This window comes from Rhinolophus ferrumequinum, chromosome 17, assembly GCF_004115265.2.
Source record: "Rhinolophus ferrumequinum isolate MPI-CBG mRhiFer1 chromosome 17, mRhiFer1_v1.p, whole genome shotgun sequence".
NCBI lineage: Eukaryota > Metazoa > Chordata > Mammalia > Chiroptera > Rhinolophidae > Rhinolophus > Rhinolophus ferrumequinum.
The window spans coordinates 65,320,419-65,392,507 of record NC_046300.1 but is presented as its reverse complement, the minus strand read 5'-3'; the positions used below and the strand labels follow the sequence as shown (position 1 = coordinate 65,392,507).

The following is a 72,089-nucleotide window of genomic DNA, read 5'->3' as shown; positions in this document are numbered from 1 at the left end:
GTTTCTCCCTACTTTACTAAAGGTAGTAGTGAGAGTTGACGCAGCACTCAGGGGCACTCAGCCTGGGTTACAGCTCATTTAAAAATTAATAAGAACTCAAATTCAAACATTAATAAAGTGATGTTGACTTGGTATTCTTTCAAACACATAACCACTTTTCTCTCTTGAAAGTCAAGGCCAGGTGTTTTATTCCCTAGGCATTCGTTTAGAAATGAGTGGCTCATTAATTATCTCCTGACTGCAGAATAGATGATATTTCGTTTCATTTTCACATTGGATGAGACAACTAAAAGGTGTCTCATTGCTAAAAAAAAACATTGATCACAACTTCTTCTTTGTTTCTCCTCTGTTAAAAATAGCTCACTCACAACCCCCGAAGAAGCGTGCTAATTCTCCAAATTACACTGAACTTCTTTGTTAAGTCTCATAAGTTTGGTACAGTGAGATGTTTGGATGTAATTTCAGCAGAAATATCATCTACATCCTTTGTCATAATACCATGCCAGGGTTATACATTGGACACCCATCAAATAACATGATTTATGAAAAGTATTGACTTTTTTTGTTTTTCACAGAGATATTTACAGTTGAAACAACTTTCCAAATAAAAAGGATATGAACAGTGCCCTTATTCTTAGGTATTAGAAGAAAGCAGTTTGTAAATATTCTCTGGACGAACAAAGTTGCAGGCCCAGTTACTTGATGTGCAAATTACACAGACCTGAAGTTTGTTCTCTTTTTATGTAGTGCTCAGGCTCTTAAAAGCTGATTCCTAGGGTTATTTTTTAAAGTATACTTAATCAAAAGGATGGCCTCTACAAATACTGCAAAATACAGGGAAAAGCCCAGTATCTGTTCCAGAGTCTGTTTTCTTTCTTAAGATGAACCTCAGTTTTCCTGATTTCCTGCACCTTCTTTTAAATGAAGAAATGACGCATTCTCTATGTTGGAAGTATGATTGTTTACCATGTATTTCATCTCACCCTAAAATGATTTTGTCCTCTTTTGTATAATCACTATGGGTTTTTAAAGGTCTTTTCTAAACAGGATTGGTGTACTTTTTCTTCTCACTTTAACAAAAGCTGTATCTTCAGCTTCCTTTTGCTTTTTCTTCCTTTCAATGGAGCCAGTTAAACATTAGCAGTGAAAAGAAAGTAATTTATTTGAATGAATTACCCCCAAATTCCACACCATTATAAAACAGAAGCACTTAAATGAGTTCAATGTAATAAAATAGAGTGAACCAATCAAAAAAGAATATCCAAACAATGAGACTAGATTAACTGTTTAAAGTATAGATGAGAAAAACCATTTCTAAATGGCTTTTGAATATGTAATTAGACAGGATCAAATGGTGGGTCCAAAGAAGCATTCCATTACAGCAGTGGGTAGCTTTTTAATCGATGATATATTTGAAAATATTTTGCACTTGTGGGGAAGTACCTTTTACATAAACGAACACAAAATTCCCCAAATGATGAGCAAAGAATTCTGGAGAAAACAAAATCTGATTGGGTGAGACACTGAAGCACTCAATAAATGAGAACTGACAGGATGAACAAAGAATGGGATTGGAAGTAGGAGGACATGCCAAGTCCCAACTGTTCTTCCCCTGACTGCTCTCAGAGGTCTCTACGTTCATGTCATGGCCATCTGCAAATGTGGGGCAGCATTTGTCTTCATGCAGATCCTTCTGCGGGCCTCCGAGAAGAAAGAAAGAGGCAGGATTAGGCAAAAGGAAGTTTGTTAATGCACAAATACGAGAAATCCTCTTTGGCAATCAGCTGAAGATGGTAGGAACGTGACAAATAGTGGGATAGAGTAAATGAGATCAATTAAAGTTAATTAGCTTTGCTCTATTGTAATAGTTACATAAAGATTTTATGTTTTCAAAAGTTAAAAAAATTGATCAGTATGAATTTTTCTCAACCCTGAAAAGTACACCAAGCAACCAACTGGGCTCAGTTTTTGTCAGTTTTATGATAAAGGACCCTCATCCAACCTTTGCCAAATGTTTGCATTGATACAGAGAAAAGTTTTTACTACTCTGGAAGTTACGTTTCATGTTGTTCTCAGTCACTGGGTTTTGCTTTCGGACTAGTTTTTGGTTCCCCAACAGCTGCGAGTATGATAATGCCATCACCTAAAAGTGTCCCCTCCAGCAAGAGCATCCAGATTTAGCACATATAAATACAAGATGCCCAGTTAAATTCGAATTGCAGATCAATAATAATTTTTTTTTAGCATAAGTACATACCAAATGCTTTATGGGACATACTTATACTTAAAAAAAAATTATTTGTTATTGATCTAAAATTCCAATTTAACTGGGTAAGCTGGATTTAATTTGGCACTCCCGCCTTAGGAGTTGGGCCTGGCCTGGAGGGCACTTCTGCATTCTCGGGAAGATGCTCTGAGTTTTAGTCCAAGTAAGAAACTGAGGGGAAAAGGAGATGCTCCAGATATTCTTGGAATGGGAACAGAACTTGGCTGCTCAAAACAAGGGATGGGAGTTGGTCATGTGGGACTCTGAATCCTGCCCCTTCTGCAAGGTGCCACCCAAGTGGGAATATTTACTCATCTAAGAATTTACCCTGATTTACTACAAGTCACAGATCTGGCTAGAAGTCAACTGCCTATGTGTTAATGTTTTATACACTTATATGTTTAAAACTGATAAGCAGCAAATAGTAGTCAAACACAGGCTCTTCTTCACTGTGATCAACGTGTGACGATTTGAAAAGTTTTCTTTCAGGTATGTAACTTGAAGCTACTTTATTTTATTCCAAATTTCTTTGCAATCAAGTAAAGTTGATGCTTGAATGGGGTAAGTATGTTCTGTTTTTCTTTTATATTTGTCTTGCTCTTTCTGTCTGCACTAGTCTCTATATTACTTTTAGCATAAGAAGTGATAAGCACCGTGTCGCTCATGCGTGTGCTGCTCTGTTCACTTTCAGGTAAGTCCTATCAAAATTCTTGTTGTCAGAATACAAGTAAGTGATTTTGTCATGATTTGCATCTGATACATTTTGATTTGGCGTCCATAAAATTTGAACATTTAGTTGTAAATTCAGGCTGTAATGTTATAAACAATGTCATTTCAAAGATGAATTATTAAATGTTATGTGGAAAAATGTTTTGAACAAATTGTCAGTTTATTCCATTTGCCAAATATCGATTTAAGATCATTAACCTGACTATGCAGAGGAAAGAATTCTAAGAACTTATCTTAGTGATTCTGATTATCTGACAGATAACAAAGCTACCACTACAGCACATTTGTAAAGAAAATTATGAATATTATTAGTTATTAAACAGAAATAATTTTATTTTTTATAAAATTTGAGTATAACAAAATGATGTCATTTTGTTGTCAGAGATGCTATGTAAAGTTCTCATACAACATTATACTAAAGTAATTGACTGGCTCTGTGATTGATCGCATTTCAAAGCTATCTCAACTGCTATTTAGATGTTTAAAGTAAAAATTAATATTTAATATTATAAATATGTTAAGGAAAAACATATAGTATGGTAAAATTTCAAAGTCACTTTACATATATTCAATCAAATTTTCCTGGCAACCTTGTAAGATATGTGTTACTGTTTCATTTTAGACACGATAAAATTGAAGCTCAGACATGAATGAATTGCCCAAAGGGCCTGGAGCTAATAAACTGAAGAACTAAGATTTGAACAATGCGCTGCCTGGCACTAAACCCATGTCCTTTCCCTGTATCACTGTTGTTTGTGGAAGGATCGTTGGACCAAGATGATTTGATTTACGAACTTCCTCTTTTCAAAAAAGGAATAGAGTCAATGTAACAATATAAAAACAAGACAATTAAACATGAAAACAGAACAAAAGATAGTTTAAGATCGTTGATGTTACAATGGAGTGAGAAATTACTTTAGGTGAATCCTGAATTTAGCTCTGAGTGTCCTCACAGCCAAGCAGAAAGGAGCAGTTTGACTCGGGGGGGTTGGCTCCAACTTAAATTTACATAACATAGGCTAAGGTTGCAATAACATGTTTAACTGCACCTTCCCCCACCCCAACGGACAAAGCCCAGCACAATAGAAGATTCCACTACAGGTCGAAGCAAATTACATCCTGGTTAGAGAATATAAAACCCCAGCTAAACAGAGGCCCACTGCACTTCTACTCTAGCACCGTCTAGAAGCACCGTCCACTTCTACTCTAGCACCGTCTAGAAGCACCGTCCCAGGTGCTTCTCTTCTTAAATAAACATTCTGATTTCTATTCCTTTGTGCCTGGTGAATTCTTTCACAACCTGCGAGTGAGCAACCACAATATTTTGGTGGCCCGTATGGGGTCAGGGACGCTCTTTTCTGTCCCCACTTTGGTTTTTCCCTCTGAGACCTACTCTCCAAAATGTGGCACAGTTGGCAGTGGCAGCTCGTCCAGGGTGAATCCACACATGCTAGTAGGTCTCCTTTCTGTCTCGTTTCCATGAGTTTCTCACGGATCCCTCGAGGGTTAGGCAAAAATTGATGTTTCCTGGCTGGGGCTACTCTCCAGCAGAATGGAAAGCCCACCAAATGGTGTGAGTCTCCCATTTTACTCCCTCACTCCCTAACTCGTCTACTTTCATTTTTTGCTTGCGGGTAGTGAAAGCATTCACCAGGCACAAAGGAATAGAAGTCAGAATGTTTATTTAAGAAGAGAAGCACCTGGGATGGAGTATAGAGTAGAGCTGCAGTGGGGCCTCTGTTTAGCTGGGGTTTTATATTCTCTAACCAGGATGTAATTTGCTTCGGCCTGTAGTGGAATCTTCTATTGTGTTGGGCTTTGTCCATTGGGGTGGGGGAAAGTGCGGTTAAACGTGTTATGGCAACCTTCGCATATGTTATATAAATTTAAGTTGGAGACATGCCCTGGAATCATATGGCTTGTTTTGTTTACCAGTACTTGTCTTATCATGAATGAGATCATTTGCAAAGACGATGTTTTTCCTTCCATGACTTGATGGAGGAATTTTTTACCTAAGTTCTTTATTAAGAGATGCTAGGTTACCTAATGGATATTGCGTTACTGAATCTTTGCTTTTGTAGAAACCCAAGTAGTTTCACAGAAACCTTGAGGCTGAACTGCATTTGAGATTGTAAGTTATCATCATTTTAAAAGACATTTTTTTCCACTTACAGAAATTTGATAGACATGGATGTTTGCTTATACTATAGCTCATCTTTACATGATAAGGGATTAACATTAAATTACAATTCATTAAGGACATTTAAGCAAAACATGGACATAGGATGATTGAGATAGTGCTATCTGGTGATCTAATACAGGCGTCAGCAAACTACCTCCAAAGGGCCAGGTACTAAGTATTTTAAGCTTTGTGAGCCACACGGTCCCTATTGGACTGCTCAACTGCCACTGTAGCTCAAAAGCAGCCCTAGACAATACATACGTGAAAGGGCGTGCGTGTAAGCAGGGCCCGGTTGGCAACCCACAGAGGCTTCACCACTTCCCCGGCCTCACCTTTTCTTGACCCACCTATAGCTTAACAATAGATTGTCCCCCTGCGACTTGAGCTCGGAATGTCCCCTGTCCTGCCCCGTTCCCTATTTTAGAAAATTACCCTGAAACTTATGATTAATCCCCTTAGGCTTATTGATCACAATCTCAGTGGTCCACCAGGCTACTCCCATCCTTGTTCCTGGGTTGCTGATGCCATCAGAGAAACACTTTGCCAGAGGGAAGGCTCCATGCAGACTCCTGGAACCATCACATAGCCTCTGGAGGAACGCCCAGATTTTCCCTTAAATACCCCAAGCTGGTCTGAGAATGTTAAGGCCGTTTTTGAAGGTGTTAATATGTTACCTCCTCAGGTCACTGGTGCTCTAATAATAAACACTTATCCTATACCCCAACTCCTGTGTCAGTCTATTGGCAGAGTGGCACGGGCAGCATGAGCCCTGACTCGGCTGCCCTCTTGTTTCAGGTATATTCTAATAAACCTTTAATTACAAAAACTGATGGCAAACTATTTGACTTACAGGCCCTTGTTTGCTGATCCCCAGTCTAATATAATAAAAGATGAACCCTTAAGATTGTATCCCTTTAGCATTCGGTCTCAAATACTAGATGTCCAAATGAGCCTTGTATCACAAGTAATTCAAAGAGGGATTATGCAACATGTATGCATATTCTCTAATATTGCTTCATTAAAGTTTAATTCTGTGACTAGACAGCAAGAGGCAGAGTTTGTGTTGTGAAGATGTGGAGCTCTAGCACACAGCCGCCCAGGCTGTACCCTCCCAAACAGCTTCCAGCCACGAGAGCTAAGAGCGGCAGAAATCCAGCTAACACTATGCTGCATCCACCCAGAGGAAGGGGTGTCATTCTCTGTTTTTTTTTCCACCCAGAGGAGGAGTCTTTTTCTAATTTGTCAACTGGGAGGGATGTCTTTTTCTAATTCCCATAAAGACATGGTATGTGCTAACAGAGGCCCTGCAAAAACCTAAGAACCTGACTCATATCCTTCCCATTTTTGTGGGCAACTGCTCAAAAAGAAATCTTTGCATGGTTCTTTAATGAGAATTAATTCAAAACCGTTGGGTTTGGCACCATATTCCAGGAAGAAGACACTTTAGGCCCCAAAATATTAAGGGTAGCTGTTAACAACTGACTGCTGCAACAAGAACGTCATAAGATTGTGTTTACCTTCTTGATTTTGGTCTTAATTTTTACAATCCTAGCACTCTAGAGCATCTAGGGAAATTATATAATTTATACGAGGTCTGACAATTAAGTTCACGAACTTATTGCAATGATGTTGCTAACCTTTTTGACATCAGAGGGATTATTTATTATGAATTTGTACCAACTGGACAGACAGTTAACCAAGTTTATTATTTGGAAGCCCTGAAAAGGCTGTGTGAAAAAGTTAGATGACCTGAACTTTTCACCAACAATTCATGGCTTTTGCATCACGACAATGCACCAGCTCACACGGCACTGTCTGTGAGGGAGTTTTTAGCCAGTAAACAAATAATTGTATTGGAACACCCTCCCTACTCACCTGATCTGGGCCCCAATGACTTCTTTCTTTACTCAAAGATAAAGGAAATATTGAAAGGTAGATATTTTGATGACATTCAGGATATCAAGGGTAATATGACGAGAGCTCTTTTGGCGATTCCAGAAAAAGAGTTCCAAAATTGCTTTGAAGGGTGGCCTAGGCACTGGAGTCAGTGCATAGCTTCCCAAAGGTGACTGTAGTGAAAGTCAGCAATGAGGTATGTAGCACTTTTTCTAAGATGAGTTCACGAACTTAATTGTCGGGCCTCGTATAATGGGCCATTACTCTCGTGGGGATCAAATGCTGACTTTGGATCATAAATGGTGTCAGATTGTCTATACTTTTTTTCTGATAAGATTTACTGTTAAATTGTAACCAGTTGTAAAAAAAAAAAATTGTAACCAGTTGTTTAATAATTGTGTTTTAAACTTGCTTATTATTCATATGACATCAGTGAAAACTGAGTGGCAATTTGTTTAGAAGAATGCTGGCTTAGACTCATTTTGTTTACTTAGTTGGGTTACTTTTATTACTTTTACTATTTTAAAATCCTCATAGAAATTAAAATGATCCTGAAATATACAAAAGAAAAGCTGAGGTCCCTGGTATTTTTTGGCCTTTGTGCAATCATGAGGAAGAAATGTCCCATATCAGGGTTATGAAAAATACATCATTCTATATTTCCTTTTAGTAGCTTTTTGTTTTATTTTTGTATTTAAATTTTTAATCTGAGTGGAATATGTTTTGAGTTTATTGTGAAGTAGGAATTTGGTTTTTTTTTTTCATCTAAATGACTAACCAGTTTTTTAACCATTGATTACCTTCTCCATGATATTTTGGTATGCAGCAGACGTGCTTTGTATGAACTTCCATTGCGTCATACAGATAATGAAAAATTACTCATCTCAATGGTGGAGTTTTAATCAAATCAATAATTTTTACTGCTTCATGAAGGACATTCATAAATGAAACTGGCATTTTTTTAACAGAAAGTGCATGATGGGGGTAATTACAATGTCTATTCCCACTGTTTGGTACCCTGCCTCAATTTGTGTCAGGATACCAGCAGTTATACCCACCATTGTTTTTTTATCATTAGTGCCAGTGTCAACACAGTGAAAAGAGGGAAAGGCAAATGATGCTTTAGTATTATGAAAAAAATTTTGACATTTCAGACCTTCCAGAGAGGGTGTCAGGAACCACTGCAACAGACTATAAGTTCCATGAGAATGAGAATTGTGTCTACGTTGCGTGTCACTGAATCCCCAGTACCCAGCACATAGCAGCACCTCAATCAATATTTACTGAATGCGTACTTGTTACCACCTATATTAATCAGCTTTTGTTGCAGTAATTCTGTATGACAAATAACCACCCAATCTCAGTGGCATTATGACAGTGAACATTTTCTACTCACATATCTACAGGTGCCTGGGGTTCTGCTGCTCTAGGCTGGGTTCGTGTGGGCCACTCTGCTTCTCACTTCAGGGCTGCATGTCAGCTGGAGTGGCCACATGTCTCTCATTGCTCCATGGGCCTATTGCAAAGCATTTCTGTGGAAGGAACAGAAGAGAGAAACCAGAAACACACAAAACCTTGGAAGAGGCACACTATTACCTCCACCCATATATTTTGGGCAAAACAAGTCACATGATGAAGTCCAAAGTCATGGAACAGGAGGTACACCTTGCCCTCCTATCATGAGGTCATGATAAAAATGTGGATGCAAAGGGGTAGGAGTGAAGAACTGAGGCCAAACTACTCATAGGGGAACCAACTCATCCCAGTTGGCCTGGCATTTTCCTGGTTTTGGCACTGGAAGTCCCAGGTCCCAGGAACCTCCTCAGTCCCCAGTAAATGGGACAGATGGTCTTCCCAGCTACGCCCCAGTACACTTTGAGCCATAAGCAGGTTGGGGGTTGTATGGTGTGGGAGTTGGTCTCATTTCAAATTTTTTTCTCCTTCCTTAGGCACAGTAATTTAGAGGTAAATATTCAATAGAGAACTTCCTGTTATATTGGGGAGGGCGGCAAAAATAAATCTTTCATAATTATTTTAACACTCCACTAATGAAGACATACTCTGTATATAGAATCATCAGATCACACATTAATATAATGATGTTACTTAAACACATTTTAAAACTATATACTAAGAAAATTCAATTTTAAATATATACATTCTATATCATTTATATGTCATAAACTATGGTAGAAATCTCTTATATTTTGCAAATATCTTTTAACAGTTTCTTCAATTCAGTTCACTTTTATATCCTTAATCATAAAACTATAAAAACAAGATGATATTGTTACCAGCACCATGTAATTATGTAACGACTCATTGGGCAAGAAAGAGAACATTTAAAGGAGTGATGTAAGCAGAAGATATTTTAGGGGTATTAATGACCTTGGGTATTGAAGCTGAGAGACTGAAACAAATTTATGGGGTTACATTACATCTTTAGCAGTTAAAACTCAAGATGGAAATAATAAATCAACTGAATCATTGTAAGAAAATTGAGTAGTGAGATTAACAGAACTACATAAGAATTGAGAGACAAATATGCCTGTTGCTAAGAATGAAAATGAGAATATCAGAAGTGAATAATTCTGCATTGTCCTTGAAATATCATTACCTGTTGTTCAAAAAGATCATTTCCCATTTATATTTTTCTTTAACGTAATATATTTGTTTGCATCCTTGTTCAGATAAATTGTTTGAAATATGTCAAAAATGTTCTCTAATTCCAGTTGAAAATAACAATGTTCCAAGAGCTCTAAAGAGAGTTTTAAAAATCAGCTGGTGCTTAAAAATATGCCCTTATAAAAATGTGGTATCAGAAACCAATGAATCCACTCTTGCACTGAAATGGAGTATTTATTAAAAAGATCAACTACCACTACAAAAGTCATTGCCAGAAATGTACCAAAAATAAAATACAATTAAATGTATCTTACCTTTTGAGAATATTTTCATTCACTGTCATTCTTAGCACAAGCAATTAAATATTTAATGCAGAAGAATGAAGCCTTACAACTCCAACTCAACAAAGATCTTTGTATAATGAAGTGACATCAGCTGCCAATGTCCCATTTATTTGGAGCAACTTGAACACAGCAAAATCTGAGGTCAGCAAAAATATGTGGATGGTTATAGCATTTATCATCACCACAGCCCTAGAAAGCTGATAGACCCATCTTCATTTACAGATGAAAAAAACAGGCTCAGAGTCGTTAATGGTTAGCCACACAGTTTATAAGTGTCAGCATTAGTATTGACACCATAATTAAGATACATATCCAGTGTTCTTGCATCTGTATCTCAGTAGGCTCTAGATGGGGCCAAAAATACACCTTTCTGGCAGGCTTCTTCCAATGTCCCTCCATTGTGTGTATGTCTCTTGTTTTTGTCTGTTCAGTTTTCTTCTGATGAGAAACTCCTCCCCATTCTCCTGTCCCCCCTCATGCAGTCCTGTACTACCACTATGGTGAACCCCTCCGAGTACCTGTTATTGTTCCAATTGGCATCCTTCCCATGAATTTTCCAAACTGGGATAAAACCGCTTAATCTCCCTCAGTCTCAGTCTCTTAATGACTTTCTCCCACTCTCAACTGTAAGCAATTAGTCTTTGGAATATCAACTGTCATGTCTCTGCCATCCCCAACCCCAACCTCCCCCCACTGCCACTTAGAGAGAGCCTGTTGGCATAGAAAGAACCAGTCCAACACACCAAGAGAAGCGAAGATGAGAGGTGCATGGAGAGAGACGCCAGAGAGCTCCTGTGAGCCCCAGAGCCACACAGGCTGGACAGGCAGTTGACATGAGCCAATAAATAACCCCTGATTAAGCCAGTCTGAGTTGAGTCTTGACTGAAAGCCTCTTGACTACTACAGCTCTGCCTTCTGCGGTCCCATAGCCCTCAGAAATTGGCTTTATTGTATGATATGTGTTCATTTGCGCATCGTTTCTCCCTGCTAAACTGTCTTGCACTCCCAGACCCTAGTGTACGTAGTACCTGCACAAAGTGCTCACTCATGATAGAATCTGGTCAAACAAATCAACAGGAAACAGATGAGCACCCCAATGGAATACAGTCAATGACATGTTCACGTATATCATAGAAGAGGAGTCCTGAAAAACTGTTCAACTCCACCAGTATTAAAGAAATAAAACTGACATTCACAGATATGCCATTTTACAGCCATCAAGATGGGTAAAATGTTTAACTCTGACACTGATGCGTGTTGGTGAAGACGTGAGGAAGCACTCTCATCAGCTGTGTTGAGTGGAGTTTGGTGCGACCATTAGAGAACAGTTGGGCAAAACCTAGTAAAACTCAGAGTGCATATCATTTGATTCTGTAATTCCACTTCTAAGGAAACCCTTGTCCGTGTGCCCAAGGAGATGTATAGAAGAATCCTCCTCGCAGCCTTGTTGGAAAAATTGGAAAGCACCAAAACTTCCACCATCAGAAGAATAAGTAAGTTGTAGGCATTCCTATAATGGAATACTCCAGAACAGTTAAAGTGAATGAACTAGATCTCCACGTATCAACCTGGGTCCACGTCAGAAACATGATGATGCATGCAAAATCAACTAGCAATAGGACACGTGGGATATGATACCAGTGTTAAAAAAAAAAAAAAAAAAAAAAAAAAAAAAACCAAGAGTTCATATACCACTCCCTCTAATTTTGTGTATGTTTAAAATGTTATATAACAAATTTAAAGAAATACTTTGTATTGCTTACTATTACACAGAATGTAGTAAAAGATAAAAACACAGATGAGAAGAATATTGCTTCAATGCACCTCTGAGAAAGGAGGGAGAAGAGTAAAAATGAAGCTTCTACTGAATTTGTAATGTTTTATTTCTTTGGGGAAAAATCACCTAAAGCAAAATATTGAGTTATTACATTTGAGAAATAGGTAGATACTTTCTTGTATGTTAGAAAAAAAATTTTTAATACAATGAAAATTAGAAAAGCATTAAAGATAAAAAAAAACATTAAAAATTAGTAATGAATATTCAATTAATTAATTGTTTATTGAGTGACTGCTCACCCCAGAGCCCTTTTGCCACCAGGGCGGAAATGGTATTCTGTCTGCAAGCACAAAAACTATGGGAAAGAGAGAGGGAGATGTAAAGTCCTCTGATCATGTACAATACACAACAACCTACTGTTGTGCTGTAGCAATTTACTAGAACGAAAAAGGGCATCTGAAGCTTGTGAAGCCAAGAGAATTTAATTTTTGTTTTTTTGTTTGTTTGTTATTGTTTGTTTGTTTTAGCCTTCACCATTGCACCTACAAAACCCACTAGCACCAGGACTCCACACCACCCACCTGCCTTCTGGGAAACTCTGGTAATCTGCTGACCTGAATTGTCCCAGTATCTGAAGGTAGCAGGTTAGCAGGGTTTTACAAAGGCCTTTCTGAGAGCAGAATACACACAGGTTCCCATTTTCCATGGTTATCAGAGGTAGTTCTGTATTCATAGGTACCAATTTTTATGGTCAAATCACTTCCCATTTTGCAAGCAATTGATTTAATGGTAATTACTCCTGTAACCTGGTGGGCTGGCGCTGGGCCAGCCACCACCAATGCTCTGTGATGTGATGCATATGCTGCGGGAGGCTGAGATCCAGCCCTGCCAGCTGGGGTGGTAGAGGGGACAGTCCCCCGTGGCCGGAAGGTCAGAATGTCAGAGCCGGAACAGAAGCCATATTCCCGAGTTGAAGAAACGCCGGCAGCTGGCTGCTCTTGGAATACTTTGGGGCTGATCGTGCCCTCCGCAGGAAGCAGGGGAGTGAGGAGCCCTGTATTTGTGGTGATTTCTGTGCCCCCCAGCCACCCATCCACATAACAGGGCCAGATAAGACGAAACCTGCGACCCTCCTCAGCTACAAAAGTTGTGCAGAAGAGGATAGCTGGGTGGTTGGGGGTAGTTTTCCTTTCCCTTTCTGCCAAGGGAAGAGATAGACAAAGGGAATCTTGCCACCCCGGAGGGAGCAGCCGCGGGCATGCAGAATGGTGGGCGCGGACAATTGGCAGCAGAGACACAGCGTTGGCTCCTGGGCTGAGCACGACAATAGTGCCACAAGAGCAGCCTTCTGTTCCCTGGAGTTACAGGACCTCGCCCCGGAGAGTGAGCCAAGGGCAGTGGGTACCAGCCAAGGTGCACAGAAAGGGGTCCTCCGAATCCAGCTCCCACAGTGGAGGGTGAGCGCGGGACGTGATCTTGTCTAGACCGGTTAACCGCCACTTTTGGATAAGGCTGCTTGGGCTGTCACCGCAACGCCAGCCTCCTGTGTCCAGGTCATTATTAAGTTATCCAAAGGAAGGGAACAGAGGGCCGTGATTTGTAATCGACCGGCACATTTTTCTGTTTCACTACAGTGTATCGCTCAATATTCCCCTTAGCTACACCTACAACTGCGAGAAGACGGAAGCACCGCAGGTCTCCTCATTTCACCCTCTGATCAACACCCTCTTGTGGCATCTCATCTCGTTCAGAGCAGAATCCGAAGTCCCTGAAATGGCCTTCGAAGCTCTGCTCTCACCGTGCCCCCAACCGTGCACCTCTAACTGCACTTCCTGTACTCTCCCCTCCTACCCTCCACCCACTCACCCAAGCCTCCTTGTGTTTTGCAAGTGCAGCGGTCACTCACCTGCCCGGAATGTTCCTCCCCCGATACCTGGGTGCTCTGCCTCCACATTTCCTTCAAGTCTTAATTCCACTGCCGTGTCCCTTCCTTGACTACCCTCCATAAAGTGGCAGGGCTCAGCCCCAGCCCCCAACACACAGCCCGTCGCCCTGCTTCATTTTCCTCCAGGGTCTATGCCATCTCTTGACATTCAGTATGACTTAGTCATTTGTTGAACATCTGTCTTTCCTCCCTCATGTTTCTAGATTGTTCCTTTCACAAGGGCAGGAATTTTTGCCTGTCTTGGTCGTTGCTATGTTCCCAGGGAAAAGAACCTGGCACATAGAAAATGTTCAATAAATATTTATTAAATCCATGAAGTACCAGAAAGATTTTCAGTGAACCCAGAGGATCAAACAAAATATCATTTTGTCCATTAATCAACTTCTAACAGTCATCTGGAAGTCCCTCTTCTCTTCGGCTCCCTCTTTCTTCTCACTCTTGCCATGTGCCATTCTCCTCTGTACTCCCTGCCTTTCTCCCAGGTTCCCCATCCATCTGGGATGAACAGGATGCGGTCTTTCTGGCCCTAGCCATTCTTCAGTAAAGCCTCCTCCAAGCAACAAACTTTTATCTTGTTAACTCCATCAACATGTGGTTATTCTATTAACTTCTCATCTTTTACTTTGTCCTATCAAAGGCCACTTTCCAAGAAGGGATGATGAGGCAAAGAGGAGACGAGGTAGAGGGAAGAAAGCGCTGTCCCGTCACGTGTTCCTAACCCACAGATGCAGCTACACCAGACAGCAAAATAGATGACTTGTGTGAGTCCCTGAGCAAACTGTCACTAGAACAGGGACTTCCAAACATCTTTGCTAGCTAGCTACCCGCAGTAAGGAAAAAACATTTAACACAGAGACCCAGTCCACACACACACAATTATGTTTATGAAACAAAAACTCATTATTTAGAGTGTTGCACTCTGACATTTGCATTTCTATTCGATTTCATTTTTTAAATGCCAGTGTTGATTTCTAACTTCATTTCCTAACCCAATGGATCACAGACCACAGTTTAGAAACATCTGGTTTAGACCCAAGCCCTTCAACTAGATGGTCATGCACTCTTTGGCAGCCTGTCAGATGAACATGAAACACCCAGTCATTGGGCATCAACACTTTCTGCTTCATGAATACAGCTGTGGTTTGAGCAAAGAATACGATATAAATTTGGCTGTATTTTTTAAGACTTTTTATTTCCAGGAGAGATTTGCACTTCACATTATAAGATATTTTGGTAAAATAATTAAAAATGATTTTGGTGCCAGGTAAAACATTAAATAAATGGAATGTTTCTTCACCATGTGAGCAGTTTCCAAAGCCTGCTCTCTTGTGAACGTGTTACTGGGTAACTTTTACTTCATACTAAGTGAGTGTATTGAGCCTCTCTCTCTCTCTCTCTCTCTCACACACACACACACACACACACACACACACACTCACACTCACACACGCTCACATGCACACACTTTATCTACCCTAGATCTCGGAATCCACATTGCAGTAGTACTTGCTCTGGCATTTTGTAAACTAAATACCAATCACTGAAAAAGTGAATTATCTACTGAAAAACGTGGGTTATACCACCTTTGAAAAAAATGTTCAAAAGCTGGGAAGCATGTGACAAGTGTACAGATTTCATATTGGATGTGGAAACAGACAAAAGCGGGTGGCTTTGAAAGCTTCAGCTTGGTGTGAATGGGATTTTTTACCAAGCACCCTCCTAATTCTAGAACTACAACCTCATTTTCCCTGTTGGCTCAGACCGTCCTTATGTCATTGTGTGAAGGGAGTCAGACACGTGCTGTGATTCTCAGTATGCAATTGTGGAAACTGGCCTTCACAGGAGTTAGTCACATGGGGTGAAATGTCCCTGTGTGCCATCATCAGTTGCAGGAAGCAATCCTGCCGGTGCTGTATGTTCAGTGGCATGGACTGCCTCATGGTCTGCAGAGCCAATGTGTCAGGGAAGCAACATGGAGTCAGTCTGCAGGGGATGTGTGAACGGATATTGATGTCTATGCTAGGGAACATTACGCAGCTATTGTAAATCTAAACAATGGCTTAGGTTTAAAGTTACTCAGAAAAGCAAGTTGGAGGAAAATATGTATAGTATAATCCCATTTTTTTATTTTAAAAAATAGAAAGATGCTGTATTTGGGTGAAATCATTTGTAGGTGCTCATAGAGCTTGGTCAAAAATAGAGACAGATATATACTAAATGACTAATATCGTTGGAGGAGATATGTGCTGGGGGTGGTCAAAGAAGATGGAGGATGAACAATTGTCTATTTCATTGTATACTTTCATTTCTTTCAATACGCAATATTTCTATAATTGGAAAATCTGACAAAGAATATTTAACACAATAAAAGAAACATATTTTTTAAGTTCTATTTTAAGTAAAGTGAACTTCCCAAGATCAACTAAGTTGAAAGAGGCAGCGTTAGGACTGGATGCATAATTTTAACCCAATGCTTGCCCTTTTCTCATGCTACAGCTGCCTCTCGTGTATCAAGAGTGTGTAAAATTCCATACCCTTAAAACCAGTGTTGGGAAGACACATAAGAAAGAACAAAATAACACACATGTGAAAACAGGGCCTAAATTATCATTGTTACTACATGTCATTTAGTGCAAATTTAAGCATGCAAGTCAGGTATCACCATAGCAGTTGAAGAAATGTAATGCTGACAGTGTTTGGCAATAAAATAATAATCACTGTGTGTATCTCTGATGAAATGAGATTTAATCTATTTGAGCTCCTAATTGTCTGCCACACTACATTAAAGGTGGGTACTGCTATTGTCTCCCCTGCTCAGAAATATGAAATGCAAAGCAATATGCACGAGGTCTTGAAATAAGCTAGGTTAATGAACCAGCAAATGAGACCTTTCTATCTCTTTATTTAACATCCAGTTCCATGAATTTATCAGAGTTCATTACAAAGGTGCAAAATTTAAAGAAATGCTGCTAAATTCATTTATGATTAGAACGAATGACTTTGAAAAAGACTTCTCATATTTTTAGAGAGAGCCATTATTTATTATTGAAACGTATATGGCTTTAGGTAATAAGGCTTCAATCTTTTCTCACTTCTGTTATTTATAGTTTGGATTTTGTAATATAGCCACAAAACAACTCATGTAACGAAATCAACTTTTTCCCCAAACACAGCAATGACATTCAGAAAAGCAATGGCAAAGCTTTCTTCTTAACTTGTATCAGTGGTTTTCAGCAAGGTGGTGGGATTGAGGGGCTTTTCCCCTGGACTACATCTGGCAGTGTCTGGAGACGTTGGCTGTCACACCGGGGGAGGAGGTGCTAGTTGCATCTAGGAGGCAGAGACCATGCTGCTAAACACCCTAGAATGTGTAGCAAACCCCCAGACAAAGGAGTATCTAGCCCAAAATGTCAATAGGCCAAGAATGAGAATCCCTGACCCATGTGCAAGTGTCTCATTCAAAGAATGCCCCATTTAATTCAGGTTTTCTTAGATGAGATAACTTTCTATCTTGTCACATAGATTTAGACCAAAACCAACTAAAAGCATAAAAATGGCTCTAATGATACTTTTTTCTGAATAACTATAGTCATAACGATTTTAGCATCTGTAATAAAGACAAAACCTTACGTGTGGATTAAATGACTTTAATTTGTCCAAGCGTTGATATGATTTTCAAGGAGATAGCTTTCTCATTTTAAATCAAAAGCATGAGATTTTCTAATACGTTTCAAGATGTTAGCATTTTGGTTCAAAGTGTTTAAAAGAAATCTGCTAGGGATTCTGATTTAGATGAGAAGACTCTGTTTCCAGAGTTAAGAAAGATGGCAAACAGCAGGAAGACCAAAATGTCTGACACTGTCACTAAAGAGCATTGTTTATGGCCCAGAGATTTGATTTCAGTATTGCTGAATTTTCTTTTAGTATTCTAGACTTAGCTTTTGTTTTAGTTTGTCTCTCATATGCATGCATGGGCATCTTGGTTAATTTGATTTAATTTAACTTGGTGTTTTTACTACCCTTATGATAACAATGGTCAAAGTTTTTATGGGCCTGATTTATTTAAAGGAAAACCTAATCATTATAAAGTGGCCCAATGAAGAAAAATGAAACTGAAATTCTTCTCATCCAAAAGAAAATAATCAAGTAGCACAAAGTTAAAAGATTATTATTCTAATATGTTAAACTCATTGAAAACTAGGGTGCTCTGAAGGAAAGCTGGTAAATAGCTAACATGTTAGTATATTCTTCGATCTCATTAAGTAGAGTGAATATAATTGAAGCTTTCATAATTTAAGTATTGTGTAACACAGTATTTTTTATAGTGAGGAAAATGGCTTACTGGTTGTGTGCTTATTTTTTGGAAAATAAATGTTACTAGCACATCAAGTCAATGATTTCACTAATATTACAGCTCTCAGAAATAATGAAGTGGTTCTTGGTGTTAGACCCAATTCAGTTTAAAGAAAAATTTTAAGTAAATAATAGTACAGGTGACACTCAGATGTGGCAAAAATTGTGACTAGTACCCAAATGAATGAAATCCTGGGACAGTTCACCAAAGTCATGATCCTGAACATTTTCATTGTATAATATTTGGGTGAACAAAATAATAGGGGTAGAGATATAATGACCTCAGCATATGTCATTACATTCAGTTTTTTTCTTTTCTTATTATTCTATCCTTTATTCTGTATCGCAAACAGCATTTTTCATCCGAGTGTAAAATGCTACTTAACATCAGCACTTTTTTTTCTTTAAATTAGTTTCAGGTGTACAAAGCAATGTATAGTCCACATCCTGTGACTATATATACCTATATATTTAGGTATAGTTGACATTCAGTATTATTCTACTTCAGCTCTTCAGGTGTTCGGCACATTGGTCAGGCATCTGCACAGTCTATGACGTGATCCCCCTGATAAGTCCAGTGCCCATCTGGCACCTTACATGGTCTCTACAACATTGTTGATTATATTCCCCACACTGTATTAACTACCAAGTTGTATTTCTTAATGCCTTCACCTTTTTCACCCTGCCCCAACCCCATTCCCATCCATCACCCTGATAGATCTAGTACCTATCTGGCACCGTACCTAGTTATTACAATATTGTTGACTATATTCCTTATGCTATAACCTACATCCCCATGACTACTATATGACACTCAACTTATTCTTCTTAATCCCTACCCCCTTCACAAGTCCTTAAACCCCCTTCCGTCTTAAAGAAGTCCCTCTAAGAGTCCTTGTAATACTGGTTTGGTAGTGATGAATTCCTTTAGCTTTTCCTTGTCTGGGAAACTCCTTATCTGTCCTTCAATTCTAAATGACAGCCTTGCTGGGTAGAGCAATCTTGGTTGCATGTCATTGCTTTCCATCACTTGGAATATTTCCTGCCACTCCCTTCTTGCCTCTGTTGAGAAATCAGCTGACAGTCTTATGGGGGCTCCCTTGTAGGTAACTAACTGCTTTTCTCTTGCTGCTTTTAAGATTCTCTCTTTGTATTGAACCTTTGGCATTTTAAATATGATGTGTCTTGGTGTGGGTTTCTTTGGGTTCATCTTGTTTGGGACGGTCTGTTCTTCCTGGGCTTGTCTGTCCATTTCCTTTACCAAGTTAGGAAAGTTTTCTGTCATTATTTCTTCAAATAGGTTTTCAATTCCTTGCTCTCTCTCTTCTCCTTCTGCTACCCCTATAATGCGAATGTCGGTATGCTTGATGTAGTCCCAGAGGCCCCTTAAACTCTTCTCAAGTTTTTGGATCCTTTTTTCTTTTTGCTGTTCTGGTTGGGTGTTTTCTGCCACCTTATCTTCTGCATCACTGGTTGGATCCTCTGCTTCATCTAATCTACTGTTGATTCCCTGTAATATATCTTCGTTTCCATTATTGTATCCTTTATGTCTGACTGGTTCTTTTTCATGGTTTCCATCTCCATTTTTACGAGATCACTGAGCATTCTTATACCCAGTGTTTGGAACTCTGCATCTGACAGATTGCTTATCTCCATTTCACTTAGTTCTTTTTCTGGAGCTTTGTTCTGTTCTTTCATTTAGGACATGTTTCTTTGTCTCCCCATTTTGGCTGCCTCCCTGTGTTTGTTTCTATGTATTAGTTAGGGCTGCTATGTTTTTCGGTCTTAGTAGAGTGGTCTTATGTAGTAGGTGTGCTGTGGGTTTCAGTGGCGCAGTCTTTCTGGTCACCTAAGCCACGAGCTCCAGATGCGTCCCTTATATGTGTTGTGTGTGCCCTCCTTCTGTAGTTGAGCCTTGGTTGATAATTACACATCAATAGGAGGGACTGACCCTTGGGCTCACTGGTTGTGAGGACTGACCTTGACTACAGTGGAGGAGTTGTTGTGTAGGGGCTGATCCTACAGAGCAGGATCTGCCTCAGCAGGACTCTGGTGCCTGCCCAATCCACCCCTTGGGTATATTGCACGTGGAGATGGCTAGGTGATGCCCCAGCTCATTTTAAAGCTGGCCACTGGGGGCACCAGCCCCAGGACCACCTTGGAGGGGATCCACTGTAGGTCTTCTCCAGCCACAGCCCGTGCCCCACCCGGGGCCACCTAGCGGGAGCCAGAAAGAAATCCGCAGATGTCTGCTGCCCATGCTGTGTTTGGAAATGCCTTTGAGAGGCCAAGCCATGAACCATGGCTGGCTGCCACTAGTGCTGGCTTAGGGCTGCCCAGCCAAAGGTATAGGACACACTCAAGCCAGATGCTGCTTGTCTGGGTTCGGTGAACCTTTGAGAGACCCGAGGAAAGTGCAGCTTGAGCCAAGGCCCGCGGTCTGCATGAGAAAGCCACTGAAAGCAGCCTGGGTGTGCCCAAAAGTTGGGTGGGGCCAGGTCTCAAATTGCCAGGGCGGGGCGAACAAACATCGGAGACTCAGAAATGGTGGCCACCTGTGTTCGCATGCTGGGAAGGGGGAGGGCTCAACAAAGGAAAAATGGCCTCCACCAGCTCCCCTGTCCAGGAGAAAGCCACCTCTCCAGCTCCTGTCCCAAGCCAGACAACTCAATTCCTCACCATTTGGCCCTGCCGCCTTTCCAGCTGCTGCCCCTGCACTGGAGCTCAGCGCAAGGGATTCGACTGGTGAGTAAGTCCACACGTGTGGTCCCTTAAGAGGAGCGCCTGTGCGTGCAGCTGCACTGTCTCACTCAGTCACAATCTCCGGTGGTTTTCACAACCAAAAATTATTGAGACTTCTCTCCCCAGCTGGAATCCTGGGCTGGAGTGGGGCATTGTGGGGACAGAGCCAGGAGTGCAGTTTCCAGGCTCTTGGCCTCACGTGGAAAGGTGCTGGCTCAGGTAGTAAATGGCCATCAGCTGTGGTTAGTTGGCCGTCAGCTGTAACCCTTGAGCCATTGGCCACTGATATAACTGCTGTGACTGCACTGGGGAGTGGAGTCGAGGGGAGTCGGTTGGTCGGCAGAAAAACAGACAGCAGGTCACACGTCGTGTGAACCCAGCCGCCAGCGAGAATATAGTAGTATGACTCCCCTACCTATGGCCTCGTGGGTGTTCCTTTGGGCCTAGCCATATCCTGCGTTCTTATGTGGGGAGCGGGACCAGAGACCCTGCAGGCAGCCCCGCACAACAGGCATGTATCTCTCACTCCTTTAGGGGATGCAAGGACTGCCACAGCTGAAATAGCCTTCCCAATCTTTAATGGTCACACGCAGATGTGGGACCAGCCTGTTCCGTGTCTCTGACCTTCCTAGGGTGTTTCCCCGAAAATAAGACCTAGCTGGACCAACAGCTCTAATGCATCTTTTGGAGCAAAAATTAATATAAGACCCAGTCTTATTTTGATATAAGACCGGGTATAATATAATATAATACAAGGCCAGATATAATATAATATAATATAATATAATGTAATATAATACAATATAATACCAGGTCTTATATTAATTTTTGCTTCAAAAGACGCATTTGAGCTGATGGTCCAGCTAGGTCTTAGTTTTGGGGAAACATGTACCAGTTTGGAGGTGGCATCTTCTGTAAATCCTTAGTTGTAGGGCTTCAGTTCAGCTTTATTTTAGATGATTTTTAATAATGGTTGTTTTATAGATTAGTCGTAATTTTGTTGTGGTTGTGGGAAAAGGTAAACACAGCATTTACCTACTGCACCATCTTGGTTGTCTCTCTACATTTGTTTTTGAAATTAATAGCAATTAACATTTACTGGGCCCTTGTGATGATGTCCAGTCTCATTTACATAGTGCTTACTACATGCCCGGATGTTGTAAGGGTGTTACTGTTTTTTTTTTTAATTGTGCTTTTTTTTTTTTTTAGTTTCAGGTGCACAAAACAATGTAATAGTTAGACATTTATCATTTATATCCCTCACACAGTGACAACCCCCCTGCCCCCATCCACTATCCCTCTGACATTGCACACAGCCATTACATTTCCGCTGTCTCTATTCCTAATGCTGTACTCCGCTTCTTGTAACTATATGTATATATAAAATCGTAGTTGACATTCATTATTGTTCAGCTTCAGCTTCAGGTGTACACTGCAGTGATCAGGCATCTACATCAGACCTGAGGTGGTCTCCCTAACGAGACAGGTGACCATTGGATACCCTACGAAATCTTTACATTATTGATTACATTCCCCAAATTGACTTTTGTAACCCTGTGGCCATCTTGTGGTTACTGACTGTTTTCTAATCCCCTCACCTTCCCCCTTATCTTCACCTCCCCTCCCATCTAGCAATACTCAGTTTTTCCTCTATGTCTCCAAGACTGTTTCTGATTAGTTCATTCATTTATTCTTTTCTTTAGATTCCACATATAAGTGAGATCATATGGTATTTGTCTTTCTCTGTCTGACTCATTTCACTTAACATAATGTTCTCTAGGTCCATCCGTGTTGCAAACAGTAAGATTTCTTTCTTCTTTATGGCTGCGTAATACTCCATTGTATAAATGTACCACATTTTCTTAATCCAGTCGTCTACCGATGGGCATTTTGGTTGTTTCCATGTCTTGGCTATTGTGTATAGTGCTGCAATAAACATAGGAGTGCATAAATTTTTTTGAATTAGAGTTTTGGATTTCTCCAGATAGATACCTAGGAGTGGAATTGCTGGGTCATAAGGTAGTTCCATTTTCAGATTTTTGAGATACCTCCATACTGTTTTCCATAGTGGCTGCACCGATCTGCAATCCCACCAACAGTGCATAAGGGTTCCCTTTTCTCCACATCCTCGCCAGCACTTGTTGTTTGTTGATTTATTGATGTTAGCCATTTTGACTGGGGTGAGGTAGTATCTCATTGTTGTTTTTATTTACATCTCTCTGATGGTTAGTGAGGTTGAGCATTTCTTCATATGTCTGTTTGCCATCTGTATGTCCTTTTTAGAAAAATGTCTCTTCAAGTCCTCTGCCCCTTTTTTAATTGGGTTGTTTGTTTTTTAGGAGTTGAGTTGAGTGAGTTTTTTATAAATTTGGGATATTAACCCCTTATCAGATAAATCATTGGCAAATATCTTTTCCCATTCAGTAGGATCCATTTTGTTTTATTGATGGTTTCCTTTGCTGTGAAAAAATTTGTAGTTTGATGTAATCCCACATGTTTATTTTTTCTCTTACTTCTCCAGCTCGAGAGGATAAATCAGTAAAAATCTTACTCCAGGTAATGTCTGTAAAGTTTCTTTCTACCTATGTTTTCTTCTAGGAATTTAATGGTTTAAGATCTAACATTTAAGTCTTTAATCCACTTTGAATTTCTTCTTGTATATGGTGTAAGGAGGTGGTCCAGCTTCATTTTTTTGCATGTGTCTGTCCAGGTCTCCCAGCACCATTTATTGAATAGACTGTCTTTACCCCACCATAAATTCTTGCTTCCATTCTTGTAGATTAAATGACCATATAGGCACGGATTTATTTCTGGGCTCTCTGTTCTGTTCCATTGATCTATGTGTCTGTTTTTATGCCAGTACCATGCTGTTTTGATTACTGTAGCCCTGTAGTATAATTTGATGTCAGGTATCGTGATACCTCCCACTTTGTTCTTATTTCTCAAGATTGCCGAGGTTTTTCTGGGGTCTTTTATGGTCCCATATAAATTTTAGGATTATATGTTCTATTTCTTTGAAAAACGTCGTTAGTAGTTTGATACGAATTGCATTGAACATGTATATTGCCTTAGGCAGTATGGACATTTTAACTATATTAATTCTTCCTATGCATGAGCATGGTATGTGTTTCCATCTATTTGTATCTTCTTTAATTTCTCTCTTCAGTGTCTTATAATTTTCTGAGTACAGATCTTTTACTTCTTTGGTTAAATTTATTCCCAGATATTTTATAGTCTTTGAAGCAATTGTAAATGGGACTGTTTTCTTAATTTTTCCTTCTGAGATTTTATTATTGGTATATACAAATGCAACTGATTTCTGAAATTAATTTTGTATCCTGCTACTTTACTAAATTCATTTATCAGCTCTAATAGTTTCTCGGTGGAGTCTTTAGGGTTCTCTATATATAGTAACATGTCATCTGCATATAATGACAATTTTACTTCCTCCTTACCAATTTTGTTGCCTTTTATTTCTTTTTCTTGTCCTACTGCTGTGGCTAGAACTTCCAGCACTATGTTGAATAGAAGTGGAGAAAGTGGGCAACCTTGCCTTGTTCCTGATCTTAGGGGGAATGGTTTTAGTTTTCCCCCATTGAGTATGATGTTAGCTGTGGGTTTGTCATATATGGCCTTTATTATGTTGAGATATGATCCCTCTATTCCCACTTTCTTAAGGGTTTTTATCATAAATGGCAGCTGGATTTTGTCAAATGCTTTTTCTGCATCTATTGATATGATCATATGATTTTTATTTTTCATTTTGTTAATGTGGTGTATCACATTAATTGACTTGCGGATGGTGAACCACCTTTGCATACCAGGAATGAATCCCACCTGATCATGGTGTATGATCTTTTTAATGTATTGCTGAATTCTGTTTGCTAATATTTTGTTGAGGATTTTTGCATCTATGTTCATTGGAGATATCGGCCTGTAGTTTTCTTTTTTTGTGCTGTCTTTGTCTGATTTGGGGATCAGGGTGATAGTGGCTTCGTAAAAAGTGTTTGGGAGTCTTCCTTCCTTCTGGATTTTTTTGAAGAGCTTGAGGAGAATAGGTGATAATTCTTTTTAGAATGTTTTGTAAAATTCACCTGTAAAGCCATCTGGTCCAGGGCTTTTGTTTGTTGGAAGATTGTTGATTACTGATTCAATTTCCCTGGTGGTAATCAGTCTATTCAGGTTTTCCGTTTCTTCTTGAGTTAGCATTGGAAGGTTGTAGGCTTCTAGAAAATTGTCCATTTCTTCCAGATTGTCAAATTTGTTGGCATATAGTTTCTCATAGTAATTTCTTAAATTTTTTGTATTTCTGTGGTGTCTGTTGTCACTTCTCCTCTTTCATTTCTGATTTTATTAATTTGGGTCCTCTCTTTTTTTTTTTTTTTTTTGATGAGTCTGGCTAAAGGTGTGTTGATTTTGTTTATCTTCTCTAAAAACCAACGCTTAGATTCATTGATCTTTTTATTGTTTTTCTGGTTTCTATTTCATTTATTTCTGCTCTGATCTTTATTATCTCCTTCCTTGTACTCCCTTTGGGCTTATTTTGCTGTTCTTTTTCCAGATCCCTTACGTGTGAAGATAAACTGTTGATTAGAGCTTTTTCTTCTTTCTTTAGATAGCCTGCAATGCTATGAATTTCCCTCTTAGGACTGCTTTCACTGCATCCCATAGATTTTGGGTCATCGAGCTTTCATTTCATTTGTCTCGAGATATCTTTTGATTTCTACCTTGATCTCATAATTGACCCATTCATTATTTAGTAACATGTTATTCAGCCTCCATGAATTGGTGTGTCTTCCAGTTTTTTTCCTGTAGTTGATTTCTACTTTCATAGCACTGTGGTCAGAGAAGACAATTGGTATGATTTCAATTTTCTTAAATTTATCTAGACTTGTTTTGTGGCCTAACATGTGGTCTGTCCTGGGAAATGTTCCATGTGCGCTTGAGAAGAACGTGTATTCTGCAGCTTTGGGGTGAAATGCTCTGAAAATATCGATTAAATACAAGTGGTCCAATGTGTCATTTAAGGCCGTTGTTTTCATATTGATTTTCTGTCTGGAAGACCTGTCCCTTGTTGTCAGAGGTGTGTTGAAGTCTCCTACTATGATAGTGTTACTGTTGATCTCTGTCTTTATGTTAGCCAATATCTGTTTTATATATTTAGGTGCTCCTATGTTAGGTGCATAGATATTTACTAGGGTTATATCCTCTTGTCGGATAGATCCCTTTATTATTATATAGTGCCCATCTTTGTCTTTTAATATATTCTTCATTTTAAAGTCTATTTTGTCAGATATAAGTATTGCAACTCCAGCTTTTTTTTCTCATTTCCATTTGCATGAAATATCTTACTCCAACCCTTCACTTTCAGTCTGTGAGTGTCTTTTGATCTGAGGTGAGTGTCTTGTATACAGCATATGCAAGGGTCTTGCTTTCTTATCCAGTCAGCCACCCTATGTCTTTTGATTGGAGCATTTAATCCATTTACATTTAAAGTGATTATTGATAGGTACATAGTTATTGCCATTTTTAAATTTGTAGTTAGGTTGTTTTGATTTTTCTTCTATTTACAGAAGTCCTTTTAGTATTTCTTGCAATGCTGGCTTGGTGGTAATAAATTCCTTTAGCTTATTCTTTTCTGGAAAGCTCTTTATCTCTCCTTCAATTTTAAATGATAGCCTTGCTGGATAAAGCAATCTAGGTTGTAGGCCTTTGTTTTCCATAGCTTTGAGTATCTCCTGCCACTCCCTCCTGCAATGCAATGTTTCTGTAGAAAAGTCATTTGATAGTCTTATGGGAGTTCCCTTGTATGAAACCCTCTGTCTTTCTCTTGCTGCTTTTAGGATTCTCTCTTTGTCTTTAACTTTTGCCATTTTCACCATAACGTGTCTTGGTGTGGACCTGTTTGGGTTTATCCTGGTTGGAACTCTCTGCACTTCCTGGGCTTGTATGTCTGTTTCCTTTACCAGGTTAGGGAAGTTTTCAGACATTATTACTTCAAATATGTTCTCAATCCCTTGCTTCCTCTCTTCATCTTCTGGTATTCCTGTGATGCACTTGATGTTATCCCAGAGGTCTCTTAAACCACTCTCATTGATTTTTATTCTTTTTTCTTTTTGTTGTTCCGTTTGGGTGATGTCTGCTAACTTGTCTTCTAAATCGCTGATTCGATCCTCTGCTTCATCTAACCTGCTGTTAATTCCTTCAAGTGAGTTCTTTATTTCAGTAACTGTGTTCTTTAGTTCTAACTGGTTGTTCATTATGATCTCTCTATCCTTCTTTATGTCATCACTAAGCTCCTTAGACATTCTTATCATCATGGTTCTGAACTCTGTCTCTGATAGGTTGGTTACCTCTATTTCATTTGGTTCCAATTCTGGAGGTTTCTTCTGTTCTTTTATTTGGGACATGTTTCTTTGTTTCCCCATTCTGGTGGACTCTCTGTGTTTGCCTCAATGAATTAGGTAGACACCCTAGGGTTCTTAGTTTTTGCTGGGTTGTCTTATGTAATATGTGTCCTTTATATTTGACTTGCTCCACTTCCTTCTTCTCCTCTGTGTGTGCTCCAAAGGTGACTCTTGTGTATATTGTCCTGTTAAAGTTGATCTTTAATTGCTTTTCGCTTGTGAGTAGGTGGGATTGACTCCTAGGCTGACTAGTTATGAGACTGGGCTCTGCCCACAGCGGATGTTCTGCTGCGTGAGGGTTGACTGCTTAAAAGAGGCTTGGCCTCTATGGGCTCTTGTGCCTGTAGAGAATTCTCTCTGGGTGTGTCACTTGTAGGTCAAACCCGGTAATACCCTGGTTTGGTCTGGAGTTGGCCTCTCGGTGTGTTGAATCTGTGCCTCTTGAGCTGGGCCTTGGTAGGGCAATTTCAGAACAAAGCAAATCACCAAGCATAACAACAGCAACAACAAAGAAAAAAACCAAATACATTCACATGTAAAACAACCGATAACCAACACTCAACATAGGCAAAAATATCAAAAATACAAAAACAAAACAAAACAAGAAAAGCAGCGCCAGTCTTGGCTTAAGCCCACCAAGTAAACTCCAGGTTGTCCTCTGCTGTACCAAAGAGTCCTCTATGTATTGTGCAGGCAGAGCCGGTCACCTGGTGTCCAGAGTGACCTTGGGACTGCAGATTTAGATGCATGGGGCTATGGGGTCTGGATGGTAGTTCTTACAAAGTCAGTGCAGTTTCTGCCCTTGCCTGCATATATGCGCACTGAGAGTAATATCACCAGCCCTGTGCCCAGGTCTCCTGAGTCTTAGGGCACCTCTGTGTGTGTGTGTGTGTGTGTGTGTGTTGTGTGTGTGTGTGTGTGTGTGTGTGTGTGTGTGTGTGTGGCGGTCAGGAGATTTCTGAGCTGTTGAAAGCCCAGAGCTGCGTTTGCCGCCTACTGCTGATCCCTGGGAGTGTCTCCACAGTTGTAATTGCCCTGCCCTAGGCTGGCCAGAAAGGGTGGGGGCTGGGGATGGAGGGTTCTTTTCTCTCCCAGCCCAGCCATGTCACACTCTTCCCAGCCTCTTCCCTGGGTCAGAGCTGCAAGCCAGGTCTTCCCAGATCCTAAGCACTATGGCTCCTCTGTAATCTGACACTACTCCTCAGTTTTGGGGCCAGCGTGAGTCTCTGGAAGGGTGGGGGTAGGATTGGGAGAGTGGGGGAGGGGCCCAGGTATGGAGTTTATGTCCTTTGTCCGACCTAGGGCCGAGCTGAAGGTCTCAGCTGAGGTTACTGCCTCAAATGCTGGATATGCTGCTCTCTCGGTGGGAGAGATCAGCTGTGGGACGCAGGGAAAGAGCCCACCTCCTGACTTTTATGGTGTCTGTTCCATCCTGGGACCCCCTGCATCAGCATAGTCATGGATGCAGCTGTGTCTCCACTCCACTCCCTTCCCTCTTCCCCCATTTGCCCAATTTTGCCACCTCAAGTAATCCTCCTTGAAGGAGTCCTCCTATTACTCAAGTAATCCTCCTGTGAGGCTCTTAGCTGTTCTGTGTGATGAGCTTATAGATGTCCTTTGATGGGTTATAGATGTTCAATTTGTGGTAAGTTCTGGAGGAGAACTCAAGAAGTCCGCCTTGCTGCGGCCATTCCTATGACATCACTCCTACTTTTTTGTTTTTACTATTACTCATTTAATCCAAAGAACAGCCCCATCCAATCAGTCACAGCTAGTGTATGAAGTCAGGATTTGCACCCAAGCATCTGCCTCTGTAGTCTGTACTTTTAACGACTATGCACTTTTAGTCGTTATGTGTCTCTAGTGGTAAAAAATTTCACATAGTATCTCACTTTACCTCACAGTGATCTTCTCTGATCCTTGTTATCACATTAAATATGTGAGATGGGTGGGGCTAGCCAGTTCATTTCTCACTAAACTGTGTAGAGGAATAAACTTCCAATTACTCAAGATTCTGTCAGTGAAAACCAAAGTGGGGAAGATACAACAAGAGCCATTGAGGTGTGAGAAGAAAAAGGAAGGGAGAATATCAATTAACATCTCTTTCTTCTCTCATCTTTTTTTTCTATTTTATTTTATTTTTCCCCTCCCTTTTTCTCACCTCCATCCACCCCCAACTCTGGTTCAAGCCGTTGTTTCTCGGTCCAGTTGTGTAGGACACAGCTCCCTGGCCCGTGCTGGTGTTATGAGCCTTGCGCTCCCCCCTCCCAAGGCAGTCAGTCGCCAGTCCTCAGCTGCCGGCGACTCACGCTGGCCACCAGCCACCCACGGCTACACACAGTAGCCCACGGCAGCACACAAAAGCTGGCTGCCGGCCACTCACGCTGGCCGCCGGCCACTCACAGCAGCACACAGCAGCCCGCAGCAGCACATGGCAGCTCATGCCAACCTCCGGCTGCTCACGGCCGCAGAGCTCCAGGGAGAGCTGTTGTTCACAGTCTTAGCTGTAGAGGGTGCAGCTCACTGGCCCTTGTGGGAATCGAACCGGTGGCCTTCGGCATTAGGAGCACAGTGCTCCAACAGCCTAAGCCACAGGGCCGGCCTCTCGTCCTTTTTAAAGTCTATTCTTTGTATGTGGTTATAATGTACTTATACATCAATGCAATCGTATGATGTAATTTATAATAAATACACATACGTTGAGAGTGCTTGAGCAAACATTTTATGCTGATGTATATATATTTTACAGTAACTCCATATTGTTTCCCTCCCTGGGCCATCCATACAACCTCCTGCTAGACACAGGAGGCTCTGTCCTCATGTTGCTGACAGTGTAGCCCAGTGGTTAAGAGCACAAATCCCTAACTGTATGATCTTGACCAGGTTATTTAGCCACTCTGCTCAAATTTTCTCATTTGTGTGGACATAATAACAGTACCAGCTCAAAGGGCTGTGGTGAAGGAGTAGATAAATTAATATATGTAAAGCGCTCAGCACAGTGGTACCCATAAAGCATTATATTCTCATTACTGTGTGATGATTAATTTTATGTGTCAACTTGGCTAGGCCACTGAGCCCAGATATTTGATCAAACATTATTCTAGATGTTTCTGTGAAGGCATATTTTAGATGAGGTTAACATTTAAATCAATAGACCTTGAGTAAAGCAGATTGTCCATAATATGGATGGATCTCATCCAATAAGTTTCTTTCCTAGTAGAAAAAGACTGAGCTCCCCCAAGGAAGAAGGAATTCTGCCCGGAGACTGTCTTTGGACTTGAACTGAAACTCTTCTCCAGCTCTCCAGCCTGCTGGCTGACCCTGCAGATTTTGGATTTGCCAGCTTCCACAGTCATATGAGCTAATTCCTTAAAATAAATATCTCTATATCTATCTATCTATCTATCTATCTATCTATCTATCTATCTATCTTCTATCATCTATTTATCTAGCTCTATCTCCATCTACCCAGACACACACACGCATTCTATTGGCTCTGTTTCTCTGGAAAACCCTGACTAATACACTGTGGGATAACAGTAGCTAACATTTATTCAGCTCTTCCTACATACCATTTAACATTTCAGATATGATTTCAGTTGTTCTTCATAAAAGCCCTATTATCCCCATTTTACAAACTGAGCTTAAGAGAGGTAAGTGACTTGCCCAAGGTCATCTGCTAGTATGTATGTGATAGAGGCAGGAGCCGTGCCTTCCCAACTCCCCCTCCCAAGTAAATATGTCATTGTTTAATGTAGGGTTAAAAGGTTATGACTGCAGGTTCTGGGTGAAGTGTTTTGTCTTCAGCATACCCACAATGCTGGGTGACATAGAAATATTTATGTGGCTGTTTGAAAACCCTTTTCAAGCTATTCAGAGATACTAAATGCCAAATGAATTTTCCCCACCTCTAATTGTAATTCTTGCCTGGGTGGAACTGTGGAACTGCTTCAGTAAAGCTACACACAGTATCACAGACAGAAGCCAACTAAGTGGCAAAGCATGTGGAAATCACCAAGTCCCCTCACTGCAAGGGCTGTCTGGCAGAGGGGAGCAAGTTTAACATCTTAAGTGAAATTAGCCAAGGTTTTGAGAAGACCGACTGTGGTTTTTGAGGAGAACAAATGCCTGTTGAGTTAGGTGGGAGGATCGGGTGTTTGAGAAGGGACTTTCAACACCTCCCCTCCGTATCAGTGAAGCATATTACAGTTTGGAATTAAGAAAGGTAGTTAGTCTTCTTCCAGTAAGTAACTGAGTATTGACTGAAGCTTATCTGAGGGTTCACCAAAGGCATTTAAACAAGTCCTAGAACCATCAGGCAATGTGGTTACATTAGCTAGCATTCATAAATAATTTCCTTTTGTGTGCAAAGCTGTTTCTAAGCAAAAACTTAAGATTTCAAAAGAGCTGTACGGGAATATTTTTACAATCTGTCCCACTGGATAACAGATCGAATTTAGCTTCAGCTGGTGATTTCTTCTCCTTAATTATCAGCAATAATAACACTTTAAACTAATATGGTGCTTTTACCTTTGCAAGAGAAGATCAAGTTCATTTAGTAATTGCACTACTTTTTTGTACTATGCTATAATTTTCAACTGATAGTCCAAGACAGCAGGTTAGCACATTATGAAGAAGGATATGCTAAGAAGTATTGTTAATGTCTCTTCTTTTTTTCTAAGCAAAATTTAGGGCATGATCACATTATCTAAAGAAAATTTTGGTATCCAATATAATTTATTTAGTCCCAGAGACATAAAATATCTACATGAAGGTAAGTGAATAGAGAACACTTGATAATGTACAAAAATATATATTTTTTAATTTCACATGCACATTCTAGGTATAAAAATGAAAACCAAAGCCAACTAGAAATGATTGCAGGACTTTATTTGCTCTGTATTTCTCTCTGTGAGTCTAGGTAATTGAGAGTTTACTGTCCTCTAATGTTTGAAAACAAATACTGGAGCAGGATTAAGAGCAAGGGGCTTAGAACTCGCTTTTGAAATGTACATGCTGTGCCTGGCTATAGAAGCATCTTTCTCTGGTTTATAAAAAAGAAAATATTCATATACTCACCATAATAAGAAAGTGATAGTTAAGTCTGCAAACCTTTCAACTATAAAACTTGCTAAATGGTGGTTTAAAACAGCAGGAGAGCCTTTGTGTATGCATTTTGTGTTACTGTTTTGAATTGTATGAGATAAGATTATATAGCATGTTTTTAAATTGTGTGAAAAAGGAAGGCAAAACTATTAAAAATATATGAGGCTCTTAACTTATATTTAGATATTTCACTAGGTTACAAAATGAAATCAATAGAGATATGCTCGTGCAATTTTGGAAGGTAAATTCAGAGAACTAAGGTCATATGATGTGGGATTCCCATCCAGGAATAAGACATGAAGATAAATTAGTTAATAGGAGGTACATGTATATATAAAATATGTACTGGATTATACTTTCATGTTTGAAAAGAGAAAGGCATTATCAAATAACTATAAATGGTATGTTGACATATCAGAATAACCTCTTACAGCAAGGATTTTTATACCAAAATTGCAAAAAAATAAAAAATAAGTCTGTCTGTAATTAGTCAGAGTTCACACTTTGGTCTCCATCCATTGTATTCCCATGATTCTAGCTATTCCTGTTCCAAAATTGGTGCTCCACAGATCCAAGCACCAAATTGGAGTTTTGTTCTCTTTCAATACGCTTAGCAAAATTACTATTGTCATTGCCTACGACCCCAGAATGCTCTCTGGGCCTCTCCTTCTCTGTATCTTCCATGAACCTCTCCACCTGTAATATCAGGAGGAAAGTCTCCTGCTGTAGGAACAGAAACCTAGGTCTGCAGCATTGCACAATTCCATGGGCAACATTCACACTTTAGTCTAAATGAATCTCTATCATTGTTCATATAGACTACCACGTGAATGGTGCCCTTTGACTGGTGCAAATGCCCTCAAATAAGCTTAAGCCCTAGAAATTAACAAAAGTGGATAAGGGTATATCAAGAACACAGAGCATTTCTCTGCGGTTGGGCTTTCTCTCTTCACCTTTACAAGGGTCAGACACCTCATCTCATTTTCCTGGCTTTGCTTGGCCTCACTGTTGAGGCACCTAATAGGACTGATCAAATTGGAAAATCTGAAGGGCCCAACAAAGGCCAGGAATCCATGTCCTGGTCCAGTTAGCTGCAGCCGCAGAAGTGGTTTTGTGTGGTCCCCTTAGCAAGAGACAGAGCTCTGAGAAAGTGGTATGGACCAGGCAGGCAAGTTAGCTACTGAGCTCTCTGTGGTTACACAGATAATGCTGGATTCTGTCAGGAGAGCTTTTACTCGCTAAGAATACTCTCTATGTATTCCCATTACCTGGGACCCTAAGATATTTACTCTTCATTGCACTAAATATGCCTTCATGATTATATTTTATTATTTATTTTTAAATATTTACTCTCCCTCCCTATGAGTGAATTATAGTTTCCTGCCCCATTGAAGACAGGCTTGGTCAAGTGATGTGTCTTAGCCAATGAAATGCTAGTGAAAATGATGGCTGTCACTTCTGAGCAGAAGCTTTAAGAGCCATCAGGCACTTTCCCCATTGCTCCATACCTTCTGCCATGATGGAAGCAATGTTTTAGAAAGTTCTTTCTGTAGCTTAGGGCACAGAGTAATGAGCCAGAACCAGAAATGATAATCTCTGCCTTTTGATGGGAGTTTTTATCCATTAATATTTAATGCAATTAACCATATGATTTCCTTTAGGTTATGTCAAGAACACAGTGTTTTTATGTTGCTGGGCTTTCTCTCACTTCATTATTTTTTCTGTTTTCTGCTCTGATCTCAAACTGAAGCCAAAAAATGGGAAACTCATACTCTGATGATCCCTCTTCCAACTTTTGAATGACTTCCAAAACCTGCCAGCTTTTGCTCACTCTCCAGACTTCAGGTAGGTTTTTATTTTTGTTTTTGTTTTAATGTATTTTGTTCAGAGTTCATAGCTGGTATTTGCAGGAAGAGTAGCCTATTAAGAACCTACCCTACCATACCAAAGGTAGAACTCTAAAGCCAGTTCTGAGATGCAAATATAAGGAGAATTAGAAATAAGCCTGTATGATGGAAAGCCATTCAGGTTTGAGGGTATATTTTCTGCAGCCTAACTTACCCCAAACTGTTAGCAAGCTAAGACTATCTGGAATATTACTAACCATTTCACACCTATATTTATAAAATCTATTCTAGGACAAATGAATTTCCCAAAATCATTCTGATTTCATGAGCTTTGTTCTTCTATATACATTGTTAAGATACGCTACGTGGTACTCTTTCCTTCTTAATTTCTGCAGCAAACATGAAAGATGATGTCCTTAAATATCAAAGACCTTTTTTACTCCATGTCTCCACATCCCATTTTTTCCCACTGAAATCACAGGGTTTGGAGACCAGGATTTGTGGATCTAAATTGAAAACACATCTATTAAACTGACCTACTGACAGAAATGGGCCTGTTAAAATTATGAAATATTTCATTTAAAAATATACAATTCATAGATTTCTGCTAAAACATGGGGACATAAAGAAGCTGTAGAAAGTAGAGCTAAAAAGCTAATTAAGCAAAGGAAAATAGTTGTTTTGGGATTGCCATTTCAGTGTTGACTTCCCCTTAAAATGACTCAGAAAGTAAGTCTTTTTTGCTGCAAGATAGCCAAACAGGTCTTCAGCAGAGATGTTAGGTGTTATATATGATATTGTCTTTAATAAAAATGCAAGATTCTAAATATGCAAGCTTCAAAATTAGAATGCATACACTTTCTTAGTTGATTAAAATTATGATTGAAATAATAAAATACACACACACACACACACACACACACACACATTTATATTTTTTCCCTAAGCTGATTACTTTGCAGTCTAGGATTTAATTGGTAACAAAATTTCTTCATAAAAGTCTATAAGAGAGTTGTAGATTAGAAAAGTATTTTTGAAATGCATCACAGTCTTTGAGTACTGTTGATTTCCACTTAAATGACAAGTCAAGTCTGGGAGGCTGAACACAGGAGATGTCTGAAAGTCGCCCTCACAACTTTCTCTTTCTTCTTTGGACATTCATATATAATTATTTTGTAAATAGTCTGAACACATGTTCATGTAGCTCAACTTATTGATTCTATTTTATTTTTTCTTTACATATTTCATTAGATTTAGCCAATCCATTATTCAACAAATATTTATTAAATGGCAACTTTGTGCCAAACACTGAGCATTCAGAAATGAACTAGATGAAGTTACAGCCTTCAGGGTGCTTCCATTCTAGAGGAGAGACACACCACAAATAAGCACACAGATCAGATCGTTTCAAGTTGTAAAGTATGCTGTGAGAAAAATAAAGCAGGCCAGTGAACTAAAATCCACTGGAACTCACTTTTGCTCTATAATTATTTTTTGTCATCACTAGTTACAGTGACTGTACTGAACTGTAAGTCAGCACTGCACAAGACTGCACAAGAGATCAATGGTTTATCCATATTTTGCTTCTACACATAAAAATAACAGGCCAAAATGAGAGGAAATAAGCATTATTTAAGACAAAAAAAAAAAAAAAGCAGCTATTCAGGCTATACAGGAAGCACTGATTCAGGCAGAAACCCAAATAGTGTTCTAATTAGAAGACAAAAGCAAGGCGGTATTTATGAGACAGAGAAGGGGAACAATTATACCAATGGAAGGAAGGCATTTCTATTGGTGCAGATAAGCTAACATAGTGACACTAATTTTTTAAAAGATATTTTATTAAAATATACCTAAAATACAACACTATATCAGTTTCAGGGGTACACCATACTTATTATTGCTTGTCTCCATTTGTATATCTAAAGAAGTGATCACCATGATAAGTCCAGCAACCACGTGACATCGTACCACGCTATCACAATATTATTGACTATATTCCCTATGCTGTACATTACATCCCCATGACTTATTTGTTTTATACCTGGAAATTTGAACCTCTTGTTCCTCTTCACCTTTTTCCCCCTTTTAAAAATTTTCAATTACAGTTGGCATTCAATATTATTTTATGTTAATCTCAGGTTAGACATTTATATAATTTAAGCAATGATCCCCCTGGTTAGTCTTGTACCCACCTGGCAACTATACATAATTGTTACAATATTATTGACTATATTTTTTTATGCTATCACCTGCATCCCCATGATTACTTTGTAACAACCAATTTGTACTTTTTAATCCCTTCCCCTTTTTCACCCATTCCCAATCCTCCTCCAGTCTGGCAACCATCAAAGTATTCTTTGTGTCTATGAGTCTGTTTCTGTTTTGTTTGTTTCTTTATGTTGTTTTTTAGATTCCACATATAAGTGAAATCACATTGCATCTGTCTTTCTCTGTCTGACATACTCCACTCAGCACAATACCTTCCAGGTCCATCCATGCTCCAGCAGATGGAAATAACTAATTCTCTTCCCTGGCCAGCAATATTCCATTGTATATATGTACCACCTCCTCTTTATCCATTCATCCATCGACAGACAACGAAGCTGGCTCCACATCTTGGTCATTGTAAACAATGCTGCAATGAACATATGGATGCCCACATCTCCTCGAAGTAGCATTTTGGGTTTCGTCAGATAATTACCCAGAAGTGGGATTACTGGGTCCTTCTTTATCTCTTGTTATACTCTTTGTTTTAAAATCTATTTTGTCTGGTATAAGTATTGTTACCACAGCCTCTTATTTTGTTTTTTTCATTTCCATTTTCATAAAATATCTTTTTCCACTCCTTTACTTTCCATCTCTGTGTGTCTTTCAATCTGAAGTGAGTCTCTTGTAGACAGCATATGTAAGGGTTTTGTTTTCTTATCCATTCAGCCACCCTATGTCTTTTGATTGGATCATTTAATCCACTTACATTGAAAGTAATTGTTAATAGATATGTAGTTATTTTATTATTCATAATTTTGATGTTTTCTTTTTCTTCTTCTTTTCCTTAAAGAAGTCTATCTAAGATTCATTGTAATACTAGTTTGGTGTTGATGAACTCCTTTAGCTCTTTCTTGCTGGGAAGCTCTTTACCTGTCCTTCGATTCTAAATGATAGCTTTGCTGGGTAGACTAACCTTGGTTATAAATACTTACTTTTCATCAGTTTGAATATTTCATGCCAGTTCCTTCTGCATTGCAAAGTTTGCATTAAGAAATCAGCTGACAGTCTTATGGGAGCTCCCTTGTACATAACTAACTCCCTTTCTCTTGAAGCTTTTAAGATTCTTTCTTTGTCTTTAACCTTTGGCATTTCAATTATGATGTGTCTTGGTGTGGGCCTGTTTGGGTTCATCTTCTTTGGGACTCTGTGCTTCCTGGGCTTGTATATCTATGTCCCTTGCCAAGTTAGGGAAGTTTTCCATCATTATTTCTTCAAATAGGTTTTCAATTCCTTGCTCTCTCTTCTCCTTCTGGTACCTCTATAATGCAAATGTTGGTACACTTGACATTCTCCCACAGGCCCCTTAAACTATCCTCATTTTTTTTGGACTCTTTTTTCTTTTTGCTGTTCTGATTGGGTGTTTTCTGCTGCCTTATCTTCTAAATCACTAATTCGATCCTCTGCTTCATTTAATCTACTGTTGATTCCCTCTAATGCATTCTTCATTTCAATTATTGTATTCTTTATTTCTGACTAGTTCTTTGTTATGTTTTCTGTCTCCATTTTTATGTTTCCTATCTCTTTGTTCAAGTTCTCCCTGAGATCGTTGATCATACTTATAACTGGTGTTTTGAACTCTGCATCTGGTAGATTGCTTGTCTCTATTTGGTTTAGTTTTATTTTCTGGAGCTTTGTCCTATTCTTTTATTTGCGACATGTTCCTTTGTCTCCTAATTTTGGCTGCTTCCCTGTGTTTATTTCTATGTATTAGGTAGGGCTGCTATGTCTCCGGTCTTTGTAGAGTGTCCTTATGTAATAGATGTCCTGTGGGGCCCAGTGGTGCAGTCTCCCTGGTCACCACAGCCAAGTGTTCCAGATGTGTTCCTTGTGTGTGTTGTGTGTGCCCTCCTGTTGCAGTTGAGCCTTGGTTCCTGTTTATATATGAGTGTGGGGGGGATTGACCCTTGGGCTGATTGGTTGTGAAGACTGACCTTGACTACAGTGGAGCAACTGCTGTGAAGAAGCAGACCCTACAGAGCAGAATTTGTTTTAGCAGGGCTCTCATATACTTTGGATATGTTGTCCTTGGAGGCACCCAGGTTATGCTCTAACTTGTTTCAAAGCTGGCCACTGGGTGTGCCAGTCCTGAGGCCTCCTGGGAGAGGCTCTGCTGCAGGCCAAGTTCAGCTGTAGCCTATGCCCTACTTGGGGCTAGCTGGCATGATCCACAAAGAAATCCACAGATGGCTGCCACCAACACTGGGCCTGAAGGTGCCTCGAGAAGCCACAGCCTGCTGCCACTAGTGCCGGTCTTGGGGCTGCTCAGCAAGAGGTACAGGACACACCAAATCCAGATACTGCTTGTTTGGGTTTTGTGAACTTTTTAGAGAATTTAGGAAAGTCCTCAGCATGAGCCAAGACAGGCCATTTGTATGGAGAAGCCACGGGAAGTGGCTTGGATGGACCTAAAAGTTGGGTGGGGGCAGGTCTTTCAGAATCACCAGGATGGAGCAAACAGTGTTAGCCAGGTTGATAGAGACTCAGATATGGCACATGCCTGCATCTGCACGCTGAGAAGAGGGAGGGCTCAACAAAGAAAGAATTGGTTTCTCCAGCTCTTCCATCAGGGAGAAAGCTGCTTCTCCAGTCCTTGCCCTGAAGCCAAACAACTCAGTTCCTCCCCATATGTCTCTGGTGCCTTTCAAGCTGCTGCCCCAGCCCTGGAGCTCAGAGTGAGTGAGTATATCAGTGAGTAAGTCCATGTGCAGGTCCTTTGAGAGAAATGCCTGGGATTCCAGCCACCCTTCATCTCACTCAGCCACAATCTCTGCTGATTCCCACAGCCAGACGTTATGGGGACTTGTCTCCCTGCCACTGGAACACTGGGCTGGGTAGCCTGGTGTGGGGCTGAGACCTCTCCTTCCTCCGAGAGGGACCTTCTCAGCCAAGATATCCCTCCTGATTTTTAATGGTCACAGGCAGGTGTGCAACCAGCCCATTCCACATCTCTGCCCTACCTACCAGTCTCCAAGTGGCTTCCTCTGTATGTCCTTAGATGTAGGACTTCTGTTCAGCCAGACTTCAGGGGACTCTCAATGATGGTTGTTCTATAGTTTAGTTGTAACTTTGATATGGTTGTGAGAGGGAGCAAGCATAATGTTTACCGACGGGAAATCCAGGACACTAATTCTAAACAATGTTTTTAATTTTCAGTCCAATATTCATCAGTAGTCATCTGGTAGTTATCATACCTGCTTTCTTATTATCCTTGCAAACTGTTCTTTGGGACACAGTGATGCTTTAGGCCCAGTCCAATGGTTATTTTGCCCTGTTCTAACATTCCAGAGGCTTGAGGCATAAGACATGCAACACAGTTCCTCTGGGATGTGAGCTACAGCTCCATTTTAAAGTGGCTGTCTATATTCTATACACCACAGATCCAACCCACTGATACTGCTCTCAAGGAAGAAACCAAAAACATTGTTTCTAAATACGTTGAACACTTCTTACTCGTTTTCTGAGTTGACTCCTCTGCAGCATCTGACACTGTTCCTCCTGTTTCCTTGAAAAGCTCTCCTGCCCTGGGGACATCTTTGGTCATGATTTCTCAGGTTCCTCTGGAGTCTCCTCTTCACCTACCTGTCTAGTCATTAGACATTCATACTGTGGGGCCTGCAAGGGCTGGATCCTTGGCCCTCTTTTCCTCTCTTCTTACATGGTCTCCCTTATATATCTCACGCACCCCCACATTTGCTTCATTATCCACACATACTCCTATGACTCAAAAATCTGTGTCTTCAGCTGAGATATTGCTCCCAACCTCCAGACTACGGTCACCAACTGCTTTAGGACACTTCTATTTGGATGAATCTCAAGCTTCTCAAATCCAAGATTTTCAAAACTGAATTCACTATCACTGCTTCCTCCCCACCCCACCCTACCTCCAACCTATCCATTTCCCATCTCAGCAAATGTCATCACCATCTAATCCTCAGCTGGCCAAGCCAGAAATCTGAGTGCCATCCTCTCTCTTACCTTGCTTCTCTGCATCTACTTAGTTACAAAGTACAATCAAACTGACTGCCTTAGTATTGGTCAAATTCACCCACCTGGCCTCACACTCACTCCCACCCCCACTGGGCTACAGTGTGGTCTGCACACTCAGATTTGCCCTTTCCAGTTCCCCTTCACACTGCAGCCCAGATATACTTTCTAAACTCTATCCTAACTGTGGCTGTCCTAGGCTTCAAGCTCTTCATAGCTTCTCTCAGGAAAAAGACTATGTTGGACATAAACTTATGCACCTTCACAGATTTTTTCAGCTTCCTCCTTTCTGAAGGAGCTCAGTTCTGCTGGCTGGGACACAAATTGATGTGCTGGGCCTGCATGGCCTTCAGGTCTCACCACCAACCTCTGTTCTGAGCCATCCTCGACTTCCAGAATTGCATGAAATGCCACAAGATATGGCATGAAATCTGGCTTCCTGGGCAGACCCCAAAGGCCAGGATGCAACCAGAAGTACAGAGAAGTTAACTCCTAATGAATGGTCCTTGACGAGTGGGAAACAGGAGATGGAAGGGAGCTGGGCAGATTAATTTCCCCTTTTTTTCTACCTTTATGGACTACCATCAGAGGGGTTTCTCCTACCAACCTTCCCAGAGAAGTCCCTTGTCCCAAACAGTTCTGCCTGCTGAGTTACCTGATGTGCCTCTTTCTGGCTCCTTATAACAAAGTGCAACCAAAGTGATGTGCTATGGTTTCCTCTCACTGCTTTGCTATTTCATTTGCCTCACTTCCCTTTTTAACTAGCCCACACTGCCTTGGGATTGCATCTCCCAAATTAAGCGTCAGCACTTCATTTTTTGCCTCAGAGAACCTGGGCTTCTTGACCGCTGCTTACCTCCCAAACTCCATCTTTCTTCCCATCTATCTGAACATTTTCCTAGTTACACACACTTTGCAATTTTGTGAACATGCCATGCTCTCTCTTTACTTTACTCCTGTAGGCCTCTGTACAGGTCCTCTCATCTCCCCCTGGGAAGTCTTATGTCCCACCTGGAAAGCATTTCATGGTACTACTTTTGCACCACACTGCTCTCCATACCATGTTTACATGCTTCCAGGGCACTGGACTGTGTTTCCCCTATGAAAGGGCTTCTCACTTGGCATGGTGATTGCTGCTTGCTTGTCTGCCTCTCCCACTACATGGGAAGTTGCCTACTATTGTACCACTAGCAGATGGCTCAATGGTGACATAAGAGCCGAATTAAGTATTTGATGAATGATCAAAATCAATACCTGTTTTCAAAAGGGGACAAATTCCATGAAAAAGAGTACACCAGCAATAAAATTGTACTAGTGTTGCATTTTTCCCTAAGAAAGTTTAGTATGCTTTTTCAAAAACCTGGTTTGTTGTTTTGTTTTGTTTTGTTTGCATTGTGAGCCTCCATAGCAGTGAACACCATGTAGTGTAATGATTAGGTTTTATTGCTAGGTGGTAAGTTTGGCTCCACAGCCAGAATCCTGTGCTTACATCCCAGCTCTCCCACTCACGTGTTTTGGGGTCAGTGTAACCTTGGCATATACCTGGACATAGGTTTCCTCATCTGAAAAATGGTGTCAATAACAGTCTCTACCTCATAGGGTTGTTTAGAAAAGTAAACAAGAAAAATAGCTAAAGGACTTGGTACAAGGTTTGACACATAGTGATGAGTGTTAGCTATCTTTGCTATTCATTATTTGAAGAAGGCACTTTCAGGATCACCTCCTAAATAATTCTGAAGGCTATTGGGTTGGATGTTTCCATCTGCAAGGTCCTGAAAAGCCCCTCTTACATGACTTAGTAAGGAAATGCATTATCTGACGTGACCGATAGGAGTAGATCTATCAGCAGTGCAAGGCTGTCCTCAATATGTGGCTCCCGCCACCTCTCTGCTCCATCTTTCTCATGGTGATTGAAGCGCATTCTCGAGGATCTCATGCTTGCGAGATGACCACCAGCAGCAACTGGAGCTACAGGCTTCTTTATTCTCAACCACCTGGTGAGAGAGGGGAAAAGTATACCCCCAAGCAAGGAGAGCAAATCTTCCCTCCGTTCTGTTTGGGCGAACTTTGTGTGACCAACTGAAACTACACAGGGAGGGGGGAGGAGGGATCACCTGGGATTGGCTCAGGCTACTCCTAGTGCCTGCTGTTGGGTTACACTCCCCTGAGTCATGGACCATGTGAGGCGGTGAACACGTCACCAGAATTTGGGTTCTCTTAGGAGGAAAAACAGGTGTGAATGGAGGCTTATTGGGCAAGTGGCGGGGTTTACCACCTGTGCTATTATTGTCAGAAAGCAGAGAGATGCCTCTATTCATCAAGAGGACAAATTCTAACATGTTATATTGTGCTTAGAAGCTATGGTACTGGATGTAAAACATAAAATGGAAGTACATATTTAATGTATACTTTGTAGCTAATATTTATTGAGAGATTGCTTTGTGCCAGACACTATGTTAAGCCCTTCACATTCACTCAACCTTCACCAATACCCTCCTCCATTTAATCAGCAAATACTTATTGAGCACTTACCGTATTTCAGAGCCTGTCTAGTCACTGGGAATACAGTAATGGCCGAGAAACACCAAGACCCTATACTCTCATGTGTTCTACGTTCTATAAATAGGAAACTGAGGCCAAGAGGGATTGAGCAAGTGGCCCGACATCACAGAGCTTGAATGTGACAGAGCTGGGATTTGAACTCTGGGAATCTAGCTCCAAAGCCAAGAGTGGGTTGTAACAAGAAAATGTTTATTTGGATCTTAGCAAAATAATAGAAGTGTGAGGTAAGATATTCCCTGAAATTCAGTCACAGCACTCAGCCAATTTCAGGATCCCTTCTTTCAAGCCTGCACTTTTCTGGGGAGGGCTCTCTGTGGCTTTGAGGAGGAGTCAGGCTGAGGGGTCAGGCCCTCTGACCCGCAGTGGCACAGCCACTTGAGAGCACTCAGAATGGTGAAGGGCAGAGAGCAGGCCAAGGCAGGGCCTATTGAGCCAGCGGTACAAAGAGCAGACTCTGTGAGCACTGAGGCCCCAGGAGACAGAGGCTCCCAGTGGGAACCCACCTTTTCTTCAGCTCTCATTTGTAGTAACTTCATATAACACTACCTGTAGCTTTGCTTCTGAGGTACCAGTGTAGCTACCTGCTTATCAAAAAGAGGGTTTTATGGCATCTAGTAGGGTGAGACTTCCAGACTTCTGAGTGAGAACCTGAGCTAATTGAAGAATGATACACGTTTTAAAAACCTAATACTTCTCATATCGATCCATGGCCTCAAATTTAAGTAAAAATTTACTATCCAACTTTGACCAGATTATTTTGAACTTGAGTTCCACTAGATAGACTCTAATCTATGTAGTGAATTAGTTACTGAATCATATGAATTTGACTGAATTCAAATGTGTCTTTTCACTAGAACTGGTTGTTTGATCAAGTTTAACACTGTATTTTTTTTTTTTAACCAATTGTGCAGAGGTTTTCAAGCACCCACTATGTCAGGTACTGTACTAGGCCCTGGGTGGATAAAAACAACATCGTTCGTTCCCCAGAAGCAGACTCTGAGACAAAGATTCCCATGCAAATGATTTCTTAAGGCAGTGTTCCCAGGAGACCCTGGTAGCAAAGTGGGGGTGCAGGGGTCAGGGCAGGCAGGTGGAGCCCCAGGCAGAGCCCCACCTCCGCATGTCTCTGCAGGGTCTCTGGAGTGTAAGTGACACCTCAGACAACGGAGCTGGGCTTTCTTACTCCTGTGCAGCAGGATGCTGCTGGCTACAGGCCACCCCCCAGGGATGGGAATACTCAGGCGTTCCTGGTTCCCCACGCAAGGGGAGTAAAGCCCCTCCAGGAGCCCGCGAGCTCTCCAGCCACTATTGGCAGCAAAGGTTCGATGCAGCTAAGGGAGAAGAGCTCAGAAATGGTAAGAAGGATGCCAGGGCCGGCGTGCAGAGCACCTGCCACCTTCTCCCAACAAAGGTTATCATCTAGTGGGAGGCAGAGAGGGACCACAGCACCAACACAGAGAAATATATCACCATCGAATATAAGTGCACATGGGCAGTGAACAGAGTGCGACTTTAGAGACTACAGGTGGAACGGCCACCAGAGGCAGTTGTTCCTGATCTGCAGCGCCCTCTGCTCTTTGCTTGCCCACTCCCCTGACCGTTGATGGAGCGACCCTCATGCCACCCGGAGGGGACATGCATGAGGACAAACGTCAAGGATGACTGGGGGAAGAGTAGACGTCTCGTCTCTGATGGCATCACAGGGGCCAGTGCACCAGCCCTGGGCAGCCAACTCCAGACGTCTTTTACGTGAGATGCCTTTTACGTGGTTGGAGAAGCCAAAGAAATTGGATGTTTAAATTACATGCAGCTGAATTTAATCCTAAGCAGCTACCAAGCTTTGGAAGAGAGTTGAACTTAGAGAGTTCAATTTCACAGGAAGGAGGAAGCAGAGGGTAAATACAAAAGTAGGTAGGAAGGCTTCTCTACTAGCTTCTCGATAGAGATACAGGGTGATAATGACACTTTAATAGTCGCGCTCAACGGAGCACATAACACACAGGATTTATTACGAATGTCTTTGTGAGAGTCTTCGCCTTCAGTGGGGGTTCATTTAGCTCAGGGCTCCTCGACTGTGGCTCTATTGGCATTTGGGCTTGGACGCTTCTCTCCTGGGGGTGGGGGTGCTGTCCTGTGCACTGTACTATGTGCACCTCCATCTCGGGCCTCTTGACAGTAGTGTAATTGTGACAACCAAAAATGTCTTCAGACATTGCCAAATTCCCCCAGTTGCAAACCACTGGTTTAAACTGTGACCTTCTTCTTTCAAAAAGCTGTTTAAAACCTGTAAGTTTTATCTTAGTTATCTACAAACTTTAGAATTCATGATAAATTATATCCAACTACAAGAGAGCTGTGAAGAAAATAATCTTCTTTGGGTCCTGTAGGCCTGCCTTCTTTGAAGTAAACATTGAAAACAAAATCTGCAATTTTTGTTTTTTTAAAAAGGATATCAATACAAATCATAAAAACTTACTATAAGTGTACCTAGGGTAAGTCATTTCTCACTATGCATCTCAGTTTCCACATCTATAAATGGAGAAACTTACATAAGATAGCTCAGAAATATTTTCCTCCTTTAAAATTATAATTATTTATGATTCACTGAAAATTTTTTTTTAGGTACCCTGGACCTTAGATGATGATTCAGTTTACAAAAATGTGATTTACAAGCAAATTTAAGGAAAATAGGTCTACAGAATGAGGCATACTATTTTTCTTTCCAAAAGTCTTGTCAAGGAATATAATTATTTTAAGGTAGGAAAATTGTCACTGATTTTATATGTATATTCTACAAAGTAATTGTGTCATTGATTCAAGGTCAGCTTTTCACATTTTTAACTTCTGAAAGCCTTCATTATCAGGTTCTTTGCATTCTTTTAAATTCACAGGCTTTGTTTATTTATTTATTTTTAAATTTTTACTGACATGGCTTTAGTCAAAGAGAATATGCCAAGAAACAGTCAGTAAATGCTGAGGTGAATCAATTTACATAGGAAGAAAAAGAAAAAAAGAAAGCGTTGTTTCCATGACTTCTGATAGAAGCAAAGAGAGAGATGTAAAAAAGTGAAACAGTTTGCAGTGGCAAACAAAATGAACCGGTCTATGAATATTTCATAATTTTAGCTCATAAAATCTCATTGTCTGGTGGTTATCTTTATTATGAGTAATCAAGGGTTGCCTTTTTGGTTTTTTTCTGACTTTTTCTGCTGATCTCTGTGCCACACATCTCTGAAATAGCACCCACCAATTTCTTCTTCATTTACCTCATTCTGGTATAAAGAGAATACATGCAGTCATCAAGTAGGAAGCTAGAGATATTACTATCCAATTTAAACATATAAAGTATATTTTATATAAAGAGTCTGGTGTATAAAAATGAAAATTCCAAGGTTAAGTCTTCAGTGATGCTTTCCTGGTGAAGTAGAATAGACCATGTTTACGATGCCCTGTTTCCCTAAAAGGCTGAGGAGGTCCTCACAGGAGCAGTTCTTGGGAGGGTGTGTACAGCTTGTCGGTAGCTAAGATGTGAACAGAGTAAGCCCCTTTGCTCAGAAGTGGGGCACACACTTCCTGCCTTTGTGTGTGTCCATTGTCTTTCTTCATTTGTGAACAGCATCTTTACCTACCTTAGGAGAACCACCCTTTCACAGCCTAAGTCACGTGGCCTAGGTGCGATGACCCTCATATGTGTCACAGTCACAACACCCACATATCACAAGCCTGTACAATGCGTTCCATCCCTGAAGCTGTAGTGACTGGTTTAGAGATGAGCACCTACCCCAAACGGTTCACTTAGACTCAATCCTGGGATTTCTGCTGGGATCGTTGGAGGGGGAGGTTCAGAGCCCCCTTTCAGTATATGAGAAACAAGGAGAATGTGAGTCTGAAAGTGCTGGGTCCCCTCATTCAGGAAAGCCTCACAGACGAGAGCAGCCCAGCCCCAAACCTGACCGAAGACCAGCCTGCACTGACCCCGGTCCTCTCTGCTTCTAGAGTATATCAATTCTTTCTCGTTGCCTAAGCCAGTTTGAATTGGATTTCATTACTTGGCAACTGAAAGATTCCGGAGGACTTTGTCTCAGATCTCTCTGCTTATGGACTAGAGTAGAAGAAGAATCCATGTTGTTTAGGAATCTGTGCATAGCTGGCAAAACTACAAAACACAGTCAGGAAATTGTTAACAAATGAAACAACCAGGGTGCCTGTCTAGGGAGGGACACCAAGGCTTCAGAGGCATGTTTGAGTTCAAAGGCTGGACCTGACATTGGCCACACTCACACTTATTTTACTATTTTGTAAATGTACACATGTAGATGTATTTTATACTTTTACATATATGCGTAGCTTATTATTTCAATTTCTCAGAGGTTAAGAAACTCGCATCAAGTCACAGGACTTGCTGTGGGGTAGTGTTAGCACCTCCTTCACTGTGCTGTGAGGATGGAAGGAAGCAAAGCAGGTGAGGCTGACCAGTACATCAGCACGTGGCCAGGGCTCCGGAGATGCGGGATGTTGTTCTAATAGGAACCATCTGGGGATGTTGGGAGGATTACAGAGTTCATGTATGTTAAGCACTTAGCATAATTTCTGGCATCTAGTGGGCGCTCATCCTAATGTTTGCTATTATCACTTTATCAGAATTGGTTAATACATTTTCCTGGCCAACATGTCTTCCACAGAACATGGGTTTTTCTCCTACCATTTAGACATTATACCATGTCATGGTACCATGTCTACCATGCCTACCATTATACCATGTCATGGTATAAGACGTTTTGTTGAAAAAGGATATTGGTAGAGCTATTGGTACACTTTGTATTCTTTTCCAGCTTCACATTTCAAGAATCTTCATAGCAGTGTTGAAAGTTTTCTTTTAACTATTTTGAAATAATTTTAGAATCACAAGACAGTATAAAAACAAAACAGAGAGTTCCAAGTAGTCTTTACCAAACTTGTCCCAAGGATGGCATCTTCCCTCGTCAGGGTACACTGTCAAAACCAGGACACTCATGTTGGCACAATGCCCTTTCCTTTGAAAGCAGCAAATGCTTTTCTGGATCCTTATACTGCATTAGGCGTATTATCATTTCATTCTCATAACAACCCAATACCGCAGGGATTATTATTATTAATAGCTCCCTTTTATTGATCAGAGCACTGAAGCTCTGAGAACTCGAACATCTCCCCAAGCCTAAGTAGGCCATAAAGGACAGTGCTGGGACAGGACTGCATCAAGCCTGAGTCCAGAGCAACTCTTTTTAAAATGAATCGCCATAAAAAGTCTGACAAGCAGGCTCTGAAGTCCAGTCCACAAAGCTTTTCTGCCTGTTCTCTTTTGCGCCCGACATCTCTGATTCAGTATCTGTTAGATCTGTACCTGCCCCACAGGGAGGAGGGGGGCAGTTGACTATTGCCTCCAAATTCTGATGACACATTGCTAAGCCCAAAATATGCTCAAACTTTTAGTAAATGTATCATAATGCTTAAGAAAGGCAAATAATAGGACTTAATTATGAAGTATACTACAGAGTAGTTGAGAATTTAATACTCTGACATCAAGAGCTCATCATTTGATGTCATGGCTCATTATAATTGGTGCAAATATTAAAATCCCACCAAAAGCCTAATATTGGAGAACACAGAAAAATTGCAAACAGATTTACATTTAGGAAATTGGTATATACAAGGTCAGCCAATTAAGTTCGTGAACTCATCCTAGAAAAAGTGCTACATACTTCATTGCTGAATATCACTACGGTCACCTTCCACGTACTCCCCTTGGGAAGCTATGCACCAATGCCAGCCCCTAGTCCACCCTTCAAAGCAATTTTGGAACTCTTTTTGTGGGATGGCCATCAGAGCTGTTGTCATATTACCCTTGATGTCCTGAATGTCATCAAAATGTCTTCCTTTCAATATTTTCTTCATCTTTGGGTGAAGAAGAAAGTCACTGGGGAAGAAAGCTTTGTGGGAAGAAGAAGAAAGCTTTGTGGACTGGCCAGATCAGGTGAGTGGGGAGGGTGTTCCAATACAGTTATTTGTTTACTGGCTAAAAACTCCCTCACAGACAGTGCCGTGTGAGCTGGTGCATTGTCATGATGCAGGAGCCATGAATTGTTGGTGAAAAGTTCAGATTGTTTTCATCTAACTTTTTCATGCAGCCTTTTCAGCACTTCCAAATAGTAAACTTGGTTAACTGTTTGCCCAGTTGGTACAAGTTCATAATGAATAATCTCTCTGATATCAAAAAAGTTTAGCAACATCATTTGATTCTTGATTTGGACTGATGGAACTTTTTGGTCGTGGAGAATTGGCTGACTTCCATTGTGGACTTCAATGCTTTGTTTCAGGGTCATATTGGTACACCCATGTTTCATCACCAGTGATAACACAGCCCAAAACATCATCTTACCTCTCCAAAAGGTCTTGGAAACTTCAACTCTGCTTTTGTTCATCGGTGAGTTCCTTCAGGACCCTTTTTGCACACACCTTTCTCATGCCAAGATTTTCAGTTAAGATTTTCCTAACTGTTTCTCTATCGATGTTTACTTGGTCTGCTATGCTTCTCCCAGGCAGCCGATGATTTTGACACACAACTCAACAAATTTTTGCAATGTTTTCGTCATTTCTGCTCATTACTGGCTGCCCTGACCTCTCTTCATCAGTGACGTGTTTTCTCCCCTCAGAAAATCATTTAATATATTTGTATTAAACTGCCATTTTCGTCACGGCATTATCCCCATAAACTCAGACTAACATGCCCCAGATTTCACTTCCACTCTTGCCAAGTTTAACAAGCAATTTAATGTTTGTTCTTTGCTCTAATTCAAGCTCAGGCATTATCATGACAGCACACAAAAACACGCAACAACAGTAATGAACACCACTCAGCAAGACACCACCACACGTCTACACAAACACAGCTGTGAGACACTGACAGACCAAGGTTATGAAACTTTACCGAGCTGTTTGTACAGTGCCGCCAATGTATACTCATGGTAGCAAGTTCGCAAACTTAATTGTTAGACCTCATAATAATACAAAAGAATACGCAATGACAGTTGCTAACTTGTTTTTAGCACTCTCACAGGGCAGGCGCTGTGCTGAGCACTGTAGATGTTTAGCTACAGCAGTTCCTCTGTTCCGCACGCCGTGATATCAGCATCATCACCAGCACCTCACAGCCAACAAACAAAGAGTGGGCACACACTATGCCACGCAGTCTGGTAAGCGCTTTGCATGCTCTCATTTCATCCTTGTCATTTCCTACCTATTAGGTAGGTATCAGGATATTGATAGCTTATATTTATGAGCTCTTATAATTATGCAGTTGATGGATCATACTTATCCATATTACATATAGTTTCCACACATATTATTCTACTTAGTTCTTATAACAATCCTCTGAGCATGGAACCATCATTTTCTCCATTTTACAGACAAGGGAACAGAGGCTCACAGACATGAAGTAACAGATAGCAGGTGAAGGAACCCTGATTTAAATCCAGATGTGTCTCTCAAGTGCTTGAGGGGTACACTCCAAATGCTCTCAGATTTTAGAAAAGAAAATCAAGTGTGGACTGCAGTTATTTGGAGAGGAGGCGATGATACTTTTGACACTGAAGACTGAATAGGTAGCAAGACTGGAGGGGGACAATCTGGAAGGTGTGAAGGTGGAAACAGGGGTGCTCACAGCTCATGTAATGTCAGGAAAAAGTGACCTGATTAGAACACAGAGGTGAGACTGCTCGACAGGGAGGCTGGCTTCCAATCACAGAGACGCTTGAATGCTGTTCAGATGGGTGTAGACAGTGAGATGAGCTATCAGTTTTGGAAATCAGTTTAGGACTTTGAACATAGTAATGGTGAAATTATTGCTCTAGAAAACCCCATTTGGTTGCAACATGCAGTATAGACTGGTTCTCACAGCACTTTTCTCCCAGTGCCTGCAGACGGAGTATTTCTGGTAAATTACATGGCCTGTGCTGTCCCTTCACAGCTCTTCCTGCCTTATCTGCATATTAAAGAACAAGAAAGAAATAAAAGAAAAAAATCAAGAAGAATTTTATCTGACAGGATTATCAAAATTTGGATGTTCCACTAGAAAAAAAAAGTTTGAAATCTACTGGTTTACACAAACTGAATGTACAAGAGCTCAATTTATAAATCAGACTGGTGATTAATTTTAAAATAACTGAATAGCTGAAATCACTTGGTGTTGGGATCGGATTTTAGAGCTTTCATCATTTTAAGGAAGGCTGTTAGCCCCTCAGTCATGGCAGGTTCTGGAGCCCCACTCACTCTGTGAGTTAAACACTTCTACTCAAAGGACCGCAGGACACTCTTCTCCTGGCCCTTCTCTCTTTCTGCTTCTCCATTTCCAGCTGTTATGATGGCGTCCATTAAACAGACACACACAAGAGGAGACGGAGGGGGGAACGCTGCGACAACTCATAGAAGCACAATTACTATGGCTTTGGAAATATTCTCATTCCAGTGAGTGGCAGCTTAAAAACTAACAAATGAGGAGTCAGTGATTTACCCCTTAGGGTTCTCAAAGTGAGAGTTCATCCCACCAAAGGTAGTTTTCCAATCCCTCCCCCTCAAGTTATGCTACCCTTTTGCTATTTCCTGGGCCAAAGGTTGATAATACAGTTAGCAAACCCAAAGTCTACCCAACTATGTAAAGGGCAAATGACACTAGTGGGTAGAGACCCAGGGTGCTTTAACCTCAAATGTACAATTTGATGGCCATTTCTCACTATAGGGAAAGTGGAACCAGGAACTGCAATGACTCAGCCGATAGGGCAGGGATTTTCATAAAGCAGTCTTCTGTTTTTGGAAAATGTTTTTTTATAACTGTTTTGGGTACCCATAACAGCTATGGGTGGGTACCCATAGCTCCAAGACATGCACATATAGTTGGGGGGGAAAAGCTTGAACTAGGAGGCAGGAGAAGCATGACCTACTCCCAGCTCTATGTCCTAGTTACTATGAGATGAAATCTTTTGGATTCTCAGTCTCCTCATCTATAAAGCAAGTTAGATGAATTACAATATCTCAACAGTCCCTGTGTTTGTTGATGAGCTCCTTCAAGACTGGCTACATATTCTAAACACATTTTAAATTCAGTGAGTTTTCTGTTAAGGCTTACATGTGCTCAAGATAAGGGATCTCCATGTGCCTGAACTTTTATCCCTGACATATGCAAAAAGTGCTGTGCGACCAAATATTTTGGAACTCCTGGGTTGTGCCAAGTTGGGCTGGTTTCTTCCTGCAGGGCTTCTCAGGGCCTTTACCATGTTGATACAAACTGTGACTCCTGGAAAGGTCTTCTGAATTACCTGATCATAAAACTCAGTCTTTTTCTCAGGAAAAACACTCATTGGCAGATGCTGTGCTAGAATCTTCAGCCTCCGCTGACCCTTCTGCCTAAAGAAGTGAGCAGGATGTTCTGATAGGACACTTTTCTTATTAGAACAGACGTGCCAATCTTCTCTGAGAGCTCTGACAAAGGAACCTGCGGAACAGAAATGTTGATTGCCTGTTTTCTTTACCAAAAACATACCATAGCTCTTCTGAACCTGTTCTTCAGAGAATCTCTCTGGAAAAAAAAAATCCCCCAAACAAAAAGTCACATGTGTAGAATTGTACTTGTTCTCTGCTATTTTGTTTTTAAGACTTGATCTCTGAGTTGTTGAGATAGCGTTAGAGAGACAGATAGATGAGTAAAGGGGGAGAGAGAGAAGGAGAGAAAGAAAAAAAGAAAGGGAGAGAGAAAAAAGGTTCGCAGAAGTGTTTGAGGAAAATTTACAGCGTAGTCATTGTTTCTTACTTCTGGTATGGCTACCTAAATATTTTATGGCAATATTTAAGTAAAGCACATGTAATAAAATAGGAGAAGCTGTATATTTATGTGGCATCAGACTGAACCAGGTTGAAACCCAGTTCTACTACACATAAGTTAATGTGATTCATATTGTGTAACATAGTTAATCTCTCCAAATCTCACTTTTCTCATCTATAAAATGGGTATTGTAATAATAGCTACCCCATAAGGTAACTGGAGATATTATACAAGATATATTGAGATTTATTGAGCACCTACCACATGCAAAGCATTGAGAGAGCCAGCCTGTACGTTTAGAAATTGAGCCTCTGTTAACCAGTTTGTGCCTATAAATTCCTATAACTAGATGCCTTTTTATTCCAGTCCTTTCCCTCTATAGAAAACAAATATGATCCAATTCTAGAGGAGAAAAACAAGTTGCTTAATAAAATTTATTTGTGTGGGATAGCTAATAAATGTTGCTCTAAAAGAATAAAAATCACCTAGCTTAGGTTTTTATCTTAAGAAAATTCTTTACTACATGAGATTTTCTCTATGGAAAGTTACCAAGCACACAACAGATTTGTATAACAATCTTCTTTTTAATGAAGCCTTAGCCTTAAGGCCCATCTGCAAGGCCAAAAATAAATATTAAATACATTCAGCATTATGATGAATAAAACCTAAATCTTTTAGAACCCAATGTTCATCCTGACCCTTCGTATTATTTCAAATGCATTTTATACTAATGGTTTAAAAAACACCTTCTCCTGGATTAATATTTCAACTGTTTGAAAATAGGTAAACTTTATTGCACATTATCACTTGAATAGACCAAATAAAGTGCCTTCATAGACAATTGGCTTTCAAATTGAAGCATGGTGATTTATTTTTTAAAATAAAGAGAAATCATCAGCATTGAAATAGATTAAAATAGGTGTCTTATTTAGAATTACAAAAGCAATTCCATTTTTCATACGTCACATTTAAAGCATGGTTATTATTTTAAAAATATATTTCAGACTGATATTGTGGGTTTGTTAATAAGAAAAGACACCAAGTAAATGCCACTGTGTAATAGTACAGTGTAAAGGATGAAGGGTAAAAAAATCAAGCAGAATATCTGTTTTCCTTTTTTTGAACCCATCTAAATGAAAATCATTTACACAAAGACAAATGGGACCTACCGTAGGTATAAAACTACCAGGCCTTACTTATTATGCAATAATAATTTGAAGTCATATGAAGAAGATGCACAAAAAAGTCCTCAACCAAGCTGGAATCACTTTTGAAACCAGAGCTTCATATACATTAATACTAAAAGCTCTCCTCATTTATAGAGTTGAGATAATGTTTCAGGCTTCCTGTTCAAGATGGCAGACCAAATATACATATATTGCCCTTCTCCCTCAAAGTCCATATTTATTGAGCACCTACTACACAATAGGTAATGGAAATGAAAGTACATATAACAAGGTGAACATGCTAGGGGTCCCTTAGGAAGCCAGTACTTGGGGCAAATTCCCAAACTTAGAAGGCAGGTGAATTACACTGATGAACTAGAGAGAACATTGCCAGTACAGACCAGAACATATTTGGTGGTAGCAAATGTGCCTTGAGAAGCAGTAGAAAAACTCCAGCCTCCTCTTCTTCATTATCTAAAGCAGGAGTGCTGTAATTATGTGATCGTATGATTGTGTGATTCATGTGCACTTTCAGGGGTGGCTTCACATCTGTTCTGCTCCCTATTGTACCCCTACTGCCTCCCACAATGTCTGGTCACAGCCAAGTGCTTAATAAGTAAATAGCTGTTGAATGAATGATGGTTTAATACCCACCTGAAAGAAAATATCAGCTTAATCATCTACTTTCTTTCAGAGTCTTTGTATAGTTCTAGTATAAGGAATACTGAACTAAAAAAACACAAAGGAAATGCTACATTATGATTTATAATAATTGCTAATCTATATACGTTCATTATGCTCATTTACGAATCTAAGCCAGGATCTATTCCTGTAAAATATGGCATTATTCACTAGATTTCTGGTTCTCCTCAGAAACCAGAGTGTGTTGCAGACTTACACTGTCCCCCCCCCCCCCCCCCCGTTGCAGGCAGACTAAGTCACATGACACGAGCAGAAGTGTACGCATCAATTCCAGGCAGAGGCATTGGAAACCTGGTGTGCAACCATCGGCCCCGCCCATCTGTGTTTGTTTCCTGTGGCTGCTGTAAGAAATTACCACACCTGGGGGGCTTACAGGAACCGAAATGTATTCTCTCACAGCTCTGAGGCTAGAAATTTGAAATCAATGTGTCAACAGACCCACGCTCCCTCTGAAGGCTCCAGGAGAGGACCCTTCCTTGCCTCTTCCAGCTCTGGTGGCTGCTGGCAATCCCTCGTTTGTAGACACATGACTCCCATCTCTGCCTATATCTTCACACGGCACGCTGTGTGTGTGTGTGTGTGCCAAACCTCCCTCTCCTTTCTCTTATAAAGATACCAGTCATTAGATTTAGGGTGTACCCAAATCCAGTATGACCTCATCTTAAATTGATTATATCTATAAAGACCCTACTACCAAATAAGGTCACAATCTTAAGTACCGGGATTAGGACTTGAACATAGCTTTTCTGGGGACACAATTTAAGCCACTACACCACCTGCATTGGCAGTCATGAAGCACATGACAAGGGACCTTCAACAGCTTGGGTCCCAGAGTGACCACAGTGAGATAGCTTTGCATCTCCCAGTTCACCTCATTTCAGTCTCATGTCCACTGAGGAGAATGGCAGGCGAATCACCGGCACCAGGTAAAGTCTATCCCTCTAGCTTTTTGATGACCACATTTAATCAGTTCAGGTAAATTAAATGTGTCTATACTATATATCATTTGCTTGTGACCTGTTTCTGAGGGTATATTCCTGCTGATCATCAATTAATTCCTGAGTGTCTGCTAATGTGCCTATCATTGTGCTATGCCGGGGGGCGGGAAATTAGACACAAGATCCTAATGTCAAGGAGTATGCCATCTAATCTGGTGGGCAACACAAAAATAACTGTATCAGTATTGGCTGAAATTGTTGGAGGACACCAAACGACACGGCTTGATACGTGGCCCCCCAGCAGGGTTCCCAGTCTGTCCTGGGTGCTGACCACGTCACAGGTGTCACACCCTTTACACCCCTGGAGGCTGTCGCCCATGTGGTATTTTATATCCACTTTTATACATAGGTAAGGAAACAGAGACTTAGAGAGTTTAAGTAACTTGTCCAATGGTTACTGAGGATCCCAATCCCTGTCAGTCTGCTTCACAAACACGGGGTCCTGTGGACGTTCTGTACTGCCCTCCAGTTCAGCCAAGGCTGACGGCCTTCTAGAATACGGCAGTCTACACTCTGAGCTGCACAAAGTCGGGTTCTCCTCACACAGTTATCCTTGGGCTGAACTGATCATGCGACAATATCAACAGGTTGCAGTAAGAAACAGAACAGAATAGATAAGCTACTCTTCAATTTCTATTTCAGTGTTGGTAGGTTGGCCTTCTCACCTAACTTGTTTTTATGAACTATTCCAAACTCAACCTATCTTTCTCTTTATAAAATGAAACTAACTTTCAGACTTCAATTTTCTGACATAGCCGTGGATGCAAAGATTTGCCATATCAGGGGCCTTCATTTCTCCTCTAAAACATTAAAACAATTGAAAGAAACACGATCAAAAGAAACAACATGAAACCAAACCAATCCTATTTTTAAGTGTTTCCAACCTTGCTTCAAAACAGCCTCATTAGGATTGTTTTCCAAACAGCCAAGTATGAAGCCATCCACTTTTGAAATCTGATTTTCCTATGTAGACATATCCTGTTTCTATGCTTGGAGAAGCAGGGAATACCCAAGCTGGCATTCAATAGGAGCAAATATGAAATAGACCATTTTTTAAAAAGTTGTAGGAATATTAAAATCCATGTTGACTGGTTTTTACATTTACCCAGCAGCGTTCCCATGCTAGCGTTGGCATGGAGACTGGAAAAGGAAACTTTCCACCAATCTGTCACTTGCTACTGTTTCCACTTATTTTACTGAGTCCAATTTTAACAATTTTTTAAAAGTCAAAAAAGAGTTTGATTCTTTGTTTGTTTGCTTGTTTCAGGACATTTCTCAAACATGAAAACACAGGTAAAAAGGGGTTTTAAAAAATCAAAGATTTGGTTTTCCAAATATTCAGCTGTTTAACATTCAGATAATTGCCTGCTACCCCCACTCCTCCGCCCCCCACACACATATTTAGTCTAAATGCTTTGGCATGGGGGAGCCCCACGTCTGAAAGTAACTTTGTCCTGATTCTCCTTACTGGATTTATTAAAGAGGCTGAAAGACGCATCTGCTTTTCAACAGTTTGTGGTCCTTGAGGGACCAGGGAAAACCTGCGGTTCCAACGATTTTGGAAGAAAGTTGGGCTTCTCAAAACTTCGGCTCAAGCAAGTCTGGTGTGGTCACACCTAGGTATTCTTGAAATCATATTCGTTGAGGAAAAACAGGCTGAGATTCTTGGAACTAGGCTGGGGTCAGAGATGGAGGGCAAATTTGTCTCTTCCTTTTGTGGGTGGCCTGGAACCCAGGGGGCACAAATGAACTAATTACAGTAACGCCCGTCTGGCATCCTGTAAGACTGAAGGGTGATTTTCCTGGGCTGGAAAGTAACAGATGAGAGAACTGCCTGCCTACCTAGGCTTCAGGGGCCTCAGGCTGGCACGCAGCGCCAGCCGTTCTCATTTCCCCTTGGCAGCGTCCAGAACTGCTCTGCCTGAAGCTGGCGCGATGCTAAAGAAGGAAGGAAATGCATGTGAGAAAAATCAGAGAGGAGAGCAGAGGGTCGGGAACAGATGTGAGCATTAAAGGGAAAGCATTTAAAATGAAAGAAATAAATTGGTCTCCCACAGCTGGAAGGACAAACCCCTCAATGTCATCAGGGATGTGGTATTAGGGGTGACTTTGCTCTCCCTTTGTTCTCTTTCCTGTCTTCCATGTTTCCAGTTTATTCGTTTGATGTCTGTCTTTTCAGTTACTGGACCACGAGGACAGACCCGGCGGCAGCACCTGGCGTACAGCGCACTCTCTGTAAAGACCTGCTCAAGAAACGAACAAATTCAGAGGCTCCTGGCTCCCCCTCCCCCCGATGTGTCCGCAGCCTGGCACGTAGTAGGCGCTCCCTGAACATCTGTGGAACAAATGAGCTGCAAGTTGCCGGCGCTGAGCACGTGGAGCTTTGGAAACCAGGACAGCAAACGAGTGTGCCTCAGCCTGCACAGGCGATTCCGGCGCGTGCGAAAGGCGGCGGCGGCGGCGAGGCTCGCGCGGAGAATGGCGCGCGGAGCGGGGAGCCGCGCGGGGGGCGCTGCCTGCGTGGCGCCCGGGGCGGGGGCGCGGGGCGCCGAGCGGCGGCACTTGTCGTCTCGGAAGCCGGCCGGCCGGGTGGGCGCGCGTGTGCGCGTGGGGCGTGGGGGTGTGCCCGCGCAGTGCCCCCCGCGTGGGCTGCCGGGCGGGCGCGGGCGTGAGTCACGGCGGCGCTCGCCTTTATAACCGCCCGGAGGCTCGCGGCAGCAGCCGGCCAGCCCACCGCTCCGCGCTCCCAACCGCCGCCAACTGCCGCCGGTCCCGAGGGCGCCATGAGGAGCCCGCACTGCGCCCCGCTGCTGCTCCTGCTGCTGCTGCCGCCGCTGCTGCTCACGCCACCCGCCGGGGACGCCGCCGTCATCACCGGGGTAAGCGGCCGGGCGCACCTGTCTGCCCCGGGCGCGCCCGCGAGGCGCCGCGGAGGGGAGGCGAGGGGCACGGGGAGGGTCCTTCCGAGCGGGGACGCCTGCCTCCGTCGCCCCTTGGCACTTCGAAGAGTGCCCTGCTCCAATAGCAGCAGACGGCGCGGGACATTGGGCGCGCCCTGGGAGAAAAAGTGACCGAAGCGTCCTCCCCTGACCTTTATCGCCACCTTTTCCCGCTTCCTTCTCCCTTAGCCCCTCAACCTCTCTCCTGGTGATTGGTCTGTTTTTCTAGTCAGCTGAAAGAAGTAGTCTTTCAAAGACTTCTCAAGCACTTTTTCGAGACGTTCCAGCCTGGAACCTTACAATTCGAGGGCCTCCTCTTTCTGACATGCGAAGAGGCAAGCGAACGCCCCAGGCCTGTGGCCGAGGAGTTTGCCCCCCGCGCGTCCACCGCAGAAACCCTTTGAAATAACTTGGCCCGAGGCCATGGGTGCGCTTTGAAAAGCAACGTGTGCGCTTCCTTCTGGGTTCTAGAGCATTTTTTCAGCGCCTTGAGGTTCTCCCTGGAAGGTTTCCGTTTCCAGTCCCTGATAGAGAGCCTCTGGTGCTCCGGCATAACTTCAGTGTAGGTGGCCATGTCACTGCTGCCACTTGAAGACATCGTCATCAGTTTGGGAAGAAGGAACTAATTCAGTGTTCTCCTGCTCCCACCAACACTTTTCTTTGTGTGGACCCGAAGGATGAATTTCCAGTATAAAAATTAAGTCTGGTCTTTTTTATATCAACAGCGCAAAACCGCTCCAGTGCCCTGATGGGTCAACTGCTTTACTCTTTTTTTGCCCAAGTCTGAAATTATTTTACCCCTCCATTAAGTCACTTCAAATATATAAGTGTGCATTATAGGATTTAAATCAAACTTGTACTTTGAATGTTACGTGGATAAGGAAATGACATTTACATTGAAAGGATATAGCATTGTCTTGAGAAAATAGGGCTCCTTGTCTCCATGTTAATTAATAAGCTTAGGTCGCATTGTGAGTCCTTGTGCTATAACAGTATTTGGTTCTATCCCAGAAACACTTAATTCTAAGTGTTGTGATATTTATTAGAATAGTTTGGATTTTTTTTTTAACAAAATGTATTTGAACAGCTTTGTCAGAGCTGGTGTGGTTGAAAAAAAAGTTTTTACACTCTTTCTAATACATGAGAATTGAAACAGGATTGGTTTTCCCACCTCTTCCCCTGCTGACTCATTTTAAATTTCTCCTAATCCTCTGAGCCCAAAATTCTTTTGCAATATAAGTATCTTTTTGTTGCATTCACAGGACAACACAGTTTGAGTAGGTCGGCAGTGGTTTAAGGATGAAAGGCATTAGGAAAGAGCTGTCTAATTCAGAATACATAAACCTATGCACTTCTTGGTAAATATTTCTAAGAACTGAAGCTTCTGTTACAAAATGAAACTTTTATCACATTGGATGTTTATCTATTACAAAGATTTAGACTGAGCTTGTTATATAGTTATGTGTGCCGTTTTTTTGTCATTTTAACACAGTGTTGCAAAAAGAGAATTTTTTTTTAAAATTCTCTAAAGCAACATGGCAATAAAGAAATGTAGTTATGTCTCCATGACAGGAACCATCTGGAGTGAAATAAAAAACTAACTTATCTAGACATATTGTCTATAGGATGTTAAACATTCAAGTGATAGATTGAATTTTAAAAGTTTTGATTGTCTTATAAAAAGAGCTGGTGGAGCTTCAGAATTTGATGTCTTGAGCATCTGTTGAAATAAAATACTGCCTGAAACCTCCACCTTAAACATTTACATTTTTTGGTATATATGTAATCATTTTAAAAATTATTTATATGTTCACATCGATTTGTTAAAACCGTATTAGAAAAAATCATGTACTGAACATCTCATTTATGGAATGTAATGGCCATGGATACATGATTTCTGGCATACAGATAAAAGTGGGAAATGCAAATGTTTAGACTTTCCTATTAATGTCCAAACACTCCAAGGTGCAAATTGTCTTCTGTCCAGATAATTGTCTTAAATAGACTGAGGAAAAAAATAAAACTCTAGTGGGGGAAATAAATCAACTCTAAAGCAAGATAGTTGGGCATTTTTAATGAAAATGAATAAGAGTGTGCCCATATATTTGTTTTAAGAAGTTATGGCTGTCCCCAAAACTAAGAACTTTTAAGGAATGCTTTAGTTGTTTCCAATAAAATATACGTTTAATCTTGTGCCTAAATTATAGACATTTTAGTTTCTTATATATATAGCACAGGATGTTTTTACTTTATTGTTAGCCAAACAGATTACTGCACACCATTCAAACAAATCATCCTATTTTTTGTTGATTCTAGGAAAGAACAATAGTTCTTCAGATCTATTTTCATGCAAATAAATTTAGACTTCATTATTTATTTTTGTTTAGTAAAGTATGGAAATTCCTCCATAGTTGATTCTTTAATTATTATGTCTATTTACAATTTCTATATTAGGATCAGGTGTTGATAATTGCATTTCCTAATCTGATGGATCTGATAGACTAGTTCAGCTGATTTTGTAATGTACGCATATGTATATCCTAAGCCAATAATTATCTTTTTGCAGGTTACTCACAGGAAAAGAAAGGGTAACATTCTCAACCTATGAGATTTCTTTCTTTAAAGAGGAAAGGGTGAAATCAAGTCAGTGATGTGAGAAACATCAAGTCTCAAGAATCAAAATGCAAATATTTGAAAGGGAAAATGAGCGCTTCTAAAATTTATATCAGTGCCTTTATGGGTCTAGAGCTTTTCCTGCCAGATATAGAGACCATTTAAATCCCTTTTAAAAATTGGGCCCAATGTATTCTGCAGTTAATAGTCATAAAATCTTGTGCTTTGATTTATGGGGCTCCTAAAGGCCTTGTAAGAGTAATATAGACGCATTCTTCAAATTCAAAGCCAATTCAGCCATGAAACATTTGAAAAAAAGAGCTGATTTTTTTTTTAAATCGTGCGTTTATTTAAGATTTTCATAAAGTGGGGGCCATTTTTAGGCTATTTTTTAAAAACTAGGAAAATCTCTTCTGATTAGTTTTTATGGCGAATATGTACAAGCAAAATGGTGATTACAGTTCTTTTTTCATATGTGTGATTAATATCATAGTAGTTGGATGTTTAAAGCACATTTTTTATTGCTAATTTTAGATTTCCTTAGCGTGAGTCTTCCCAGCTATCTTATTTCTCTGTTTATTTCATTTTAGGCTTGCGAAAAGGACCCCCAGTGTGGTGGAGGCATGTGCTGTGCTGTCAGTATCTGGGTTAAGAGCATAAGGATTTGCACACCGATGGGCAAAGTGGGGGAGAGCTGCCATCCGCTGACTCGTAAAGTTAGTATGTGTGTTTCTGTTCATGTTGGTCCTCTTACGTTGCGGTACCCCAACCCTGAGCAAGGTCTGTATGACTGAAGCCCAGGGGAATGTGCTTGAAATTGGAAGTTAGATAATATGACAAGGGAAAATTACCTCCTCTTTGCTCTCCTCTCCCGTTTTAAAGAATTGTGTCCTCTAATAGCCTTATTCTAGAGATCATTTTTACATCATTGCTTTCATGGCACTAGGGACATTGCATAAAAATAATTTCAAACACATGCAATTGCTTAAAAATTATTTAGGAATATATATTATACCATTGTATGCTTCTTTGCAGAAATCATAGTATAGAGTTTCTTTAAAAGATTTAATATCAGACCTACTGATAAGGCAGAAGTAAAGTTGCATTTTGCTTTGTTTTTCCGAAAATTATCAATAATACAATTAAGATACAAGAGTGACTCTGTTTACAGAATAGATTATTCACAGTCCTAGAAGTTAATGATAGTTAATTTTCCAATGTATTTTATTATCTAGCAGTTCAATATCATAGTGACTTGAAGAACACTTTTGAGACGCTGACCATGTGATGGCAGGGTCGGACAGGCCTCTGGAGGCTGTGCTGCACACTCTCCTGTCTGTAGGGGCCAAGAAGGTTTACGTCACCTCAGGAAGGGGTGGATGGGAGGCAGGAGGAGCAGAAAATTGTGGGGAGCCTGGAGAGTCCTTGCCCTTCAGAGTCAAAACTTCTGGAACACACTATCAGCTGAGCCAAATCCCACAGGGACTCGAGGCTGCAATGCCTTGCTCTCCTAGTTCCACGTCCTCATTTTTCTCTAGCAGCGAAGTGAGGTCCAGAGGCGCTGAAGGACTGCCCCTGGTGGCTTGTTGCAGGCCCAGCTCAGTCTCTGCCGTGTTCTCTCTCCATGTTATCAAAGCAAATGGAATGCTACCTTCTACCTTTTCTTTCACATGTGCTATAGAGTTTAAAACTGTAGCGGAATCAAACACCTTTCCTGTACTCCACAGTCACAGATAACAGTTAATATTTTAACTTTCTTGAAAGAAATATAGTGAAATTAGCTTAGGTTTAGCTCTGTGAGTTGTATGTAATAGGGACTCTGGTTGTTTGGACCTATCTGAAGAGTGAATTTGGCTTTTCTGTGGTTTCCTTGAGAAATACTTCCTGTTATGTTTAGACCATTCCTCCCTGTGGTTTTATTGCTCGGCAATGTACTGTCATTTTAAAACATGATATGCACCTTTTATTCTTGGCCATTTTAGAAAAGGAAGGATTTTAAACCGTTAGTCGTCCATCTCAATGCCAAACTCCCCACGGGGACGTGAAGCTGCCCAGCCTTTTTAGCATTGATTTCCATATTTGATCACCCTTATCGAATGTGAGTCATCTTTTGTACGTTTGAGCCACTGTCACTGAAAAGCTTACTCTTAACTCAGCCTTCTCCTTTAAGAATTATACTGTTTTTGTACAATGTTAGCATAACCTCGCATGTCCTAGCTTACAATCACATAGCCTGTTTGCTAAAACAAGTGAAGGGGGACGTACTCTGTAAAACCACTTTTGTATGAAGAGCAGTCGTAGTTACCACTTGCTGAATGCTGCCATGTGCCAGACATCTATACTAAATGTTGTATATGTATTTTTTATTTAATACTCACAACAAGACAGTCAAGTAGGTTTGTTTTTGTCAGGTTCTTCACATAGCAACAGTAAGCCTCGGAGTTTTTCAGCAACTGCTTTGAGTTCACAAGGTGATGGTAGGTAAGAGGGCAGACACCAGACGTCACTTCTTTCTGATGCTCCACTGTCTGTAGTCTTAACCACCATACTCTCCTTCCTCCGTGAAAACTGGCGTGTTGAATTTGAACATTTTTAGTCCAGTAACCCAAACTGGTTTGTGTGGGTAAAATTTCACTAGGATAAGGGTTAACAGTCCAGAGTGGGAATTTGTCTCGTCCTATAGTTCTGATGAGTTTTTCAAGTCTGAGATATTTTAAAAATAGAACAGAATTATTTCCCCTGTTCCTGTATAGCTTCTAGTTCAGGTTTTGTGTAAGGTCAATTCTGAAAGTAAACAAAATCATTCTTCTCCCATAAACGGGTACATCTCTTTGCTTTCATTTTTATCACAGTTTTTTTATTATTAGTTTCAAGTGTACAAAACAACATAATGATTAGACATTTTTACACCCCTCACAAAGTGTGATAACCCACGGTCCAAGCTACTACCCCTCTGACATCTTATATAGCTGTTACAGTATCATCGACTATCTTCCCTATGCTGTACTTCACATCCCACGATTATATGTGTGTGTATATATATATATAGAGAGAGATAGATAGATAGATATGTAGATATATGTATATACTTATGTGTGTGTGTGTGTGTGTGTGTGTGTGTGTATATATACATATCTGACATTCAGTATTATTTTATGTTAGTTTCAGGTGTACAGCTCAGTGGTTAGGCATTTATATAATTTATGAAGTGATCCCCCTGATTAGTCTAATACCCACCTGGTACTGTACACAGTTTTTACATTATTGACTATATTCCCTATGCTTTACATCTGCATGACCATTTTGTAACCACCAATTTGTACTTCTTCATCTCTTCACCTTTCTCACCCGTCCTCCCCAACACCCCTCCGATCTGGCAACCATCAGTTTGTTGTCTGTATCTATGAGTCTATTTCTGTTTTGTTTGTTCATTTATTCTGTTCTTTAGATTCCACTTTATCACAGTTTTAGTAATGAAGTCTCTAATAACAGATGATGGTTTTGATAGTAGAATTAAGTGACAAAAGAACTGAACTAGTTAAAAAATAAGATTTTATATCAGATCTAGCTTTCCCTCTAGTCAGATGCCCACTTGAAATGTGTTTCTAGATTCAATGTTATCATATTTCATATTGGATATTTTTCTGTCTTGACAATACATTTTCATAGGTCATTTCCATGACCTATGTTCAGTCTCAGAGTTGTTACTTGTTCTGGATGAAATTAACCTATGCTGGTAAAAATCAAGTTTCTTCCAGAATAGCTCTCAACCGTATTCAAAACAACTCGAGGAAAAAAAATAAATAAATGTATCCTGATGAAATTCTACTCTGAAGTTTAATGACTCATTAGTACATGGTGAAAATGTAGCTACTGTATAGAAAACTCTACTTGAATGTGATGTGGTGATCTCTTGGGGCAGCATCATAGCTGTGATTACAGGTTTATTGGCAGAGACTCTCAAGACGTAAATATGTCTTAGTGTGATGCAGAGTTTCTTTATCTGGACACTGTGAACATCTTGGGTCAGATACTTCTTTCCTGTGGGGGCTGTCCTGTGCATTGTGGGATGTTTAGCAGTACCCCTGGCCTCCACGGGCTACCTAGCTGTGACAACCAAAATGTCTCCAGACTATGACAGATGTCCCCTGGCAGGTTTGGGGGCAAGTTTGGAGGGTGGGGTTGGGTAATGGGAACCACCCTGCTTGAGTACCATTGGTCTAACAGTACATTGACCTAGCCTACAGGACACAGTTTGAAAGGTACAGCATCCTCACGTCACCAGGAGCTCAGCAGCTACCCAGGTACACAGCTTCTTTAGCCCTCTTATCCATATGGGGTGCTTGTGGCTGCCAAAGATGAGAGTCAAGGTATGTGGGGATCCCCTGGATGCCCAGAAGCTACAATTTTTTGCAAATCATTTATGCCCCCCTAGTCCCAGAGACCCAGGCCTGTATGCCAACAGCTCCCCTAACGCAAGTGTAATCGCGCACAAGCGATAAGGCCAACCCCCCATTCCCTGTGTTCCTTCACCTTTCCAGAGACGCAGGGCAGCGGAAGGCTCAGGTGGCGTCAGGGCAGCCTCCATCATCCCAAGCCCCAGGTGAACCCTCTCCTCACGGGGGAACATGGAGAAATCATCTCGTTATTTAAGGGTATAGGAATGTATACGGATTCCAAAAAAATTTGAAGAAACAACTTAAAACTTTACCAAATTAAGATACATAGCAATCTTCATAATGATTAAAACCAGAAACTGTGGGAGTGTGGGACTTTTAGTTTTTATTTTATGCACTATTTTACCATTTGATTTTTTTAAAACTATGTACCTCTATTGAAAAAAAGTTGTAACAAAGTTGGTTTTATTATAAATAAAATTATAGTAGAACCAATTATTTTAATGTCACATGACTAGGCTTTTGTTCACATATCCCAGTATATTTTCTTCTTTAACATAATTGACTCTGTTTTGAGAGGAATCACAGACAATACTGCTGTTTCACGTTAGTGCTATTTCCTCTTTTAAAAAGTGCCGCAAATGCATAAGAATAAGTCCTTCTCCCAAGGGCTGGATGTTCTGCCTTGGTAACTTCTAGAATTGGCTGTCAGGAATTCTAGACTGATAGAGACAGTAGATTGAGTGTGTAGCTGCTTCTAAAGTAAACCATCAAGTCAGGACTGAACGATCAGCTCCCTGTCTGTGCATCTGAATGTGCATCTTCTGTGAGCATGTGCTCATGCATTGGGGACTGTCAAACCCCTGTAAGATTTGTCACACAACGTGAGTAGACCTAGAAGAGAACGGGTCAGTCAAGAAATTGGCAAGTAGGTCTCGAGCATGTCATCTCAGGATCGTGGTCTTTGTCACCAGGAGCTCTCGGACAGAAGGGTAGGAGGGAAGCTGCTCCTGGCTGGTACAGCCAATGAGGGCGTGAGGGATGCCTTGGAAAAAGGAGCTGGATTTTATTCGAATAACAAAAGGGTATCCAGTTAAGGAGGGACCTGCCCTACAGTCTGGTCGTTGTGTTGAGGTCTGTCGCGGAGATCCAGGTTGAAGCATCACAGTCTTGGAGCCCTCAGTAAGAGAGAGAAGAATATAGAGATATTTTCAAAGTCTCACAAAAGCATATGACCTGTGAACACATCGTTGGGGTGCCTTCTAGTCCCTGGAGGGGCCCATGGGAGCAAGGGCCTCCAGCTTCTCTTGCTTCACACTAACTCCATCTCTGGTTCAATGGCGTGAATCATGCTGGGCCTACTCCATGCCAGGAGGTGGTGTGCAGGGTGAGGGAAGCTGCAGCACCTGAGGTGGTTGTCCCTTCACAGCCTATGGTCAGGACAGGGGTGAGGGAAGGAGAGAGGCATTTGTCAAATATTTTCTTGAGAGTGTCCTATGTACCACACTGAGTGCTTGCTTTGCGCTCAAAAATAAAACAGACTTCTTCAAAGAGCCTGGAGTCTGGGCATGGTGCTGTTTGAGAAGAGAGCAAAATTTGGGAGAAAGTGGCACTGGGTTTGACTATGACACTTTCCCTTTCTAGTTGGGTATGATCTCAGTCAGGGGCATTACTTCATCTTAAGAGGAAGCCACTTAGCTTGAGCCAAAATGAGAAGAAAATCTGGCCTACGGGTGTGATGTGATGTGCATACACGGTGCAGTAGGAGGCCTGGCCCATGGCAGGCCACCAGTGTTAGTTTTCTTTTCCATCTACTTTTGATGCTGTCAGCCCATGTGACAGGCCAAAGAGTTACCACAGTGTCTCAATGCTCAGGCCCGTAAGGACCAGGAGGGCACTTAGTAGTAGCTGGAACTATCTTACTGGTTACCTTCTATAATTTAAATTTAAGTTCTCTGATGGGCAGCACCCTCCTTAGTTTTGCTCAGCGCTGTGTCCGCAGAGCCTAGACTAGAGATGTGTTGGGGGATACTCAGTGTCTGTTGAATGAATGAATAAAAGAAACATACTTTGTATTTTCCATGCATAACAGTTTGATATGCTTTCTACAGGTTTAGTTCACTTATTTCAGTCTCCTTTTCCTTTGAGATTGCTGCCTGTGTTAGTTTTTCTCAACCTCAATGCTATTGACATTTTAGACTGGATAATTCTTTGCTGGGAGGGCTGCCCTGTGCATTGCAGCATGTTTAGCAATAGCCTTGGTCTCTACCCACAGATGTCAATAGTACCGCCTCCTCAGTTGTGACTCTGGACATTGCCAGATGTCCCCTGGGGGTGTGGAGGAAATATCACCCCCAGGTGAGAACCAGGGGCCCATGCAGTATTTTCAGGCTTGGCAAAAAGGAAGCCTTGAAGTCTCAGAACAAATCATATAGGTTCGTTCATGGGTTATAACTTCTCATACTGTCCACTTGTAATTGTCCAAGCCTGTCCAGCCACACCCACATTCTCTGACATATCTCAGTGACAACAAATGAGGCAGCCGTCCATGTATGTTTTGACACACACAGTGACAGAACCATCCTGAGTCCAAGTTTGCCTGGAGCCGATGGCATGGTACCCGTGTGTGGACACTGCCCTTAGAGCCTTGAAAGTCGCGCCTTTCAGGGGGTGGCTCTGCCTGTTGGCCACACACATCCCTGCCCTTCCACTGCAGCCCTTCCTTCCCTTTGTCTTAATTGATCTCAGTCGTCTCCCTGGCCCTTCCAGAAGCATTGTGGAAATGGAAGGCAGGGAGAAAAAAAAAAGAGGAAGAGAAGAAAAAGGAAAAAGGAGGTAATAAGAATGTGAGCATGGTACCGCTCAAAGTTAACACCCAGAATAATTAGCCTAGACCATTGCTGGGCTGTGAGGGAGTTGAGTCTGTTCTATCAGTTCAACCCAAAAATACGGTTAGAAATGGTTCTGCCACTGTCGACAGACAGACTTTCTTTCTTTCCTTTTTTTTTTTTTTTTTTTTTTATGTATGAAGTAATTGTTCAGATGGAATCTGGAAGATGCAGCCTCAGATTTCTTATAAGGACAGATCACGGGTGTGGGCTGGCCTCTTGGTGGAATAGCATAAGGAATGACGAGGATGACACCAAAGAAAGCATTTGAGCTGGGAGACTGCAAGGACGCATTTTCCTGCCATGTGTAAACTGTCCCTGAGAATGATCCCTGAGGCATGAGTGTCCTGGCTTGCCTCTCACTTACCCAGCCCCGAGTAATTTGCCATCCCAATTCACTATCACCGCCTCCAAGCCTGGTGTTAAACTTTGTCCACATAACTGGTAGAGCAGGCAGACTCTCAAGAGGGCACCATTCCCAGGGGAGGAAGGGTGCTTTTTGCTCTTTGCCCCTGGACAGCTTACGTATTTGGAGTGTGCCCCTTTTGCCCCCGCCCGCTGCTGGTGAGACTCCCCACCCCGCTTCCCTGGTGGCCTGGGCAAGTTCTTAGAAATACCAGTGGAGTGACTCTCAGAATGAAGCTGTCCTTTCACTGCTCGCTCTCCTAGGCTGGGGTTTGGTTTGTTCCATTTCAGCAAATCGAGCTTGCCTCCTTCACTAGTTTTCCTCTTGTTCCCCACCCCCTGGCACCACCCCACCGCCCACCACTCCGCCCACCCCCTGGAATTTTGATTCCTTTTACATCTGTGTGCAAATGTGGGAATTGATATATTGCTCATTGTCAGTGAATTTATCTTTGCTTATTATCTAGAGGTGGGCATCCCCATAGTGTTTTGCTCTTCTTCACTCTTTTGTTGCGCTAATTGGTTTCAAGTTTGTTTTTTTGGTTTTTTTTTCAAAATGTGTCAGAAATCCACAAAAAACAAAAGTTGATATTTTGACTATTTTGTGCATTTAATAATAACAATGTGAGCAGCTTTGTATATAAATGACATTATTTTTATGTATACAAACTTCAAATATATTGATTCGGATATATCCGACATCACAGCAAAAGGGTTTAAGGAGCTTCAGAAGCCAGACACCATTAAAAAAATTAAAATGTGAAAAAGTGAAAGGCAGTATATAGCTTGATGGTTAAAAGCTTAGTCTCTCTGGTCCAACTGCCAGCCAAACAACAAAGTTACGAATCCCTCCGCCCCTGTTTCTCACCTGCAAAATGGGTATAATTAAAGTATTTGCATTTTAAGTGTGGTTTTAAGGATGGAAAAGGGTAATACCTAAAAGTACTATGCTTGATGAATAGTTAATACTCAAATGTTAACCATTCACAGATTTCCCAAGAATAGTTTTGTGTTTTTTTTTCACATTTCCTGCTCTGACTTGGTTTTCTTTTGTATTTTAGGTTCCCTTTCTGGGGCGGAGAATGCATCACACGTGTCCATGTATGCCGGGCTTGGCCTGTTTACGGGCTTCATTCAACCGATTTGTTTGTTTAGCCCGAAAGTAATCACTTTAGAGTACAAACTTTAAATGGGAACAGCCACATGATGTCTGTCAAGTCTATTTACTTGTGATTGTGCCAAACAAATAATATGCCAGAAAGAAATGTTATTGCTCCCTCAGCTTTCTAAGTTACATTACTATCTTTGATTTTCAAATGACCTCTTTTTATTGAAAGAGGATTTTCATTTAGGATAGAAACATAACATGCAAGGCATTATGGAACCAGTTCTCATTTCCTTGTTTGTGTTTTGATTTGCTTTTTGTTTTGTTTTTTTGCCAATAACTCAACCATTTTCACAAAAATTAGGAGAATGAGAATTTAATATTTGTTACAGAAACTTTTTTTTTTTCTTAAACCATCCTCCTCCCATCTGCTCCACCACACACATAATCTATTCACCCTTTGGTCTCCTGTCTCTCATCAAAGAATTTTAAGGACCTCACTTTATTCTTTGCCATTTCTCTCCCTGCACCTCTGCCGTTTTAAAGTGGGGGGGAGTTGAAGGGAGTGTCATCCATATCCTTTAGCTTGCCTGCAGAGTCACTGATGAGAGTCAAGTTTTTTGCCTGATACTTAAACAGTGAAAAGAGTGTGTAGTTGAACTTGACACTCCAAACTTCTTTTGTAGGGAATGGAGGTTGGAGGGCTACTAAACTTTCATTTAATCTGTGCAAGTGGACCTCAGGTCTGCTGTTTGGTGTGAGAACAGAAGGAATGGAAAGTCAAACTAAGTTGGTCCAGATTTGTAGATTTGGGTTTTTTTTTTTTTTACAAAAAGACTTTCCAATGCAATATTACATTTGTTTCTCTTTATAAAGTTAATTTTTTGTTTTTAAAAAAAAGGCTCATAGTTAGAGATGTTCCAGAAAATGTCACTTGAAGAGGAAGTATTGATTTTAATCTGGTATAACACTAATTACCATTTTTTAAATTGGTATTAAGTTGTAATTTAAACTTTATTTGTAACCAAAAGATTTATTGTAGTGGATTGTTTGACATCCTGCCATCTGTACCTGTATCAATATTACTGTGTAAAAATTCTGTATCAGAATAATGACAGTATTGTATATCATTTGGTTTATTTTAATATTATATCCTTATTTTTGTCACAGTTGTCTTCAATTTTTATTACAAGCAGATTTTTATATAGCCCACATCCTAAAATGGGTAAAGACTCTTCAGTTGGTAAAACAGGACTGACAGTATATGCATTTTCATTTTACATATGGGAAAGTTCTGTTTGTGTGAATTTTAAGGTAGTACAAAAAAAAAAACAACAGTGTGTAAATCAGTAAGGTATTGGAGCATGAAGGAAAATTAGGACATGCAAAACTGGTTGGAATCCGGAATGGACTCATGGGACCTCACTGTACTGGTTCACCAAACAGTAATGGAGTGTCCATCATGGGTGGGTAGGCAGGGTGCCAGGAGCCCACTGCAAGTGCGGTGACACCAGTGGAGCCTGACCTTGAAAAACCCACCAAGTGTTGTAAATGGATTCAGCGTCACAAATAAACAATTTATGAAATGTGTTTAACTGACTAAACTTGACCATGCCAACCTACTAACCATTTAAAACAAAAAAAAGTTCATTTTGTAGTTACTTACTCATCCAGGCTTTACAATTGAACGTTGTGTATAACTTTACCCCAGGGTTAACATGTCCCATTAATGCATGGGATTTTGCTGTACTAATTGGTGTACTTGGTTGTAGAAGTACGTGTATTTTTGGTTCAGTTTAGTCTGTGTTGAAGAAACATTCCTTTGTGAGTTTGTTAGGGGAAAAAATAGACTTCGGCCAATGAAATGTGGGTAAAGAAACAGGCATTTCAACAATTTTGCTAAATGTTGTTTTCAGATAATGTTCAATACATCCTTTTCAATAAGCACTGAAAACTTAATTGGTTCAATCATCCATTTTCACCCATGTTA

The 72,089-nt window shown here is 40.9% G+C and overlaps 1 protein-coding gene across 2 annotated transcripts; it reads left to right on the top strand.

Annotated features, from left to right (window-relative positions):
• Positions 1–58,339: 58,339 nt before the first annotated feature.
• Positions 58,340–70,985, top strand: PROK2 (prokineticin 2). 2 transcript variants are annotated; one of them, XM_033131615.1, is made up of 3 exons: positions 58,340–58,631; positions 61,895–62,020; positions 70,056–70,985. In XM_033131615.1, the coding sequence occupies exons 1-3, from the start codon at positions 58,536–58,538 to the stop codon at positions 70,158–70,160; spliced, it is 327 nt and encodes a 108-aa protein (XP_032987506.1). In that variant the 5' UTR covers positions 58,340–58,535; the 3' UTR covers positions 70,161–70,985. The 2 variants fall into 2 exon arrangements, with proteins under 2 accessions (XP_032987506.1, XP_032987507.1); XM_033131616.1 differs by lacking the exons at positions 61,895–62,020; positions 70,056–70,985 and adding an exon at positions 58,921–60,710.
• The last annotated feature ends 1,104 nt before the right edge of the window (positions 70,986–72,089 follow it).

Bases quoted from the DNA above. Each gene is read 5' to 3' on its own strand.
- PROK2 (XM_033131615.1), top strand. From the start codon at position 58,536: ATGAGGAGCCCGCACTGCGCCCCGCTGCTGCTCCTGCTGCTGCTGCCG. The intron at 58,632-61,894 runs GTAAGCGGCCGG...ATTTCATTTTAG, and splicing joins ACGCCGCCGTCATCACCGGG to GCTTGCGAAAAGGACCCCCA. The intron at 62,021-70,055 runs GTTAGTATGTGT...TTTGTATTTTAG, and splicing joins GCCATCCGCTGACTCGTAAA to GTTCCCTTTCTGGGGCGGAG.